Raw genomic sequence first — 72,089 nt, 5'->3', positions numbered from 1 at the left:
TGTTTATTTCATCATCAAATCGCAACACCAAGTTTCGATTTCTCCTCACTCGTCTATGATTGATCGAGTTTTTCTTTCTCGATTGATTTCATCACGATCTCATGGCTATTTTCTTTGAAAACAGTGCAATCAGAGTTGATGCAATTGTCAGAATCAGTGTTACTGCCGAAGTAAATATGAGTATCAGTGTTGATGTTAGTAGTCTTTTGTATCTACATCCGCCTAATAATCCTGGTTCTATGTAGTCTCCGTAAGCGAGATCCGCTATCGCTTTTGGAGGCCCAGTGTAATGCGGGGTTTATTTGTTAAAAATAAGTTAGGATTTATCAGTGGTAAATGCAAGCAACCAAATCCTCAATCACTTAAGTATCATTAGTGGGAAAGATATGATGATATGGTGACGTCTTGGGTATTAAATTTCCTCTTGAAGGACATTGTAGGTAGTGTGGAATATGCAAACAATGATGTGGAGTTGTGGAGAGAGTTGGAAGATCATTATGAGCAAACCAATAGTGCTAGATTGTATTAAATTCAGAAAAAATAAACAATTTAACTCAGGGAGCCTTTGATATCACAAATTATTGCACTAAAATAAAAGAAGCTTTAGGAAGAGCTAAATAATCTAAGCATGAAAACACATTGCAGTTGTCAATGCACTTACGATGCCAAGGAGTATATGTGCAAGGCCGAGGAAGACAAGAGGATGATTCAGTTCTTCCTGTGCCTTCATGAGATGTATACAGTGGTACAAGGGAGTATCCTCATGATGAACCCCCTTCTTTCGTTGGTACAATCCTTTTCTCTCCTGATTCGGGAATGAGAAGTAGAAGGAAATGACGCCTTCTAATAAATTTATTATTGAGTCAGTCTCTCTTTGTCAATGGACAAGGAAACACAAATGGATAAATTACTCTCCTAATAATAACTATTCCTATGTTAATCCTCATCCCTTCTATGACTACTGGAAGCGGTCTAGACATACGAAAGACAAATGTTACAAACTTCACAGTTATCCTTAAGGCCCCAATCCAAATCTAAGTTAGGATTTCAGATTCAACAGGGGCAAGAGAACTGTAGAAAATGCTCATGTTGCACCTGCTGAAGGAATGTATGGTCGAGGCAGTAACTTAGACCCTTGAGATTATCACGACCCAAAATTCACCTAGTCGTGATGATACCTAACCCGAGTGCTAGGTAAGCCAAACATAGAATAAAGTAACGCAAGTGAAATATTATTAATAAAAAGGAATAAAATGTCTGAATTCTATACAACATTCCAAGGACTAGTAGTACAAGTCACGAGCAACTAATAATAAGAGTACAACTCCAATTTGAGGAAAGATATATCATCTATTTGAAATTTACATAAATGGAAATATAAATTCAAAAACACCACGAACAAATGGTAGCTTATATCTAGAGTGTTGGTATGTCTTCAATGCTAAGCCCTCGAACTCCATAGCTGCTCATCGCCGAATATATATACGCAAGGTGCAGAAGTGTAGTATGAGTACAATCGACCCCATGTACTCAATAAGTATCTTAATTAACCTCGATGAAGTAGTGACGAGGTTTTTAAGTTAAACGATCTCACTAATATAACATGTGTAGTTAACTTTACAACAGAAACAACACTAGAAATAGCAAGGTAGATAACAAGAATAAATATGAGAAGTAGTAAATGATTAACTAGAGAAAATAACGATCAGGTTCCTCTATATCACAACTAACACTTTTGTAACAGTTCAAGTAATGAGGTTAAAGCAATAATCACTAAAATAACATAGTAAACCAACGAATATTAATAATAAGAGGAATATATTCAAGATATCAAATCAAATGGCATGGCAACACCCTTCATGCATTTACCTCATCCTCACCAAATATGTGCGTGTAAATCAAATCAAATGGCACAACAATACCCTTAGTGCATTTATCTCATCCTCACCAAGCATATGTATAGCAGTACCAACCAGGTGAAAGAAATGCCACTAACAATAACGATAAAGTGAGAGATACACATGTAGCAATAATGAACAACACAATGCATATGGGTAACATTAACAGACTAGGTAGGAGGTATAGAAGTAATGATAGCATTTAATGTAAAAGAACATAAATTTAACTAGCTAACATGGCAGAAGGCTTAGATATACTCACCAAGCATTTATACATCAACACATGCAAGGTAGGTGTCACGACTCAATCCCATTATAGATCATGATGGTGCCCAACATCGCTGTTAGGCAAGCCAACGGTGAACTATCAACTTAATTATTTATTTTATTACTTTTAAAATCATGGTTTAATGGAAAGTAATACAGAGAAAATTATAGAGATATAAAGCATTAATAAAACACAAAAATGAAATGGTGACAATATTAAGCAAAACCATAAACATCTACTAGAAATTTTCCTAAACCTTGTATCTCAAGTGTACGAGCAATCAAGTAGAATATATAAACCACTAACTACTGTCTGAAATGAAATAAACAAAAATAATAAATGCAACAAGAAGGAGACTCTGGGTGCTACAGATCGGAGCATGAGAAGCAGCTCACCACTAAGCCTCCGGATAGTGCGTATGTGCGCCCGAATGGCCACCAAATGTACATGCCTTAGTACTAGCACAATTAGTACAGAGGTATAACATGGGTACGTAAATCAATGCGTACCTAGTAAGTATCTAGTCTAAACTCGAAGAAGTAGTAACGAGGGGTCGACATGACACTTACTAGTGGTCAAATAAATAAAGTACATAAATTATAAATAAGCATGAGACACAATAGTAATAATGAAATAAGAAACAATAACTAACATGATCCTTCAACATAATGAAAATATGAAATTCTAATACATCATTTACTATCTCAAACAAATAGGGAACACCAAGTAAATATCAAGCCTCAAGCCAAGAAAAAGGAAATCTCATGTACATTCGGACTCTTATCGTTATTACGCATGAATTATGCTGAGGTCATATGACCCGATTCCTAATAATCGTGTACACTGCCAAGGGTCGATCAGCGCAAACCATAGATGCATCTTAAATATACTACCGTTCCGTGCGATCCATAATGCTATTTCATAGCATTGCCGAGGCATACGACCCAATCCATAAAAATAGAGGAAACTTTCCGAATTACGGTTACATATTTACAACATAAGGATAGGAACATAAAGTATGCATGATTTTCACCGACAATCAAGTGTTCTACCAAAAAATCAAGATAATTAAGCTTGGCCTAACATGACCCCTAATCAAGTTTCAATTATAAATTTAAGTAATTAAACTAACAAGTTGAGTTTAAGTAATAAAAATATTGCATGATAAGGTCCTAAGTCTACTCGAACATAAATATAATTTTTAGCTACGCACATACTCTCATCACCTCGTGCGTACTAGCACCCGCAACAAGTAGAAAAAAATAATTAAAGTACCTATGGGGATAATTTCCTCTTACAAAATTAGGCAAGAGACTTGCCTCACTTTCAAGTTCACTACTCGACTCTCCAACCTTACTAATTGCCTCAAATTGATGTCGAGCAATCCGAAACTAGCAAAAGGTCGTACAAACTAATCATCATATGCCCAAAAGTTCATAATTTAACTATTAACATTATTTTCCAACCCAATTTGAAAAGTTCATAAAAGACCCCCGGGCCCACGTGCCTGGATTACGTAAAATGTCATAGATAAATATTACCCATGACCTTACGAACTCAAATATATAATTTATACTCAATTCCATAATCAATTTTGTGGTCAAATCTCATTTTTATCAAACCCTAAGTTTTTCAACATCATGCCATAATTTTCACAATTGTATGTTACAATCTACCAATAAACTATTTATCAAAATCACACTAGGTACAAATCACTTACCTTCAAATGCTAGGTGAAAATACCTCTCCAAGAAGCTCCAATTTCGGCTAAGAAAAGTGAGAAATGAAGAAAAATAGCCTAAGTCCCGATTTTTAAAAAGGTTTCTGCCAGTGATCCTTCTTCATGATCGTGGAAAGCTCCTCGTGATGGCGAAGGCAAATCTTCCATCGCCCCCAGAAATCTACTTTGTGAATGCGTCCAGCTCCTCGCGATCGCGAAGGCTAGCATGGCCAAAACCTCGCGAACGCGAAAGGTAATGACCTGCTGACCCTCAAACCCAGCTCCTTCTACGGGAACGCGAAGGCCACTGGTCCCTAAGCCTTCGAGAATGCTACCCCTCAATCGCGAACGCAAAGCACAAAATGCCTCAGCCCCAAATTCTTCATTGCGAATGCGAGACTCCCTCCGCATTCGCGAAAAAGGAAACCAGCACCAAGAAAATCTACCATTTTGGACTTAACTCTGGGTGGTTCGAAACACACCCGAGCCACTCGGGACCCCGTCCAAATGAACCAACAAGTTCATAAATATAATATGGACCTGTTCAAAGTCTCGAAACACATAAAACAACATCGAAACCAAGAATCGTACCTCAAAACCAAATTAATCAACCTTTGAACTTCAAACTTCTTCAACTAGCTCCGAATGTGACAAAACATACTTAGACAACTCGGAATGACCCCAAATTTTATGCACAAGTTACAAATCACCATATAAACCTATTCCAAGGCTCGGAATCCCTAATGGATATCGATTACACTAAAGTCTACTTTAAACCAAACTTAAAAAACTCTAAAACATTCAAGACACCAACTTTCAATAATAAGCGCTGAAATGCTCCCGGATCACCAGAAACTCGATCAAAATATACTTCCAAGTCCAAAATTATCATACAAACTTATTGGAACCTTCAAATTTGGTTCCGAGGTCATTTACTTTAAGTGTTGACTCAAGTCAAATTTAGCCACCTTAGGCCACTATTATGGAACTAAGTGTTCTGAATTTAGCCTGAACCCTTCCAAAACCAAACCAATCATCTCCACAAGTCATAAAATAGTAAAAGCATGTATGGGAAGCTTAAAAAGGGGAATAGGAATCTAGAAAGCAAAACGACCGATTGGATCGTTATAGTAGGAATCATAGATAACACCAAGAAGAGTGATTAAGCATAATACACTATGTGAACGTTAATCATAGTTTTTTCACCAATAAATAAATCAATAAACTTCAAAGTACCCCATTGTTCAAGTATCTCAAACATGATCTTCAACATAAATAAGGAACCCAAGTATCTCAAGAAAAACGTGCATAAAGTTGTGTTTTTCATATAGGTATTGTTATGACCGAATTAGCACACCACAACATCACAAATAGTCCATCATATTTAATCAAGTTCTAATAAGCTAAAGCATGGTCTCTAGCATTGATATTTGTACACGTATTATGTCACGACCCCAATCTTCCTTCATAGAATGTCACAATGGCACCTAGTCTTTACGACTAGGTAAGCCTAACAGTTAATAATAACTTGAAGAAAATAATTAACAGAATACTAAAATAAGGCTGAATAACTGATATAAAATTCTAAAAACAGTATCAATAACAATACACTCCCTAAGACCGGTGGAATTGAGTCATAAACTCTACAGAGTAAAACTAGAGTAACTACTACATCACTGCCTGAAAGAAAATACAATAGTAAATAAGAATAAGGGAAGGTGACTGTAAGGCATGCGGACACCGAGCAGGCATACATTGAAGTCTTCGTAAAGCAGCTACAGATGATCTCTAATGACCGGCATGAGCAAACGTACCTGGATCTGCATAAAAATGTGCAGAAGCTTAGTATGAGTACACTACAATGGTACCCAATAAGTATCAAGCCTAATCTCAGTAGAGTAGTGACGAGTCTAGGTTAAGACACCTAGTAGGATATAAATAAACAGTATAAAAATGTTAATAAGGAATAATAATGGAAAGCGGAGAAATAACTGAAGCGAAACAGTTAACAACATGAACTAATACTGAGAGGTACCGCCTCGTATATATATATATATATATATATATATATATATATATATATATATATATATATGTCATGAATCACAACCGAGGTACCGCCTCATATTCACAATTCACAATCTCAATCACAATCTTTCCTTATACCGCCGTGTAACCCATACATTTTAAATAGGTTTTGAAAATAATTTTTTCGAAATAGCTACATGCACTTTAGCCCACCTTATGACGTCGCGTGGCTTCACGTAATTCCCATACAAGCAACATGCACATAAGTCCCACTTTATACCGCCGCATGCACATTAACCCAAAGCGTTATACCGCCGCATGCGCGTCAATATTACATCACAATGAAAACTCACACCACAAGTGCCTATATATCAAAACTTGCCAACAATAAAAAAATATCAATATTTCCACAGCAATAGCCTGCGACTCCACCACAACGGGCACAAGAATATCAACAACAACAATGAATGTAAAATGCTCAACAAGGAAGGTGTTTCAACAATAACAATTTCGCCTCAACGTGATAATGGCTTTCACAACTTCAACACCAATAACTCAACAGTGAGAGACAATGGATAACCACAATATGAAATAAGAATAACTTACAATGGAAGAGATAACGTATAACAATGGCTTCACATAACAGAAATCAACAAGGAAATGGATAACACGAACAATAACTTCAATTAATGATGATCAATAATAAAGGAGATAACACGAACAATAACTTCAAATAATGATAATTAATAATGAAGAGATAGCTTGTAACAATAAAAGAGGCAACAAGTTCAACTAAAGCATGAGAGTAATTTATCAAGTAGGATGTAGAATAAGTGTTAAATAAGTCAATTAAGGCATGTAAGGATAGACTAACACAATTAAGGATAGATTGACTATGAGAATTTAGAAATTGATATGGCATTTCAATTAAAGCATGGAAATAGTCTAAGTAGCCTAAACCGGTTAAATACCATGTACAACTAGTGTACCCACTCATCACTTTGCGTACACGGCTTTCATATAACACAAATGAATCAATCAATACCAATCCTAAGGGATAGTTCCCCACACAAAGTTAGGCAAGACACTTACCTCAACTAAGCCAACTCAACACTCAGAAATAGCTTTTCCTTAAAATTTGCCTCCACACGGATCAAATCTAACCAAAATCGACTTAATATCATCAAACAATGTTAGGAAAATAAATTACAATAGATAAAGCTAAGATCTTTATATTTTCCCAAAAAAGTCAATAAAAGTCAACCTGGGATCCACTCCGGTCAAAATCCGGGTCCAATGGTAGATTCCAACTATCCATGACCCCACAAGTTGATAAATGTTATTAGTTTCAAAATACGAGTCCAAATCGACTCTCAAAACTCAATTTCTTTTTTTTCAAAAACTTGATAAAGTTTCACTTTGATTCACATGATTTTGATGTTAAAATCTAAGATATGTTGGTGTAATATGATTAGAAATAGATTAGAATCACTTATCCAAGGTTTATAAGTGAAAATCCATTCTCCAAATCACCTTCTACCGAGTCTAGGGTTCAAAAATGTGAGAATGAGAGATTACATACCAACTTTCAGCCCTTATGTTCAGCTGTAGTTTTCGAAATTGTGATGTGGATTCGCAATTGCAAACCCTCGGAATTGCAAAAAATATCTCGCAATTGCGGCACTGACAAGCCTGGGAAGCTCTTCGCAAATGCAAAGGTGGGTTCATAATTGCGAACCCTGCTGCCCTCGCAAAAGCGACAAATTAGTCGCAAATGCGAACTACGTAAAATCCCAGACCACTTCGCAATTGTGAGCCTAGCATCGCAATTGCGATACCTGAAGACCCCCTACTAAGCTCTCAATTGCAAACTTGGTGTTCGCAAATGCGATACCCGAAGCATCAGCACACTAAATTCTGCAATTCCAGTCCAAACCACTCTGAAACATGTTCGAAACTCATCCGAGCCCTCGGGATTCCAAACCAAACCTCTACACAAGTCTAAAAATATTATACGAACTCACTCGTGCGATCAAAATACAAAAATAACATCTAAAACTACGAATCGAACACTAATTAAAGTTCAAGAATTTCTAAAATTACAAATAAACGTCTGAATCCTATCAAATCAACTCCAAACGACACCAAATTTTGCAGGCAAGTTCTAAATACCATAACAAACCTATTCCAAGTCCCAAAATTAAACTCCGAGATTGATAGCTAAAAGTCAACCTACAGTCAAACTTTCCAAATTCAAATTTTCAAATATCGATAAATCAACATAAGTCAATCTACGAACTTCCAAAATCAATTTCGGGCATACGCCTAAGTCCAAAATCGCAATACGAAGCTATCGGAGCCATCCAAACACAGTTCCAGGGTTGTTTTCACAAAAGTCAAAGTTTGGTTAACACTTTCTAATTTAAACTATCTAAGTCAAGAATCAAGGGTCCGAATCAACCCGAAATCTTTTCGGAACAAAACCAACCAACCCCGCAAGTCATAAAATAATAAACACATATGTTTGAAGCATCAAAAGGGGAAACAAGGCGCAATTACATAAAATGACCGATTGGGTCGTTACAGTCTCCCCCTCTTAAAACAAACTTTCATTCTCGAACGTGCATAAGGACATACCTGAAGTGGTGAATAGATGAGGATAACTACTCCGCATGTCATGCTCGATCTCCCAGGTCGCCTCCTCGATGGGATGACCCCTCCATTGAACCTTTACTGAAGCAATATGCTTTGATCTCAACTTCCAGACCTATCTGTCCAAGATAGCCACAAGCTCCTAAATATAAGTCAAATCCTCATCCAATTTGACTGTGCTGAAGTCTAGAACATGAGACGGATCGCCGTAATACTTCTGGAGCATAGAGACATGGAACACCGGATAAACCGCAGATAAACTAGGTGGCAATGCAAGCTTGTAGGCCACCTCACCAATCCTCTCAAGGATCTCAAAAGGTCCGATATATACCTAGGAATCAAATTGCCCTTCAACCCGAACATCATTAAACCCTTCATGGGTGAAACTCAAAGCAAGACTCGCTCTCCAACCATGAATGAAATATCACGAACCTTCCGATCTGCATAATTTTTCTGTCTAGATTGGGTTGTACGAATTTGATCCTGGATCATCTTGACTTTCTCCAAGGCATCTCAAACCAAATATGTGCCTAATAACTTAGCCTCTGCCGGCTCAAACCACCCAACTGGAGAACGACAATGTCTCCCATATTGGCCTCATAAGGAGCCATCTGAATACTTGATTGGTAGCTGTTGTTGTAGGCAAACTCCGCACGTGGCAAGAACTGATCCCACGAACCCCCGAAATCCATAATGCAGGCGCGAAGCATATCCTCCAATATCTGGATAGTGTGCTCGCACTGTCTGTTCGTATGAGGGTGAAATGATGTACTCATCTCAACCCGTGTGCCTAGCTCACACTGTACAACTCTCTAAAAACGCGATGTGAACTGTGTACCCCGGTCAGAGATGATGGATACAGGCTAGGGGTGGGCATAATAATGACCAAATCGAGAAAACTGTCCGAACCAAAAATTTTGGTTTATTCGGTCTCAGTTTTTTGATTTATTCAGTTGGTTTGCAGTTTATATATTTAAACAGTTCGGTGTTAGGTTCGGTTATCTATTTTAAGGGTTCGATTTTCGGTTAAACCGAAAAACCGAAGTTTACTGATAGTGAGTAACGTTTAGTGGTGTGCAGTCCAAGAATTTAGGCAAATTAGATAGTTTTAACTACCATAGGAAGTGTTGTCAGTTGCAACAATGCAAAAAAGGCAAGAGCTTCAGGAGTAATTTAACTAATAATCCATTTATGACAAAATCTCATCCAAGAGTATTACAATATTATATCAAAACTAAGCTTTAAAGGAGAGACACAACCTGTACAATCTGTGATACCAGAAGTATTACATATTAATGCAAATAATGCAATCCCTCACGGTGTATTGTCAATTAACCTATCATTGTTTGGTTACAATTTTTGCCATGGCTTGAAAACAAAAACCAAACCGATTAAAACCGAACCGAACATGAATAAATCGAATTGAACCGAAATTATTACGGTTCGATTTTGGTTATTAAAATCATAAACCGAATAAACCGAATCAAACTTCTGTAAAACTGAACCGAAATTACCGGCATGCCATGAAGTCGGACAATCTCGCGGATATAAACCTGAGCCAGCTGCTCTGAAGAATTGGTAGTCACTACCGGAATGAAATGAGCCGACTTGGTCAACCTGTCCACAATCACCCATACCGCATCAAATATCTTCTGAGTCTGTGGGAGACCAACAATGAAGTCCATGGTGACACGCTCCCATTTCTACTCGGGAATCTCAAGTCGCTGAAGCAAACCACCCGGCCGATGATGCTCATACTTCACCTGCTGACAATTTAGGCACCGAGCTACATACTCCACTATGTATTTCTTTATACTCCTCCACCAATATGCTGCCTCAAATCTTGATACATCTTAGCGGCATCCGGATGAATGGAGTACTGCGAACTGTGGGCCTTCTGAAGAATCAACTCATGCAACCCATCCACATTGGGCACAGATAACCGGCCCTGTATCCGCAATACACCGTCATCTCCAATAGTAACCTCCTTGGCATCACCGTGCTAAATCGTGTCCTTGGGGACAAGAAAATGGGGGCTGTCATACAAACGTCTCTTATACAATCATATAAAGAAGACCGAGAAACAACGCAAACAAGAACTCGACTAGGTTCCGAAACATCTAATCTAACAAGCTAGTTGGCTAAGGCCTGAACATCCAATGCTAATGGCCTCTCAACTGCCGGTAGATATGCTAAACTACCCAATCTCTCTGCCTTTCGACTCAAGGCATCCGCCACCACATTGGTCTTCCCGGTATGATATAGAATGGTGATATCATAGTATTTAAACAACTCTAACCACCTCTGCTGCAGCAAGTTAAGATCTTTCTATTTGAACAGATACTATAGACTCCGGTGGTCAGTAAATACCTCACAAAGGACATCATACAAATAATGCCGCCAGATCTTCAATACATGAACAATGGTTGCCAACTCCAAGTCGTGGACTGGATAATTCTTCTCATGGGTCTTCACCTAGGGGTGTCAATGGTTCGGTTCGGCCAGTTATTTTATAAAATTTGTATCATACCAATTTTTTGGTTATTCTATTATGTATAACCAAAATTAGACTTTTTCGAAATCGTCCCAATCATGTCGGTTTCTCTTCGGTATCGGTACGGTTCAGTTAATTTTTGGTATTTTTAAAATATCATGTAAAATTCACTATTAGAAGTAGTAACATACGTTCTTTTATAGGACTTAACAAAACTCTCTAGATATTTTTACTATTTAAAGGGTGATGAATTAAAAAAAATGAAAGATGGCTTGAGTATATATCCATAAACTATTCTACAATAATGTAAAAGAAACCAAGCAAAGGCAAAGAAAATATAAATCACACGAGTGGAAAGATATTAATCAAGTTGGGACTCAAGAATAAAGTCTATAGAAGATTAAATATTCAAAAAGATAAATCTAAATTATATGAAAGGAAACATATTCAATACATTGTAGTTTGCTATTTATTATCGCTAGAATACTTTGTGTCTTGCTAATAAAGACACTTGAAATAACTTAGTTTAAGTAGATGTAGCATAATAGGTTTTAGAAATTAGTATTTTGAGTTTAATTACTTGTTGGCTTGTAATAGTTTTCATAATTCCAAGGCCCAAAGAAAAATTTAATGCATTACTATTTTTAAACTTACTAGATAAATATATTTTTCACATGTAAAATTTATTCGGTACGGTTCGGTATTTTTTTGATTTATTTTTATAAAATAAAAAATCTACCCTAATTATCGGTGCGGTTATAGATTTACATAAAAACCTACGGTTTCTTAAAAAGAAACCTAAAAATCGATTTGGTATGGTACAGTTCGATCGGTTTAATCAGTTTTCGAATATCCATTAACACCCCTATCTTCAACTGCCGAGACACGTAAGCAATCACCCTACCGTCTTGCATCAACATCGTGCCAAGGCCAACATGTGACACATCACAATACACAGTATAAGACGCCGAGCCCGTAGGCAACACCAACACTAGTGTTGTAGTCAAAGTAGTTTTGAAAGCTTGCTTCACACTCCGTGGACCATCTGAAAGGAGCACCCTTCTGGGTCAATCTGGTCATAGGTTAAATAATAGATGAGAAACCTTCTACGAAATGATGAAAATACCCGGCCAAACCAAGGAAACTCCGAATCTCAGTTGCCGAAGATGGTCTGGGCAAATTCTGCACTACTTCAATCTTCTTCAGATCTACCTTGATCCCATCACTTGACACCACATGACTCAAAAACACCACCGAATCAAGCTCGAATTCACACTTTGAGAATTTTGCATATAACTTTTTTCTCTCTCAAGGTCTGGAGCACGATCCACAAGTGCTACTCATGATCTTCCCGACTGCGGGTTTACACTAAGATGTCATCAATAAACATAATGATGAATGAATAAAGATAAGGCTGGAATCCACTGTTCATCAGGTGTATAGATGTTGCTGGGGCGTTGGTCAGCTCAAATGACATCACAAGGAACTCATAGTGATCATACCAAGTCCTGAAGGCAGTCTTCAAAATATCTGGATCCCGAATCATCAGCTGATGATAACCTGACCACAAATCAATCTTTGAGAACACTCGGTCACCCTGTAGATGATCAAATAAGTCATCAATGCGTGGAAGTAGATACCTGTTCTTCAATGTAACCATGTTCAATTATCGATAATCGATACACATGTGCATAGAACTATCCTTCTTCTTCACAAACAAGACCGGAGCACCCCACAAAGATACACTAGGCCGAATGAAACCCTTATCAAGTAACTCTTGTAACTTCTCCTTTAAATCCTTCAGCTCCACCGAGGCCATACGATATGGTGGAATAGAAATGAGTTGAATGCCCGGCAACAAGTCAATACCAAAATTGATACCCCTATCAAGCGGCATGCCCGGAAAATCTGCTGGAAATATATCTGGAAAGTCTCTTACTACCGGAACTGACTCAATAGTAGGAGTATCAGCACTGACATCTCTCACAAAGGCTAGATAAGCATCACACCCCTTCTCAACTATCCGCTGAGCCTTTAGAAATGATACAAACCTGCTAGGAATATAATCTATTGCACTCTTCCACTCTAATCGTGGTCAACCAAGCATAGCCATTGTCATAGTCTTGGCGTGACAATCTAGAATAACATGATAGGGTAACAACCAGTCCATGCCCAAGATAACATCAAAGTCTACCATACTAAGTAATAATAGATCAACTCTGGTCTCAAAATCACCAATAACAACTAAACACGACCGATACACACGGTCCACAATAATAGAATCTCCCACAGGCATAGACACATAAACAGGAAAACTCAAAGAATCACGAGATATATCAAAATACGGAGCAAAGTAAGATGACATATATGAATATGTAGATCCCAGATCAAATAAGACTGATGCATCTCTATGGCAAACCAGAACCATACCTGTAATGATTGAGTCTGAAGCAACTGCCTCCGTCCTACCCGAAAAAGCATAGAATCTGGCCTGGCCTCCCCCTCTAGGGCAATCTCTACCCACCCGTCCCTTACCCCTAGCTGGATGTGCAAGTAGAGTGGCAACTAGGGTAGTAATCATGGCCAGAGAAGTCTGTGGATCTGACTGAATCTGTGGAGCCTGAGTAGCATGTGGAGGTGCACCCCTCTTGAGTATGGGTAGTCTCTAACCATGTGAAGGGTATCACCATACTCGAAGCAAGCTCTCAGTGGGCGTGACTGTTGGGACAGGATCAGGCTTGGTCGGCTGGACTGACCGTTGAAGGCACCCGATGTAGGATGTGGACTAGAAAGTGGCTGAGCAAAATATGCAACCTGAGACCTCGGAACAACCCGAGCACCACTAGAAGCTAGAAGTGGTGATTGAACTGGACAACTCACATAGCCCCTGCCATGAAGGGTTGTAGCTGCAGCGTGGCCACCACTAAATCCCCAGTACTTCGAGGCTTCTTGGCCTCCCTATCCTCTCTCTCACATCCCCGCATACCCTCCAACCTCTGTGCAATCTCTACCACCTGCTGATATGGGGTATCTGTCTCCAACTCTTGAGCCATGTTGAACCTAATACCATAGTTGAGACCCTCGATAAATTGACAGACTTGCTCTCTAACTGTAGAAACCAAGGCAGGTGCATGTCTGGACAAATCACTGAATCGGACAACATACTCTAACACGATCATTGTACCCTGGAGCTGCTACTCAAACTCCACGCGCCATGCATCCCTAAGGGTCTAGGGAACAAACGCTCTCAAGAATGACTCTGAAAACCGAGTCCATGTAAGTGAAGCTACATCGGCTGGTCTACCCTCCTCGTACACCCGCCACTACTGATATGCTGCTTCTAACAGCTGGAATATAGTAAAAGCAAACCCACTCATCTCCACAATACCCATGGTGCAGAGAATACGATGGCACTCCTCAAGAAAAACATGTGCATCCTCTAAAGCTATACCACTGGAAGTAGGAGGGTGATAATTCTTGAACCTCTCAAGTCTAAGCTACTCCTCATCAAATGTTGTTTCCCTAACCACGGGTTGAACCGGAGCAACAGGCTATACCAGTATAACCTTTGGGACCTGATAAAACCTAGACCCGCTGCTAGGGGTATGGGCCGCGGGAGTCTGAGCTACTCCCCCAGCCTGAGATATGGCTGCTAAGGTACCGAACATGCTCAGAACTGTACGAGGGTCTCCTGAAGTGTTAGGGTGGGAACAGGCGCCTCGGGTGCCTGGCCCTCATCTGGAACTACTGGTGGCTCCTTTGTTGCAGCTCGGGCAGGTGCTCTGGCTGCACCACATGCCCCTCCTCGGCCTTTGCCCCGGCCCCGGCCTGTCGCGACTCTAGCAAGGGCACAGGTGTCTGATCGTCAGATCCAGCAATGCATGTCCTCACCATCTGTGATAGAATAGAAAGTCAAAGATTTAACCAATTCGCACGATAAGGAATCAAAGAAGTGAAGTTTTCCTAACAATTCCGTAGCCTCTCGAAGATAAGTACAGACGTCTCCGTACCGATCCACAAGACTCTACTAAACCTACTTATGACTCATAATACCTATGAACCTAGTGCTCTGATACCAACTTGTCACGACCCCAATTTCCCTCCGTAGGATGTCGTGATGGCACCTAGTCTCTAAGACTAGGTAAGACTAACACTTAATAATAACTTGACGGAAATAATTAACAGATTACTAAAACAAGGCTGAATAACTGATATAAAATTCTGAAAATAATATCAAAAATAATACAATCCCCAAGACTGGTGGAACTGAGTCATAAGCTCTACAGAGTAAAACTAGAGTAACTACTACATCACTGTCTAAAAGAAAATACAATAGTAAATAAGAATTAGGGAAGGTGACTCCGAGGTCTGCGGGCGCGGAGCAGGCATACCTTGAAGTCTTCGTAAAGCAGCTACAGATGATCTATAACGACCGGCACGAGCAGACGTACCTAGATTTGTACAAAAATATACAGAAGCATAGTATGAGCACACCACAACGGTACCCAGTAAGTATCAAGCATAACCTCGGTAAAGTAGTGACGGGGCCAGGTCAAGACACCTACTAGGTATGAACAACTAATTTTTGACCACATCTGAATTCTATACTATTTTAGTGTAAATATTTTTTTAGGTCTAATCTTGATATTATAAACGTTTAGCTTATTTTTAATAGTCTTTGATTGATAAAATATTTATTTTTAAAAAAACCTATAAAAAATATTCACTCTTAGAATAAAAATTTTATTTCTAAAGCGAAAAAGAAAATTTTCAACAAAAATTTTCTTTCTTTTAATTAGAATTTTAATAAGTAAGCTATGGTATATTTGTAGTATTATTTGAATTATATGTAAGTATTTAGTTTTCTTATATTTTTCTTGGTGTAAAAATATTTGTTTTCTCTAGAAGTCTTTTCTTTCATAAATTCAAAATAAAAGTTCAAAATAAAAAAATATGTTCTTTATTCTTTAAAAGTCGTTCTTTCGAAAATTCTCAAAAAATAAAAAACAAAAAAAAATTCAAAATCCAAAATATATTTTCTTTCTTCTTTAAAAGTCTTTCTTTAGAAAATTCGCACAAAAAAAGAGCTAGTTTATTTACTTTATTCCTGATCTTCTTGAATTACGTAATGATCTGATTCATGCGACATCATGATACGTAGGCAATCCCCATCGGATGCGATCATAGCCATAAAAAAACAAAGTGAAAACCAAAAAAAAACAAGAAAAACAAAGAGTGACAAAAACAGAAAGCGACGAACCCAGAGTGTTAAAATAAAAAAAGAGCAGGAAATGAAAAAAATAAGGTATAGAGTGGAAAAGGGTAGTTAAAACCGGGATGAAACACACAACTATTCAAATACATGATAGAAACGTTTAACTGTTAGATGCATTGCATCCTAATGTGCGATTTTCTATCTGTTAAATGCTTTGAACTAACAAATTTGTTATGTCTGCCAAAAGCTTAGGTTCTATTTAAGGTGGTTGGTTTTGTTGGTACCATGATGATGCATATGTCGTGGCACCGCCATACTATGCGGTGATGAATGTGCAACCTTACACACGGTCATAACATTATACACAAAATCGAGCTCCAGCTCCCAGAAATGTTCGTCCCTACCAAGCTTCATATAATCCCCAGCAAAATATTTCCCAATACAATCCTCGTCCAAGAGAGCCTCCCAGAAGGAATCAGTTCACCCCTATTAGTGAATTATATTCAAGTTTGTTCCTAAAGCTAACCATGCTAGGTCTACTGCAAGTCTGCAGCCAATGGCCCTGAACCGGCCGAACCTCGAGTTTTTCTCGTACCGAGCTGATGCCTAATGTGAATACCACTCCGGAGCAGTGGGACAAGATAGTGAGGACTGTTGGACACTCAAAAGGGTGGTGGAGGACCTCATTGAGGTCAAGGAAATAGTTAGGAAAGAAGAGGCTCCCTAATTTGATAAAGAACCCTTAGATACTCACAACAATGTGCCAGTCATTGGAGTGATCAGTGATGATAGGGAATTTAATCTGGCTCTGAAAGCCATAGTAGCCATTGTCGCAACAGAAAAGAAACCTAAAAATGGGTGCCAAACCTGAAACGTTCCCTATCAGACGGGAGTCTCGGTAGCTGGTCATGCTATCTTTTTTACATTTCGGGTTATTTCAAGGTGTAATCCGAATGCTTTTACTTTACTGTCTTACTTTTTGATGTAAACCCTTCTATTTTTTAATATATAAAATTCAAATAAATGAAATCAATATTTCATCATCCATGAATGTCTCTTTTCTTAATCTTATCACCTTTCTTAGTCTCCTTTCAGTTCTGTTAATGCAAATTTTAATAACATGACATGCTTGCAAACTTTATGCCCAAATCCTAAAACGCTGTCAGACTTCGAAATAATGAATCAAAAAGCAGAATGTGTTGAAGATAAGTCTTGTAAGAAAATAAACAAAGAATTGGAATGAAGTTGAGATTCCCTCTCTTTGGATCATTGTTAAAGCCGAGATTGAGAACCTATTTGGAACAATTGACTATGATTGATGAAAAGTGACTGGATGCAGTTTGCCATGGGCAGTTGTACCAACAAAGACTGGCCCGTGCCAACAACAAGAAAGTGCGACCCATGAAGGTTGAAGTGGGGCAACTCGTTCTGAAACGCATCCTCCTGCATCATGAAGAAGATAAAGGAAAGTTTCCTCCAAATTGGAAAGGTCCGTGCAATGTAACTGGAGTTTTACCAAAGGTAGCGTTGTATTTGGGAGACATCGAAGGAAATGTCTCCGAGACAACTGTCAATGCAGATGTAGTCAAAAGGTACTATGTTTGGCCCTTATGCAGCATTAATATTCTCTGATTGGGATGACAAAGGATTTCATTCTCGCTACCCAAACACCATTAACATTTTTTGCCAAACCTTTGAGCATGTTACTTTTCTTTGATTACCCTCTTTAGAACTTGAATATATTATTGAAAAAGAAAGAGAGGAAAGAAAAAGAAAAAGGAAAAAAAGAGAAGAAGAAGAAGAAAAAGAGAAGACAAAAAAGAAAAAGGAAAAAAGAAGAAAAGAAGCAAAAGAAAAGAACTAATGAAGAAGCCTAGTAGTACCTGAAGCAGAGGTGCAAACCGCACACGAATTGTGTGGCCGCAGAACATGGTCCGTACTGACAAGAATTCAAAAAGTTCAGAAAGTGTGCAAATGAGCAAGACTGAAGCCCTACCTGAAGTGCAGACCGCACAAGAATTTTGCCACCGCAGAAGCTCAATTGCAGCCGCAGACCAAATTGTGCTGCTACAGAATCCAATTCCTTGCAGATTCAAGCAATGTGTGGACCGCATATAGAATTGTGCGGCCGCAGAACTTCCCGAGGAAAATTTTTGTCGGCGAATTTTGAGCCACTATAAATAGACGGGAATCACATTTTTAGGTTATGTTTTGAAGTTCTAGCAGCTGTAGCCGTTGTAGTTTTCCATTTTAGGAAATTTGTGATCATTTTGGGATTAAAACATCATAGTTTATCATTTTAATTTTATATTATGGGTTTTATTATTATTTCTTCTTTGCTTTCTTCATTTTCTACTATGAGTAGCTAGACATTTACTAGGGTTGTGACCCAACCCTAGTGTGTAAACCTTATGGATATTTAATATAATGCTTGTCCCTGATTGGGTGTTGATTATTTAGCCTTGTTTATGCTTTAATTTTAGAATTAATGGTTGCAAACATTGATTCATGCCTTTTCGACTTGGTCTTTACTTGAGAAAGAGAGACCTAGTCTAGAAAAACTTGGCTAACAAGAAATTGGGCTAATTGAGGATTTGACCAGCCTAATTGAAGGGTTTGATCTAGAGATAGGAAAAACCCGACTTGAGCTCATATCAACTATTTAGCATGATACCCATTTAGGCTTGAGAAAGCCAAATTGGGCAAAATCACTCTATGACCGAGAGGTATTAAGCGGGTAACTTAGAGTTGAGAGCTATAACACACCTCGATCAATAAAACAAGTGTTAACGTACTTAGCCCATTAGGCGAACACCTAGGTGAAGGTCACATCCCTAGTCCTTTGGTAAAAACAACAAAAACAATCACTCGTTTTCTAGTTTCTTCTCATTAGTTTATAATTGTTAGTGTTAATTTAGAAGTAAAAAACAAAACCCCTTGTTTGGAAGCGCAATTTAGTTATTGCATTTACTCTCATCAAGTGTACACCCTAACACCCATATTAAACTACCCTGTGGAAATTGACCCCGACTCTTGTTGGGTACTATTCTTCCAACGACCGTTTCCACTCACTATTGAGTGCGGATTGGACGTGGATCACTGCTCGTCTGCCTTCGGAGTATGAAGCAAAGATGGACTCGAAAGGTACCGTTTGAGTTCTTCCAAAGCTTGCTGGCAGTCCGAGGTCATTTATGGACACTTCCCAATATAGTTTAGAAAACTACACCTCAATATCAAATTCTCTATCTAGAGCTCATGGTTATAAAAGAAAAGCTTAATACCTGAATTGACGCATGTACCTATTTTGATTTTATAAAGCCTACCCTCCCACTCCCATTTTTCTTATTTAAGCATATCTTTATCTAACGATCCGACCGGTCATTTTGAGCAATTTGTACTTCGCTTGGCTATTTGAGGGCATGAATAGCTCCAAATGATGTATTATGACTTATGTGAACCGTCGGTTTTGGTTTTCAGGTTATTCGAAATTAATTTGGAAGAATGATTCTCAGCTAGAAGCTTTAAATTTGAAAGGTTTGACCAAGTTTGACTTGTTAGAATTTGATATTGGATTGGATTTCTGATGGTTTCGTTAGCTCCGTTGGGTGATTTTGGACTTAGGAGCATGTCCGGATTGTGTTTTGGAGGTCCGTGGTAGAATTTGACTTGAAATGGCGAAAGTTGAAATTTTTAGAAAAATTAACCGGGAGTGGACTTTTTGATATCGGGGTCGGATTCTGATTCCAGAAGTTGGAGCAGGTCCGTAATATCAAATGTGACTTGTGTGTAAAATTTGAGATCAATCGGACGTGATTTGATAGGTTTCGGCATCGGTTGTGGAAGTTTGAAGTTTCAAAGTTCTTAAAGTTCGATTGGGGGTGCAATTCTTCGTTTCGATGTTGTTATATGTGATTTGAGACCTCGAGTAGGTCCATGTTATGTTATAGGACTTGTTGGTATGTTTGGACATGGACTCGAGGGGCCCGGATGTGTTTCGGATTGATTTCGGGCTATTTTTCCTTCATATTGCATTGTTGTGTTGCTGGTTTTTTAGTGTTTCAGATGTGCTTCATGATCGCGGATGGAGCATGGCGTTCGAGAAGGGTAACTTGGCCAGTGCAGAGGTTTGTTCTTCATGTTCGCACTTTCTTGGTCGCGTTCGCGATGGGTTGATGTTGTCTTCTTCGCGTTCGCGTACGAGGGATCGCGTTCGCATAGGGTTGAGCTGGGAGTTGGAGCTGGAGGATCTTCTTCAATGATTTCGCGAGGCTCGTGCCGCGTTCGCATAGTTCTATCTTAGTGTGTATCGTATTTGCGAGGCTTGTGCCGCGAACGCGTAGAGCATTTTGGTGGTTGATATTTTTTGTTCATCGCGAACGCGATGGCTATCCTGCGTTCGTGAAAGAGGAAGCCTGGGCAGCTTTATAAAGTACTCTATTTCGAGGGTTTCGACTATTTTTGCCTTTTTGGAGCTATGGAGCTCTGATTAAGGCGATTCCTGAAGATATTTTCACCATATGAATTGGGGTAAGTGTTCTCTACTCGGTTTTGATTATATTTCGTGAATCTATCTTCGATTTTAGCTATTGGATTATGGATATAAAAGAGGAAAATTGGGGGGTTTTGGCCTAAAGTTTCATAATATAAATTTTTGAGTTTTGAACATCGATTTGGAGTCGGAATTGAGTGAAATTAGTATGGTTGGACTCGTGATTGAATGGGTTGTAGGATTTTGTGAGTTTTATCAGGTTCCGAGGTGCGCGCCCAGGATGGGCTTTTGACCGATTTCGGGTTTTTGACTAAAGATTGATCTTTTCTGATTGGGATTGGTTCCCTTAGCCTTGTTTGATGTATTTGAGTTATTTTTGTTTAGTTTCGAGCCGTTCGGAGGACGGAACGCATGTGATGGCATCTCTGGAGCATCGCTTGGCTTGCTCGGCATTGGTATTGGCTCGTTCGAGGTAAGTAACTTTTCTAAATTTAGTGCTGAGGGTATGAAACCCCGCAATACGTGTTATGTGATTGGTATTGAGGTGACACACATGCTAGGTGACGGACGTGTGGGCGTGCACCTTGTGAATTGGGACCTTGAGGTTCCCATGGCACTGTATAGTGGCCCAATCTTGTTGTTACCTGTGTCTCCACCATGTAATAAAGTAATTGAGCTGACAATCATGCTAGATATCATGCTTGGACTTATGTCGATACTGTTTGGACCCACTGAGATCATTTTTTCTATGGAGTTATATGCTTTCATTATTTTATATACTCAGTCATACGCACTCATATGCATATCATATTTCAGTCTCTGTTGTTATTCATTGATACATCACATCATCATTTTCGGGCTAGTTTCATGACATTGTGAGCCCGAGAGAGAGAGAGACTAGAGATTGATGACTGAGTGAGGCCGAGGGCCTGATTGTGAGGATATTTATGAGTGAGGCCGAGGGCCTGATTGTGAGGATATTTATGGGATCGAGCTGCATGCCGCAGCATGTTTATTTTTGGGAGTGGGCTGCACACCGCAACATGTTTGATATAGGACGAGGGCCTCATTGATTTATGCCATGATTGACTTGATATAATGCTTGGGCTGAAGGAGCCCCTCCGGAGTCTGTACACACCTCCAATGAGCGCATGTACCTACTGAGTGCGAGTGCCGAGTGTCGAGCGATTGGGAGGACTGAGTGATTGGGAGGACTGAGTGACTGTGACGACTGAGTGATTGGGAGGACTAAGTGAAATGATACTCTAAGAGTATACATATGATTTTATCACTGAGTTGCATCGCATTGACATGCACACATGACATACAGGCATAGAGATGTATTTTTCTCATACTGTACAGTATCACATCATTCATGATTTCTCTCATATATTGACAGATGGGCATAGTGGTGCATTTGTTTTTACACGGATTATCTGGAAAGAAAATGAAACATCTCATTTATTATTGAAAGGATTTTAAAAAAATTATTGTTTTCAACCTTATTCATATTTTTGGCAGTTTTGGTAAACGATTTGGGTTTTCGTTGATGTACTTGAAAGGAGGCATTATTTTTAGAAATCATGATTTCGCTGAGCATTTTATCTCTGAGTTACTTCTTGTATTATTTGCTTTACGTTGTTATGGACTGTTGTGGACTATTGGTTTTGGACCCGACCTTGGTAAAAGCCCGTCACTGCTTTCAACCTAAGGTTAGGTTTGTTACTTACTCAGTACATGGGGTCGGTTGTACTGATACTACACTTCTACACATTGCGTGCAGATGTTGGCAGCTGTTGTTGCTGTGCTCGATGGTTGCCGGATTTGAAGATGTACCTACGTTCTTATGGTAGCTGCCTCTTGTTCATGGTAGCCTTAGATTATGCAATCTCTGTTTATGTACTTTTCAAACAGAAGATGTATTTACTTCATATCAGCTTTGTAAATTCTATTCTTAGAAGCTCATGATTTGTACTACCAGTTCTTGGGGAATGTATAAGATTTAGTCATTTTCTTTTACTTAATTGTCTTGTTAAATTATATTGGAATTGGATAGTGAATAGTTGGCTTACCTAACGGGTTGGGTTAGGTGCCATCACGACTAGTTGGATTTTGGGTCGTGACACTTTACTTGATAGAATGACTATTAATAGGCTCATTTCATAGTGATCATGTTTATGTGCCTGCGACGTAATTGATGTAAACAAAGTGCATGCCGAATATACTAATAAGGTATGTGGATATGATGATTTTGATAAAAAATATTAAAATAAAAAAATATAAATAACAAGAAAAAAATAAAAGATAAAAAACAGTTAGAAGAAAAACATATAGTGCGACAGAAAATTTTGAACGCGTTTAAAGTTAAGTCGTGCTTAAATCGCATGTTAAGTGAACTGTTCAAAGTAGTGAAATGATAGAAATATGGTTGGTAGAATATTGGCATAAAATGAAAGTGATTTAGAGTTTAACGGGAGCATAAAGAAAAGTGAGAAATTATGCACGGGGCAAAAGATTCAATCAAAGGCTCATAAGGCCTAACTTCCAAGGAGTACCACTCAAAATATATAATGTGTTTAGCTACTGCTAATATTAAAAATTGTAGTACTTGAAGTCTAGTTTTCAAATCATTTGGATATTGGAAAATTTGCTGACAGAACTTTTCATGTGTGTGTTCAGAGCAAAGCATGAGATCCATTAATACTTTGTCATCTCTCAGGCTTAAGTGGGAGTCTAAATAAGATAAAAAAATGGACTCAGCTGCAATCACACAGAAACAATTCAGTCAGCAGTTCTCTGTCTTAACGTTCGGTCATTTTTTGTTCTCTTACAGTTGTTTATTTCTTAGATATATTTCTTAGATATAGAATTAAATCACTATGTATATAAGTAAATCATCATTGAGCCCTGCTATAACAAATTCTGATGATGTCACTTATTTATGTAGAATGGATGAGGGTAGAAAATAGTGGACAAGCAAGAGAAATTAAGGCATCCAAGTTGTAACAGACTTTTTCCATTCTGCGTACGTTTGTTTTCTTTTGATTACTAAAACAAGGCTGTATTTTGACTTATCATTTTGAGAGTTGGTATATTTGGGCTACAGTATATGTTTTTTATTTTATTTTATTCCTTATAAATATTTTTAAAAAAAAAGCATATGTTAGTATCTAATATAAGTGTGTCTAATGTCCATGAATGCAATAAGGTTTTTGAATTCTTTTCCTTTCAAAAATTTTGACGTTTTGATTATTTTAAACTAGGGAATTTCCGTTATGAAAAAATACTATTAAATTTAGAAATGATCTTTTTATAAATTTACTTTAGAAGTGATAATTTATTTCATGTATATAGATACGAAAAAAAGAATGATTCATATCACCAACTCCAACTTTGTTTGGAACTGACGTATAGTTATTGTTGTTGTTGTTGTTATTGTTATATATACGAATAATAAATTTAATTATATATATCAATAAGATCACAATATAAATGTTTTTAGTTGAATTAGAGTCCAATGAACTATATTTTTTAATATCAAATATTCCTTAAAAATGAAAAAGGGATTTTAAGAAATTTGTTCATATATTCTGTGTTTGGAGAGCTTAACCACGACCCTCTTAGTCTAATTTCAATAACATGTACCTAAGAACTTATTTTTCTTTAATTATATAACAAAACTTTTACTTGATAAACTTTTCTTCTATTCAAGTAAAAGAAAATGAAAAATGAAACAAAAAACAGGGGAAAAAAAAAGAAAATTATTTTTGTATTCCTTTCCTTTTTAATTTTTTGCCTTTCATTGTTCTTCTTTTTCTTTCTATGATCATATTACTTGATATTCCTCTTAGTTTTCATCATCTAAATGAACTTTTATTATCGACTTTCCTCTTTATTATATTGTTATTGACTCCTATATTATGACTCTATATTATCCTCATCTACAATACATTTATTGTGCTCACAAGTTTACGTTGCCTTCTCTATTACAATTGCAACAATATACAATAATACAATATTGAGACAAAAGAGAACCAAATAATGAGAAAAAAAGAAAAGGATTAACTATTTGGTCTTAGAGAAGTGTCAAAGTTATGATTTGACATACAATGTTTTAGGATTTGGCTCTTCTGAAGAGAGGTATGTAAGACCCTGTAGTCATTCATTCTCTGCTTGACATAATAATTGGCTGTATGTAGCACATTCCTTCACCATCTTATAGAATAAGCTAATCAACAACAACAATAACAATAACTGACCTAGTATAATCCTACAAGCGGGTTCTAGGAGGGTAGTATGTACGCAGACTTTACTCCTACCTACAAGAAGACAGAGAGGCTATAAAAGAAATTAACCAATGATCAAAAATATCTGCTCCTAATGCGTAAAATTAAATTCTAATTTCACGCTATTTTTTCCCTTTCTTTTACCTTTTTCTGTTTTTTTTTTTCGTCTTCTTTCTTTTCTTATATCTATCTATCCATTTATCTTTTCAAAAAGAATGTCTACTTATGTTTTCTTTCTTCTCTAACTTTTCATAACCAACAACTCCTTCACTCTAAAATACTCCTTTCATCTTCAGTATCACCCGAAGTACACTAAGATTTTCTTTAATCTCAAAAAATCTGTTTATTTATTTTGGAAGCTAAATTTTTCCTATCAATTCAATACACACAACATCTTCAAAAAGTGGAGAGAATCAACAATATTAACAAAAATTTCAAGTTTTGGTCTCATTGACAATTGGACAATCCGAGTAATTTATTATTTGGGTCATTTTCATTGAAGATATATAAATTATCTGGTAACGAATAACGCCTATCTCAAAATAGCATCAACACTTATTATTATTGATATAGTTTTTTATCTTAGGAATTAACAAATAAATATGCTTACAGTCTTTCAGTAAAATACATGAAAGACATCAAAGTATCTAGGCCATTTACATGAAATCGAGAAATTGAGAAGTATAAACTGTTTTTTTAAATATAAAAGATAATTGACATAAAAACTATATGAAATAATACCTTTAGAAATTTACTTTCAGTTTAATAAAATCGATACTTATTAGATATCAAAATAGGAAGTAGGTCCCAAAACAGAATTTAAAAAAGAAGAAGAAAGAAATAGAACAACATGAATTGAAAATCATAATTATCTCCCAAAAACAACACATTATTGAATCACCAAAAAATAAATAGCATTTCAAAACAATTATTACAAGAAAAAATAAAATACCAGTGAATTACCCGAAAAAGATATTAGGGTAAACAAAATTACATACATAGTAACAATATTCTTAGGTGAAAAATTTACTAACAATAAAACAGGAAAAAGATTTCAAAGGAACTAACCTGGCTTAAAAATACATTACATTAGTCTCTCTGAGCAACTTATCACCTTTCTATCAGATTACTGTAAATAGATAATGAGAAAACAACACCAAGATTTCTACTAATAATAAAAAAAAAAAGAAAAGAAACATGGAGATCTCTAAAGTTTTGCATGATATAAGTCGTTCATTTGAGTATTCTTACAGTTTTTGCTCATTACTGCTTGCAATTAATCTCAATCATCTTTCTGTTCAATCACCACATATTGGACCTCTGCATTATTTGACAAATATGTTGTCTTTCAAGTGATTGAATCTTATTAAATACAACAATCCCACCGCCGTACTCTTCTCCATTTTCTTGTTGCTGGCATTGAAGTAGCTTTTCAAACTTCATTAGAAGTAAAACGGAAAAAAACTTCTTCATGAAAAATAATAAAAAAGGATAGAATATATAGATTTTGTCATAGAAGAAATAATTAAAAAGTAGAGCAGATGATTGAAAAGGAGCTTGGGAAAGAGAATGTAAAGTAGAAGAATGAAGAATTGTTTTGTTTCAGTAAAAACGGACCGAAAATGATCAAAAGTGAGGGAAAAGAAGTATAAATGGCGGCCAATTAAGAGACGTGACTAATGAGTTTTTTTATTTATTTAGGGCACATTACATAAATAGGGGAATTAGCCAAAAGATAGATAAATACAAACCCTAAACTGTAAAAGGTGCCATGTAGATATACAGATTATTAAGGGATTCGCTTCAATTAAACTGTCCATATCGAGATTGTGTCTGTTATCACTTCATGGTTTCAAACATTCAATTTTGGACTTTCAGTGACATTTCAAAACAAAACCATAATGATGCATGAACCATTTTCATTTTATACAAGTATTCAAACATTTTGGGGGTAGAAGAAAAAGAAAACTTATGCAGCATTAGTAGATGTACAAATCACGCGTGTGAGGCCAAAAGCTCACCATGTTTCAATGTTGATCCTTCAGTATTCCTACAAAATAATAACAATAAAATTTCTCAAAGAATACCGAAACGAAATGAAAAAAGGGATACACTATGCGCACACTACCATCAACAAAAACAAAGCACAACACTTCTACCAAATGTTTTATACATAGATAAAGAATATGTTTCCGATGTGAATACATCCTGAATTAACAGAGATTACTCCAGGTAAAGAAAAATACGAAAAAAAGGAAATCATAGAAGGTAAGAGTGTTCCCCTATGAACCTTGAAAGTAACATTTTTTTTTCCGAGAACTATATCACCAACATAGCAAATTTCACATGTCTCGCATTTCTTCACATGATGCAGACCCACTATTAATAGACCGAAATCTGAGATATACCTCATTGAAGCAAACAACTAAAAGTTTATTCCCAAAATTCAAAACCTTCACATTCCATCAAATGCACGCTAAAAAGGAAAAAAGAGAAAACAAAAAAGAAAGTAGGATGGGTATGCAGGAAAGTAGCTGTTGGCATTATTATATTAATTAAAGTTACCATAAAAAAAGGAAACTAATCTATAGAAACGGAAGAAACGCGTCTATTAATTTAAAGATTTGGAAGTTACTAACTGTATGCGAACGCCGTTAAATAGGGGTAGTGAAAAATAAAATGAACTAAAGGAGAAAATGGCAAAAAAATGAGGAAACAGATAGATGCAAATCCTGGTCAATAAGCCTTACCACGTCACAGGGCATTGCCCCTCAATTATATAGATATATAGATTTTTGAACAAAGATAGTAGTCATTGCAGGAAAATAAAGAAGAAGGCACTTAGCGCGTGCTAAAACTCTTTTAGATTTGCTTTGATTGTCCATTATCATATTTAAGTGAAAAATAATTTTAAGTTGACTACTATAGTTTTGTTTTTGTTTGTTAAAAATGAAGTTCCGTTTATGATTGATGCTTGCAAGATGAAATATCTTTAAAGACCGCGCCAAACGTAGATCAGAAAGATGTTGAGAGATCGTACAATTTGACGGAACATCTAAAGTACTAAGATCTGTGTTACCCTATATTTAATTTATCAATGTGTGTTTATCATGATATGATATTGATTTAGTTAATTATCAAAGTTAAAACTTCAATTGAAGTTTCAAACTAAGTTGATGTTTCTGTTTCAAGTGAATGTTTACTTGGTTCAACAATAGATATTTTTTACCAAGTCTATAAGACAGAAGATGATAGAGGGCTATTTTTTTTAATCATTCTATTGAAATTTTATGCTTTATTAACAAAATAATCTATTTCATAAATTTAAAATATCTTTTACGATCGCAACTAAACTAGTTATTTATAATTAGTGAAGTTACTTTCTAAAAGAAGACAAATAATCTTCTAGCAGCAATAGCATAGTGTCATATCAAATTTTATCAATATCACCATCAATTACAATCAGTTAGAGCAGAGAGCAGACACATTATCTGAGACATCAAACACATGAAATCTCTTAGAATAATGGACAAGAGATATCTATCCCTCACCCAATATGAATCTATTCCCATTTCTTATGTTCACGAGTCCATTATCAATTTTACCGATTTAAATCATGTATGTTGAACTATACAAGAACTTGTTATTTTTTTTTCTTTTCTTATGACACATTAAAAGCGTTATTAAGTGAACATTGTTTTTGGAGTCCAATGAAAACGAAAAATGATATACTAAATCTGTAAGAGAAGTAGAATCTCGTTGCTACAGATTGAAATATCTCCAAAATAGGAAAAGGTAAAAAACAAAGGAAAGAGAAAATCAACCATCCGCATGATCGGATTAGTCGAGGGACCCGATGAATTAACCCAATAATCACGATTGCTGCATTATTTCTGTTAAATTTTTATGTGGCGCCCAGTTTTGCGCCTCCCATTGAATTTCTATCCATTTTTTTAAAAAAAAAAATTTAACTAATATCTAATTTTTGGATAACTTCAGATACATATATTTTTCTCTTCTTCTTTATTGCTGTTTTCTTCTTCGTTGTACTTAGAGTTTCTTTTTCTTTTTCTTAGTTGCAAATGAGTTTGTTAAATTTATTGTTGTTTTGACAATTTGATGATTGAGATTTGTTTTTTATGAGATTTGAAAGTTTGATTTCAAATTTGAACTCATTTGGAGTAGATTTGTGTCACGACCCCAAACTCCCTTCGAATGATGTCATGATGGCACTTAATCTCTAAGACTAGGCAAACCGATTACTATAACGATTAAGCCAGTTTTTGCAATGATAATTTGAACCAATGTTTAATATAAATACTGAAACAAGAGTGAAATGAGCCTACAGGGCAATAATCATAACAACCTTCCAAGACTAGTAATACAGAATCACGAACTCTAGTTAAGTACATGGAAAGATCTCAAAGATCGAAATATAATACTGTTCAAATGACAAGATGACAGTACAATTTAAGGAAAGGAATTCAAGGGACTGCGACGACCAAGCAGCTCTACCCGAGTCTGATATCTCCAATACCCAGCTCTGCACAAAAATGTGCAGAAGTATAGTATGAATATACCATGATCGGTACCCAGTAAGTATTAAGACTAACCTCGGTAGAGTAGTGATGAGGTATAAGTCAAGACACTCACTAGACATAATAACCTGTGCAGTATAGAAATATAAAGCTAATAATGGAAAGTTGGAATGAGTAAATGGCAACAAGAATCAACGTGTGATATAAGCAGTAAGGCAATAGGAACACCATAAAAGTACCGTTGAAACTATGAGTATTTAACGGGCGGGCTGGGGCGGGCTGGACAAAAAAAAATCAGTCTGTCCGTTTAACGTTGCAGGATGTACTTTTTTGAGTTTTTTTTATTCGTCCGGGTTTGGGCTTAGCGAGCTAGACCGGGTTGTGCATTTTTTTAAAGTAAATTTTGTTTTTTTTATTCAATGTTATTGATACTTAAGTGTTTGCAAACTTTTAAGGCTTAGAATTAAACTTTGAAGTTAAAAGTTTTAAATTTAAAATTTGAATTTTACAATTTTAAAATTGAAATTTGAAAGTAAGTGGCTACAAAAAAATATTTAATAAGACCAATAGGCAATATGTAAGGATTAAGCTCCGAAAACTTTCATTTGATATTTTTATTGAATAATATATAATACTTCAAATTAAGTTGCAAGTTCTTTTTTAATTTTATTATTTTTGAACTTGCAAATTAAAAATTTATAACAATTATTAACAAAAAAAAATAGTACATCACATGCTTTGCATCATTTTTGTAAGTTCATCCATGTCAACATGAGGTTCTTGATTTCCGGCATTGGTTGAATCAGAATCATAAACCATTATATCTCCAATTTCTTGGTCCTCCGCTTCATCTACCTTGCCACGCCCTTGATTTTGCCGTTTTGATCTTATCCACTCTGAAGCACACTGAAATTTCCAAAGCGTTGCTGCCCAATGAATGCCGGGTATCTCCTAGTTGCTGCCATGCTTGGCTAAATGCGCTCTCTGATGCGACTATTGAAATCGGCACATTTAGCGCGTTTCGAGCCATGGCCAAAAGAACAGGAAATTGATATAAGTTGCTCTTCCACCAACCCAGTGGTAGAAATTTCCTTTGTGCGGGGCTCTACTGACTTTTGCAAGTAGAATTAAAGTTCATCAATATTTCTGCTACTGGTTTGTTGATGCTCCCCTAGTGTAGACCAAATCAAATAATCTTCAACATCATCATTATCATCCAAAGCACTGGTCCAAGATGTTGAAACTGAATTTGAAGGAATATATGCATCTACAGCAGAAGAAGAATCAACAATGTTAGCATAATAATTATATAATATTTCTAAATATTTGTGTAGATCAGAAATACAGGTGTCAATATCAGGAGTTTCAGTTGGTCCAATATCCATATAAGAATATAAAGCAGTGATTAATTAGTGACAAGTGGCCATTTTGATAGAAGGGTTTAAAATAACACCAATTAGGTAAATAGGGGGAATTGGGTAGAAATATTTTTTAAACTTATCTAGCATAGATTCAACAACAGAAGTATATCCTTCTTTCTTCTTCAAATTATGTAGTAAAAGAGAAATTTCAGCAATATGAACTAAACCATTTGCAATAGTAGGATAATAAGCTCCAGAAAACTCAAGTGTAGCCACATAAAAGTTTTGTAAAAACTTTACAACATCTTCAATGACATCCCAAGTTCTAGATATTAACAAACGGTTAGGATCGGTACAATGAGAATTAGCAACTTCAGTTATAGACATTCTATATTTATAACAACATTTTAAGAATAAATAAGTATAATTTTACCTAGTAACTATTTCTTCAGGCATGAGTCTTGGTTTTAGTCCATAGTGTACACATTTTTCTTTAAATGCATTTAATCTAGCACTTCTATTATTTCCTTGAATTACACTAACAACTCTTCTAACTAAAGTGATATCATCTCTAAATAATTCAAGGCCACCCTTCACAATCAAATTATAAATATGACATGCATATCTAACATGAAATATTTCAGGAAGTGGTGGGTGTAGATGTAATTTTAATATTGTAATAGCAACATTGTTGTTAGAAGCATTATCAAATGACACACACAAAACTTTTTCTGCAAGATTATAAAATATAGCAACTTCATGGATAGTATTACTTATAAATGCACCAGTATGACTTTGATCTTCATCATATTTAAAAGCAATAATACGTTTTTTCATACAAAAATTATCATCTATCCAATGGCATGTAACAGTCAAATAATTAATACCATTTACAGCACGACCAATATCAGAAGTAAGAGAAATTCTACAAGAAAGACTGACGAACAAATAACGTATATATGTCTGATACTGTCCAAAAAGCCTAAAGATATCAGCTCTACAAGTACTTCTAGGAATACCTTTAAACAAAGGGTTTTAAATTATTTGAATATAAGTAACAAAATATGGTGAAGTAGCAAAACTAAAAGGTAAACAACCTAAAACAATCATTTTAGCTAATTCTTCCCGATCTTTCTTAATATCGTATTTACCCATTAACCCTCTAGTACCCGGGTTAAGTTTTTTTTTGCCCATCTTCCTCATCTACTCCCCAATCAAGAGGGGGATTTTCTACCATGTGCCTACGAAGTTGACCCATTCCCCCTCCCTTACCGGTCTCATGTTTATAAATATCCTTACAAATTCTATATCTTACATAATTTTTATCATTCTTTTAGTTTGTCAAAAAAATTCCAACACTTACTTCTTAATCTTCGATTCTTCTTAATAGGGAGGGGAGGCATACTTGTATTACCACGACTTCCACCCCTATTATTTTGAGTTTGACTAGCATTATCAGGTGTAGCTGGTGGTATTTCAAGATTATCAGGTGATGGAATATCATCTAAATTATCATCTAAATCATCATCTATACCATAATTTTCTTGAAGTCACTCATAATCTACATTTAAATTTTCACGTGAACTTTCAGAAATATGTGTAAAGTTACTAGAAGAACAAGCACCACCTCTTGATCTTTTGGAAGTTTTCTTACTACCACCTCTACTAGTGCACGCTTTTTTGGCTGCTCTAAATATATCCATTATGTAAATTAAATTAATAATTGTAAATAATAAAATAAATGTACACCAAAGAAGAGAAAGATATAGAACGAGTGTACCGGGATTCCGGATGCCGCACTAAATTTGATATCAAAAATCAAACTTCAATTGATAGATCGATACTTGATAGTTGATACCACACTTCACTTGAATACTTGATATTTGATAATAATAATTTTGTAATGGCTAAACTAAATATTTGATGAAACTTGAAATAATAAGTAATTGAAAATTTAAGAACAATAATCAATAATATCAAGAGAGAATTGAGAGAGAATTAGAGTAGTAAGAGAGTGAATTGTGAGGGAAAATGAAGAAAGAAGGGGGGATCTTTATAGTTTTTAAAAGGTTAAAATTATAATTTATCAAATACTAGGGGTGTGGAGGCTATTTTCTTAAATGGGTAGGCCGAAATGGCCATTTCTGCAAAAAAAGGATCGTTGACCAACAGTCATATTTGAATTTGACCGTTGGCAACTGTAAAAACAAAACCGTTAAAAACCGAGCTGAACCGGGCTGTAGCCCGTTAAAAACCCGTTAACGGGCTTAGCGGGTTCCGGTGCACCGGTATAAAAAAACTATTCGTTTGAAATTTGCTCCCCGCCCAACCCGTCCCAGCCCGCCCCAACGCTACAGTACCGGGCTGACTCGGGCTGAACTGGGTTGTAAACGGGTCGGCCTGGCCCGATTAACATGTATAGTTGAAACAAAATAAGGAACATAATGACAACTAATAAATCAAGCCGTTCTAACATAAGTTTCACAACGAAATCACTTTGTGATACTTCATCTCATAGTCAGAAGTCACGGGTCTCAACCCACTATCATATACTCACGGAACCTCGTGCTCACATCTCAAAACACAACCGCACAGACAACTCACGTGCCAATATCTCGATCAGCCCGGCATGATCACAGACTCACAATCATAATTCGTCCAGCATGGTCACATGCTCAATATCACAATCCGCCCGACATGATCACAGCCTCACAATCCGCCCGGCATGATCACAGGCTCACAATCACAATCCGCCCTGCATGATCACAGGTTCATAATCGCAATATGAAAACAAATAATACAAGAACATATGTGCATGATTAATAAATGTCAAGTTCCATACTCCTGAGCTAGTATAAGTGGCATGCTACGGTATATGCTTGTGCGAGTGTACTACTGCAGTCCAAGTCAACAAGTAATATCAAAGACATCGAGTAGCTCATCGAAGCAACAAAACAAGTCACGTAAGGTGTATGAAATACATAAGGAAAAGCACACCATCACATGAAATTCACCAACACAATGTTCCTAAGCCATCACACGTCTTCCCTGACATTTGCCACCCTTATCTCTCCGATATCCACCCGTATCATTCCCCCCGGACAATATCTTTAGCCACACTCTTATCTCTAAGATAGCCACCCGTATCACTCTGCATAATAGCCACCCTTATCGCTCTGTGTAATAGCCACACATATCACTCCATCTGGACAATGACACAATAGTCACCCTTAACACTCCGCCTGGACAATGACACAATAGTCAACTTATGACTCCGTACATTCAACAACAGTGAGATTCCACCCTTATGTCCCGCATAATAATAACGGTGAAATGCCACCCTTATACTCCGCATAGCAACAACCTAACCACACAACAATTCACAAATGCTAACATCACAGTACACGACGTATCAACTCATAACATAAGTGCCCATAGGCCACAACCTTTCTAAAGATCCAACAATATCAATATTTTCACAACAAATAGCCCACGGCTCAATACAATGTATATAAAATCTCAATAACAGCAAAATAAACGGGAAAGTAACTCACAAGGAACAGCACCCCACTTTAAACACTACTTCAATATAAAATAGATTAATGACTTCTAATAACCTCAATTCCAATTAATTGTTTAAAGATAATCTCGACATTGAAAGTATTTCCATGAAATGACACACTTCGGATTCTAGTGTATGAGTTAGGCTAACAATGAAGGAAATGGCACGAACTAGCAACTATGTCAAAATGCATGAGAATAGCCCGACAACAAATGGATATAAGATACAGTAATTTCAACTGAGAATAACTCAATAATAAAAGAAATCACATAATTGTAAAAGTGGTAACAACTACAAATAAGGCATACAAGAGCAAACAATTCTAAATAAGTACTTGAAAGAAGCATAGGAGTCTAAATCGGTCAATATTTCACATATAAGCCCAAGTACGTACTCGTCACCTCGCGTACACGGCTTTCACAAGACACAAATAGCATAAATAACTCAAATCCTAAGGGGTAGTTTTACCACACAAAGTTAGGCAAGATACTTACCTCAAGAAAGCTAAGTTGATACTCTAAAATGACTTCTCATGTGAAACAACCTCCGAGCGGTTCAAATCTAGCCAAAATAACTTCATATCATAAATAAAAACTATAGGAAACAATTCCTGATAATAAAGCTTCGATTTTAAAAAAAATCAACTAAAAAGTCAACCTAAAAAGCCAATACCGGGCCCACATTTCAGAATTCAATAAAATTAACAAAATTCGAATACCCATTCAACAACGAGTCCAACCATATCAAAATTATTCAATTTAGATCTCAACTCGACCCTCAAATTCTCAAATTATAGTTTATGAAGTTTCTACAATTTTTCCAATTTTTCCAACCCAAAACACTAATTATGGTAAAAACAATTATAGATTCATGTACAACAACTAAATCCGAGTTAGAATCACTTATCCCAATCAATGCCTTTAAAATCCCTTCAAGAATCGCCTCAATCTGAGCTCCCAAAGTTTAAATGTGAAATAATACTCTAAAAATGCTTTTTTGTGTGGTCCGCAATTCCAAGTTCTGCGGCCGCGAAGCCAAATTATGCGGCCTCACTTCAGCAGCAACTGTACTACCAGTCTTCAGTAAATTAACATAACTTTTTGTAAAAATGTCCAAATGATGAACAGTTTAATTTTCTGAATATAAGACTCAATGGGCTACAACTTTTATTTTTGTATCATCTCCAAATTACTTATAGATTAAAAGATATAAGCTTCCGAAATTAGACCAATAAACCTGTCGATTTACATGTTGGGGCCCTCAGTGCGGTCCGCACTTTGGCCAATGCCTCCACAAAAGTTTATTTGCGGTCGCACATGAGCTTTGCCTCAGCACTCCAAAAATGTTCCCTCCGCACTTCAACTGATCCAAAACATCATCAAAGTGCTAAAATGCCCAATCTTGCTCAAAACTCACCCAAAACTCACCCGAGGTCCACGGGACCCCATCCAAACATACCAACAAGTCCTAAATCACAATACAAACTTACTCGAAGTCCCAAATCACATCGAACAACATCGAAATCACGAATCACATCCTATTTCAAACCTAATGAATTATTGAACTTCCAACTTCTAAAACTAATGCCAAAACATACCAAATCAACTTTGTATGACGTAGTGACGACACCTAGTCTCTACGACAAGGTAAGCCTAACATTTGCGAAATAATAAAATGAAAACATAATTTTAACAACTAATTGTTCAAAAATATACAGCAATCTCAAAATTCGGAACATCGTGAATCACAAACTACAGAAGGAAAATCTAGTATCTATATACATCAGAATCTAACAAAAGAAAAAATACAGAAGATAATGGACATGAGAAAGACTATAAGGGGACTCCGAGGTCTGTGGACGTGACAAATAGACCTTGAAGTCTCCAAAACTGTCCCGGCTCACTGATAGTGCGGTTGATAAGGAGCACCTGGATCTGCACACGAAAAACATGTACAGAAGAGTAGCATGAGTACATCACAATCTGTACCCAGTAAGTGCCAAGCCTAACCTCGGTAGAGTAGTGACGAGGTCAGATCCGGGCCCTACTGGAATATGATAATAAAGCAAGGCAAAAATGAAATATCGCAGTAAAATAAAGACTGAAATTTAACAAGAAAGAATTTATAGAAGGTAACATCTCAATACATAGAGATAACAACAGGGGATCTCCCGAGATACCTTCTCATAGTCCTAAACATAAATGTACAGGGGGGATCTCCCGGAATACCATTTTATAGTCCCAAAGTAAATATGCAAGACAGAGGGATCTCCCGGAATACCGTTCCGTAGTCCCAAAGTAAATATGCAGTACATGAGGATCTCCCGAAATACCATTCCGTAGTCCCAAAGTAAATATGCAGTACAGAGGGATCTCCCGGAATACCGTTCCGTAGTCTCAAAGTAAATATGCAGTACAGGGGATCTCACGGAATACCGTTCCGTAGTCCCAAAGTAAATATGCAGCGCGAATGATAGAAATACAACTACATCACGAAATTCTTACAGTTTAGACTAAGTACCAGTCAGGGAAGAAGTAAGAAATTCACAAAGCATGTTGCACAGAATTCACATAAACAATTAAGACACGTAGACATGTTGTATTAGACTAAACATGATAGCTACACATATTGGAATAACTCAATTAAGAATAAAAATAGATTAATACTCATTAAAATGGTATAACTCAAATAAAAGGAAAACAGGTTGCTGCTCAGTAAGAAAATCAGGTTTTTTCCACAACTAGCCTGTGTACGTACTCGTCACCTCACGTACACGGCGCTCACATATCACAATAGTTCCAAATCTTAAGGGGATTTCTCCCGCACAAAGTTAGGCAAGCCACTTATCTCGAACCAAGCCCAATCAATCTGTCACAATGCATTTCCCACAAATATCCGGCTCTGAATGGCCCAAATCTAGCCAAAAGCAATTACATATCATAAATACAACCATAATAGACTCATCTAATTAATGAAATCAACATTTAAACAAAAATTTTGAAATTAATTCAAAATTCGCTTGTGGGGCACACGTCTCGGAATCGGGTAAAAGTCACAAAATACGAATACACATTCACTCACGAGTCTAACCATATATAAATTACTCAAATCCGACCACAAATCCCCTTTCAAAATTTAAAATCTTTGTTGAAGAAGTTCTTCAAAAAAATTCCAAATTTCAACCCCAAAATCCGAAATTAAATGATGAAATCAACCATAGATTAGTGGAATATAACCATAAAGGAGTTAGGAATCATTACCCAAAAACTTCCTCCGAAAATCTCTCCAAATTTCGATTTCTACCGAGCTCTCAATCAAATTTTGAGTTATGAACCAAAAACCCTCGATTTTGAACTATTATTCTGCCCGAGATATTTTTCCTTAATCATGATCGCAGAAACACCCTCGCGATCGCGAAGAACAACTTCGTTGCCCCATTATTTTACTCTACGGGAACGCGTAACTCTTCATGTGAACGCGATGAAATAGCTCCTCAGACTTACGCGATCGCGAAGAACAACCCCAAATTTCATTGCTGCCTTATTTCTTCTTCGCGAACGCGGCCTAATCCACGCGTACCATTCTTGGCCAACGCGAAGAGATAACCCAGCTGGTCTCCCAATTACTCTACGCGATCGCGAGCCTTCTCACGCGATCGCGATGAAGGAAACCAGCTGCAGAACACCAACAAACACTGCCAACTCCTTAAGTCTAAAAATGACCCGTTGAGCATCCGAAACACGCCCGAGGCCCCCGGGACCCCAACCTAACACACCGACCAATCCTAAAACACGATACGAACTTAGTCGAGCCCTCAATCACATCAAACAAAACTAAAAATCGCGAATCACCCTCCAATTCAAATCTTAAGAACTTGAAACTTTAACATTCTATAACCGATGCCGAAACCAACCAAACCACGTCTGATTGACCCCAAATTTTGCACATAAGTCATATTCAATACTACGGACCTACTCCAACTTTCGAAATCGGTTTTCAACCCCGATATCAAAATTTCCACTACTGGTCCAAAACTCCAAAATTTCAACTTTCGCCATTTCAAGCCTAAATGAGCTACGGGCCCCCAAAACACATTCCGGGCACGCCCCTAAGCCCAAAATCACCCAACGGAGCTAACAAAATCGACAAAAATTCCATTCCGGAACCGTCTTCACACAGTTGTGACTACGGTCAAAATTCTAAGATTTAAGCTCTCATTTAGGGATTAAGTGTCCCAAAATACTCTGAAACTCAAAACCAATCATGCCGACAAGTCACAATAGCAGAAATAGATATGGGAAAAGTAATTAATAGGGGTTCGGGGCTCTAACTCTCTAAAACGACCGGTCGGGTCGTTACAAGTCATAAATGACACAACAGACCTATTTCAAGTTCCGGAATTGGAATCCAACCCCGATATCAATAAAGTTAACTCCCGGTTAAACTTCTCAACCTTTCAAACCTTCAACTTTCTAACTTTCGCCAAAATACATCAAATCAACCTACAGACCTCCAAATCCCAATCCAGACACACGCCTAAGTCCAAAATCACCATACGAAACTATTGGAATCATTAAAACACCATTCCGACATTGTCTACACAAAAGTCAAACTCCGGTCAACTATTTTCACTTAAGCTTCTAAAACTAAAATTGTCTTTCCAAATAAATTCTGAATCATCTGAAAACCGAGCTCAGCCGCACCCGCAAGTCATACATAATACGAAGCTGCTCGAGACCTTAAGCCACTGAACGAGACGCTAATTCTCAAAACGACTGATCGATCGTTACAATTTTGGGTATTAAATCGTGTATTGGATTATTAAAATTCAAAGAACAAATTTATATTTTAGAACTTAAGATTTGAAATCTGAAGTTGCATTCAATAGATTGAACTACCTAAGATTCGAATTTTTTAAGTTGCATTTGAAAGATGGAAGAACTTCAAATTTGATTTGTGAAGTTGTGTTGAAGAGATTGAACTATTTCAGATTCTAATTTCTGAAGTTGCATTTGAAAAATAGAAGAATTTCATATTTAATTTCTGAATCTGCATTGAAGAGATTGAACTACTTGAGATCCGAACGAATATACTTTATAAAATTTTGTGCAATACGGATATAACTTCAATCGTGGCACCAAAAGTAAATATATATGAAAATGCTCCGTCATTTCTCTTAAGTTCGCTACATATGGATTTCTCACGACAAAACTGTGTCATAATCACACGACAAGAATTAGGAAGAAAGTGCGGCCATTTTGCTTGGACTAATGGACGGCCTAAATTAGTCTTTTTTTGACGTTTTCTTTAATTTGCCGGATTTTTATCTAAGAATCACTAATCTAGACCCAGTCCAAGCAATAATCAGCCATTCCTTAATTCATTAAATTTTTAAGATTTAAGTTGTAAGCTTTTTAAGATTTAAGGTGTAAGCTTTGTATTCTAACCAAGTTATTGCTAATCTAATGGATTTAATCAGGAAAGTAAAACTTAAAATGGAAGTTAACTCTCTAACTGAAAAGGATATAATTTTCTAATAATAAATCACAAATTCCATTTATTTCTTCCGTCCGTGGCTGGCCTATCCTATTAGTTCCTTGGGAACTTGAACTTTATATTATTGAGGTCACAAGTGCTGTGGTTTGTAGTAATACCCGAAGGTTGACTCATTTTCATTGGTATTCTTGTCTTAACTAAAATGAAACTGAGCTGTCTCAAATAAGTGATTTTAAATGTCTAAAACTAATTTTTTTTTTAAATTAAAAAAAAATATAGTGACATGAAGTCACGAACGAGCCAAGTCAAATGCTCACATTATGTATATGATAATGTCACGCATTACGCAACCAACTTAAGATGATATGATTATCCTAGATTAAAATAACTAGTACCCTTATAACATACCTAGCCAGACCAAGTAAAAATAAAAATAATTAAAAAGAAAACTTCAATGTTTTAGTGTTAAAAGCAAAAGAATTCTATTGCAATGAGCATGGTCAAATACTTTGAACGTCTACGTGATGTATGTTGAAAAAATAAATGTGACTGATTCCTTTAGACTTACTGATATAGTTAACAAAGATGTAGACCTAATCTAAATAACAGTAATCGTGATGTTATCAAAATTGAACCGGTGACATTGCGCTTCCAATTGCGATTCCTTCAAAACAAAATGAGACTGATTCATTGCAACCCTTTTTTATTATTTCAGCTCTACGCTATTGTTCTTGCTTTTTTTACACACTAGTTTCAGCATACGTGATTGCACATGTGTATTGTATGGGGTAAAATTGGTTGATGATAGCCGGACAAATGATGAAGTGACACGTGACACTAAAGACAGGTGAGATGTGAGTCAGCGAACAGCTGGCACCGGATGCAAGCGAGCAATCAGTGCTGAACAAGTCTCGAAGACAGAGCAGCCGGTAACAAAGATTTGCAACCTTGTCATCAGGTAACATTCATTGGACAGCCATTACAGAGAATATCTGCATTTAAAGCCAACCGTTATGCACCCATCAATAACGATTTTATTCTCATTCAATAGGATCTTGATTTGAGGATCTTGTTTCTTTGAATCGGGCTATAAATAGAAGGGTTAACAGCCATTGTAGACACAAGAAACTCTATACACAAAAAGCTATAAACTATTGTCTTATTAAGCTCAGTTTAAACACTTGAACATTGCATTCATTCTTGTCATCGAAAAGACTAAGTTCTTAGTTAGGATTGTTATCTCTTCTAATTGCATTTGATAATCTTATCCTTGTTCTCATTTACTTATCATTTTTGGGTCAGATCGATTCGCTTGTCTATAAATCACGCTATAAATTCAACTGTACCATTTTATGGTAAACAGTTTGGCGTCGACCGTGAGGCATAGACAGCCGCGTAATTGCTTTGATCCATTCATTTGTTACTAATAAGTTTTGACCCTTTCCTTAGTGAAAATCAAATATGGAAGCTAATGATGTCAACAACGCTTACAATGTTGGAGCACACGATGAACGGGAAGATGTGTTCCAGCATCATGATTCAACCAGCGAAACCCATAATGAAGAGGATGAAGCGACCCCGGTTTGCGAAGGACAATATCCTCGGCATGTGCGTGGCTAGACTCCTGATGACACAGAGGACGAGCATGTTGTCGAAACGGTCAAGATCTTGAGATAATAACAAAAGGCGATTATGGATCACCTTTCAAGGCAATATCGTGTGATGACGGAATTGAAGCAAGCGTTATCGAGTGCTTCCAATAATGCCAATGGAAGGGCACTGGTTCCTCCCAGTGTTCCCACAAATCAGTTGGCTCAAAGAACCGATAACAACACTCCAAGGAATGAAGTCATTTTCGACGAAGCTGGAGGGACCGGAAGCAGATCTGCGAATAACAACTTGGATAACCCTTTCAAATCCGTGCTCGTGAGATTCATGAGAGAACTGAATGAATGAATGGACCAGAACGCGAAGGAGTTCGTGCTCGGATGGATCAGATCCAGGCGTGTCGCCGGTGTTAAAAAGACCAGATTCGAGGAAGTACATGTAGTTGTCGTTTAAACCAAGCGCGACACTGGAGCAGATCCTAAAGAGGTATAAGATGTCGGGTATCCCAAAGTATAATGGGACATCTGACCCACAAGAGCACATCACGACCTACACTACGACGGTAAAAGGAAACGACCTGGCTGAGCACGAGATCAAGCCGGTTTTGTTGAAAATGTTTGGCGAAACCCTCACGAAGGGTGCCCTGACATGGTATTCTCTCTTGCCAGAACATTTAATCGATTCTTTCAAAACGCTTGCAGATTCGTTCATCAAAGCGCATGTAGAGCAATAAAGGTCCAGGCCAAAAATGTGGAAATATTCAGAATTTCGCAAGGAGAATCCGAGCTGCTGCGGAATTTGTGATCTTGTTCCAGTAAAAATGAAGGTTTTACCAGTAGTTCCGGACGAAAGGGCAACAGAGGCATTTACAAAGGGCCTCAATTCGTTGAATTCCAATGCCTCCCAAAAATTGAAGGGGAGCTTGCTCGAGTTTTAGGCAACCACATGGGCAGATGTTCACAATCGCTACGAGTCGAAGATAAGGATAGAAGATGATCAACTTGGCTCTTCGGCATCCTCCAAGTGACGGAGTTGCGATAGGAATCAGGATAAGTTTAAAACTGACTTTGATACAAATCGGATGTCCTCTAAGGTTCGTTTTCTACCTTACGAGAGGACCGATGGGTGTAGCAGTAAAGGATTCCAGTCATCGGATAGGTTTAATTCCGATAGAAGGATGGATTATGGCCGGAATAACATATCGTTGCAAGAGAAAGAGGTGTCGGGGTACCGAGATCTTGTATATCCTAGGTTATCAGATTACAATTTTAATATCAGCCTAGTAGAGTTGGTGTCGGCAATGAGAAATATTAAAGATGTTAGGTTCCTAAAACTGATTCGGTCGGATCCTAGCCAAAGGGATCCCGATCTATGGTGTGAATTCCATGGGAATCACGGCCATAGGACTGGGGACTGACGACATCTTCATGAATATGTGGCAACGCTATTAAAGAATGCACACCTTAGAGAATTTCTAAGCGATCGCGCCAAGAACAACAATGGTAGAAACCAGGATAATGCGGAGCCATCGAAGCCGGCAACAGGGTCACGTCGAATGATAATCAATATGATCTTCGGAGGGGACGAAGTCAATGCGGTGACATTTTCCACAGCAAAGAAAATGATGATATTAGTGACTCATGGCAAGAGGATCCGGGAGGTCTCGAAAGATGACATCACCTTCATAAAAGGAGATGTTGATGGACTTCTTTTGCCGCACAATGACGCGCTTGTAATTTCACTTAATGTTTTAGATTTCAAAATTAAGCGTGTTTTGGTTGATCTAGGAAGTTTGGCCAATATCATACAATGAAGAGTTTTGGAACAAGCGAAATTAACCGAGAACATCATTCCGACGACGAAACTTCTAGCCAGCTTCAACCTTACTAGGGTCAAAACTCGAGGAGAAATCTTGCTGCCCACGCACACCGAAGGGGTAACGAAAACCACTTTGTTCGAGGTGGTATATGGCGACATGGGCTATAATGTGATCCTCGGAAGGCCGTGGATACACGAGATGAAGGTTGTGCCCTCGACCTATCATCAATTGTTAAAATTTCCGGCACCGGAAGGGATCAAGCAGATAAGAGAAGACCAACTGACGATAAAGGAAATGAACGTTGTAACTATTTCCAACAGCAAGTACATAGAAACCAGCAAATAGCAGTTACAGGAACCGGTGCCTTCTCCCATCTCAATCGAAGATGATAAAAATGAGGAGTCATACGAATTATATCAGGTACCGAGATCTTTTCAAGTACCAGAGGATACGGATGCGACCAAATCAACCGCAGAAGAACTCGAACAAGTGGCTTTGCTCGAGAAATATTTGCAAAGGAAATTCCATTTAGGAACAGGGTTGAGTCCCGAACTCAGATTAAAACTTATAGATTTTCTTAAAGCTAACATTGACTGCTTTGCGTGTCGCATTCAGATATGCCAGGTATTCCATCGGAGGTAGTGGTTCACAAACTGAGCCTGAATCCAAACTTCCCACCGGGGAGACAAAAGAACCGATAGCAGAGGTTAGAAACAGGTTTGTTAAGGAAGAGGTAACCCTATTACTTAACATCAGTTCGATTTGAGAGATAAAGTACCTGGAGTGGCTAGCTAATGTAGTAGTAGTAGTAGTGCCTAAAAAGAATAACAAATTTAGGATGTGTGTAGACTACAGGGATTTAAATAAGGTGTGCCCCAAAGACTCTTTCTCATTGCCAAACATTGATCAAATGAATGATGCTACGTTCGGGAACGAGTTAATGTATTTTATTGATACTTATTCCGAGTATAATCAAGTTAGGATGAACCCATAAGATCAGGATAAGACTTCTTTCATCACAAACTTTGGCGTATATTGCTATAATGTGATGCCTTTTGGGCTTAAAAATGTTGGAGCCACTTATCAGAGGCTCGTTAATAAGATATTCGAAAAACAGATAGGTAAGATGATAGAAGTCTATATTGACGACATGTCAGTTAAGTCTCTTAATGCAGGTGATCATCTGGAACATCTCCAAGAGACATTTGACATTCTGAGAAAGTACAACATGAAGCTTAACCCGGAGAAGTGTGCCTTCGGAGTTGGCCCGGTAAATTCTTAGGATTTTTGGTCTCACAAAGAGGTATCGAAGTGAAACCTGACAAAATCAAAGCTATTGAGGATATGTCGGACCAGCTAACAAGTGTTAGAGAAGTACAGAGGTTGACCGGTAGTTGGCGACTCTAAGCGAGTACATCTCAAGATTTTCTGAGAAGTGCCACCACTTCTTTTATTTTTGAAAAAGAAGAACGGATTTGTGTGGACTCCGGAATACCAACAGGCACTAAAGGACCTAAAAAGGTACCTATTAATCCCTCCGTTATTGTCGAAACTGGGGGAAGGTGAGCAACTGCTAATTTACTTAGCAATCTCAGAACTAGCAGTAAGCGTTATCTTGATTTGGAAGAAGAAGGTATGCAATTTCATGTTTATTACATTAGTAAAATATTATCAGGAGCGGAGACACGATATCCGCACCTTGAAAAACTGACCTTAGCTCTTGTAGTTGCCTCTCGAAAGTTTAGACCTTATTTTCAATGTCATCCAATAGCCATTGTGACAATCTCTCCCTTAATGAATGTCCTTTCCAAGCCTGAGTTTTCAGGTCGATTGGCTAAATGGGCAGTCGAAGTTAGTGAATTCGACATAGAATACAAGCCCAGTACTGCAATGAAGTCATAAGTTTTGGCCGATTTCAGTCAGGGATTAATGCCTTTGGCTACGAAAGAGGCAGTTCTAGTATCAGGAACGATATCGAGAATTTGGACCTTAGTTACGAATGAGGCCTCCAACGTAAAAGGGTCCTCTAATCACTCCCTTGGGGGAACCCTAAGATAGGGCATTAGAACTTTACCGTTAACTATTAATGAAGCCACGTACGAGGCTTTGGTTGCAGGACTTAAATTAGCTCGGGGTATGGGTTCTGAGGTCATCGAGATAAAGTGATACACCTAGTTGGTGGTAAACCAAGTTTATGGAATTTTCGACACAAAGGAGGAGTGCATGCAACAGTACCTGAACAAGGTTCAATCATTACTTACACAATTCCGAGAGTGGTCAATCATCCACATTCCGAGGGAGGAAAATATGGAGGCAGATGCATTGGCTAATTTGGATTCGTCCACATCGATGAAAGGATATGGTTTTGGTACGATCGTCCAGTTGTTGCATTTGGTGTTGGATGTGGATAGCTACTGTAAAGTTAATTCAACCAACTTAATTTGGGATTGCAGGAACGATTAATTGAATATCTCATACATAGTAAATTACCCGAGGACCCAAAAGCATCTCGGGCACTACGGACCAAAGCAGCTCGTTACTGTCTTGTTAATGGACAGTTATACATAAGGTCATTCCAAGGACCATTGGCTTGATGTATAGGGGCCTCATAGGCTGACTACATAATGAGGGAGGTCCATGAAGAGGTCTACAAAAACTATTCCGGTGCAGACTCGTTGTTTCTTAAGTTAGTCAGGATCGGCTACTACTGGCCCTGGATGGAACAGGATGCAAAGCCATTCGTACAAAAATCTGACAAGTGTCAATTCCATGCACAATTAGTACACCAACCAACGGAACTTTTGTATTCGGTAGTGTCACCGTGGTCGTTCATAAAATGGGGGATGGACATAGTCAGTCCCTTACCACAAGGGCCGGGGATGGTAAGATTTCTTTTGGTTTTAACTGATTATTTTACTAAAAGGGTTGAAGCAGGTCCTTACTAAAGATTGGAGAACGTGAAGTAGTTGATTTCATATGGGACCACATAATCTACCAATTTGGAATACCGAAGGAGATTGCTTGTGGAAACGGGCCAAGTTCGTACGTTCTAAAGTCATAAAGTTTTTAGAAGGATTAAAGATCAAATGAATTACGTCTTCTCCATACCACCCGAGTGCTAATGGACAGGTAGAGTCAACTAAGAAGGTAATTATCCAAAACCTTAAAAATAAGTTAGAATATGCTAAGGGCAAGTGGCCAGATGAGCTACCGGGTGTTTTATGGGTTTATCGAACCACAACAAAGTCAATCACGGGGGAAACACTCTTTTCGCTCGTGGGCGGTTTAGAAGCTTTGATACTAGTAGAATTAGGGGAACCAACCCTGATATTTTCCCGAGCAAACGAAGAAGCAAACAATGAAGCGTTGCTAGTCAAGCTAGATTTACTTGAAGAGCTCCGGAATCTGACATATGTGAGGATGGTGGCACAAAAGCAAAGAATAGAAAGGTATTACAATCGCAGGGCAAATCTCCGATATTTCAAAGTAGGGGACTTGGTTCTAATGAAAGTCACTCAAAGCACCCGAGAAGTCAACGCCGGGAAGCTAGGATCGAGATGTGAAAGACCTTACTGAGGTTCAACTATAACTGGTAAAGGCTCATACTAATTGGAAAATTAAGATAATGTTAAATTACAAAGCAAGTTGAACGTCACTCACCTCAAAAGGTATTATTGTTGAAGATCCTTGCCAGTACTGAAAGTATATGCTGTACTCTTTTTACTTCGACCAGTTTTTGTCCCAATTGGGTTTTTCTAGCAAGGTTTTTAATGAGGAATTGATGTAAAGCATACTATGAAGGAAGGATCATCGGTAATCTGGTGAATCAACAACCAAAAGTTCTGTGTGGATCAACTCATATGGAAATCAATATGTGGATGGTTAAATAATCTTTGGCTCAATAACATAACTCGTCTCCCAAGACTCTCATCAGCCTCCGATAACAGAATGTTTATCCATCCACAAGTTGTTTCCATCATTGAGGAAACAACACAAGAGCTTGCTATGAAAGTAATGTCATCGGCGGATGCAAGACCTCCAGTATTCAGATTCTCATGCTTAGCATCCGAACACTAGGGGGAATGATACATGACAAGACACTAAAAGTGTTACGAGAACTGAAGACTATTAGAACCGGGGTCGATGCCTTATCAGGACTAGGGACTGCATAATCAGTCCCGTAGAAATAAGTTATACAAGTTAGCCACATGTATTGGCAACTTTATTTTCTTAAAAAAATAAATATTTATGTAAATGTACTTTTAAATATAGAAGAAATAAATCAAAGTCATTTTGTTTTAATTTTATTTTTTGTTCGAATGATAAGTTAATTTATTTTATCATTTGAGAGTTAACAAAAACTTCAAATGCTTGTGTCGGAATGAATAAGAGATGTCCTTTTCAAAAGTAGCATAAACATAAGAGCCCTCTCTTATGAAACCTTCATAGTAAATGGTAGATTCCGGAAGTGTTTATGCCCGAAACCAAAATCTATCAGATGCAGTAATATTCCCGAGGCTTTGTCAATTAAATGAAAGAGAATACGTTTTGCACAACACTTAAGCAAAAAGTTTCTTTTATTAATTAAAGCGCCAAACTTAGTAAAAGGTTTTGGCGTAGTTACAAAAGGTAAAAGAAAAACTTTATACATCATTCCTTGCTGCCAGTACCCGAAGGGAGAGAAGGGTCTTCATTTTCCCTGGTGGAAGAAGGTTGTCCCGCTGCCGGTTCGGGGCTTTCACCTTCTTTGGTTTCCCCTTCGATTCTCGAGTACTCAGAATTAGTATTAGAAGAATCGGATGCAATAGACCGAGTAGGAAGGTTCTCGCGAGCGGTCATCTCCAGTTCCCAGACCTTAGTAATGCAATCATCGATGTCGGCAATGCCTTCTTTGGCCTCATCCAAAGTCTTCATCTTCATATGATATATGGCATATGTGTTTTCGAAGACAAGGGAATCTTCTTGGTCCTGTAGTTTTGCCCGGAGCCTATCAATCTTAGATTGGAGATCTTCGTTCATAGCCCTCATTGTGCTGATTTTGGAATCGAGCTCAACGTTGGTGGACGAGTGAAGTCAATTTTTCTCCATGACTCTTTTGAGTCTCTCTTTCATTTTTGCCCCCTATCCTCGGCAGCATTGGCTTCCTCGATTTTGGCACTTAAGCCAGCCTCCAAGTTATTAACTTGTTCCATGAAAGCAGCCTCACACTCGGCAGCAGTAGTCACAGTATCATGAAGCTCAACCTACTTAGCCTTTGCTTCCTTAAGTTTTTCATGTAGCTGGGTGGCTTCTTGGATATGAGCCATCCTATCTTGTTCAGGCCTCAAGCTCATCCATTTGAGCGATTTTGGCCTCCAGTACCGAGAGGCGCTTGGCGAGCTCATTTATTTCAACAAAAAGTTGATCTCAATCTGAAGCAAGCTCTTGCTTGTCTAGGATCAACCTTTGCATGCCCTCGAAGGCAAGAAGGTTGGTCTGAAAAAGGGATAGAACCAAAGTTATTACTTTGAAATATGAATCGAAAGAAGATAGAAGGAAGTGAGGTTGCTACATGCGCCGAACAATGCATGCAGTTATTTATTAGGCACTCCCCAGAAAGGGAGTCCATCTTTTTCTAATACTTCACTGAGGCCAGCGGCTTTAGTTAGTTGGCAAGCTCCACTGTCTTGGAAAGCAGATGACACCCACTAGAAACCGAGATAACAATAATTATTCTTCCGTGAGGGTCTTGAGTGGGTGCCGAATAAGTACTTACTAGATTCCCGTTATCTGGAGACCTCGGGGAAGAAGGGCTCTCTATTTATTTGGCATGGGCCAGTGGAGAAAAAGACGCTGGTGCCAGTGGATAAGGAGTTGTTGGCGTAGATGGAGAAAAAAAATAACTGGTGTAGAAGAAGTCGCAGTTGTTTCTGACTCAGAAGGTGGTGACAGAGGAAGATCAGGGGCCGAGCTCATCTGACCGGAGATGTCGACAGGGATCAGAAAGCAGGAATCGACATTTTCAAAGAAACCAATTTTCTCCCAAAGCGCCTGAACTTCTTCTACTAGTGGATCTTGGAGCCCCCCGGTGGAACGTCCGGTTGAGCTGATGAAGACCTTTTTCTTCTTTGAAGAGAGACATCTTCATCATTAGACCCTTCTTCATCATCAATGGACATTGTGACCGATCCAGTTGATGATGTTCTCACTCTCTTCTCCTAAGTCCCAGTCGAGGAGGTACACTTCCTTTTTGGTTTCTTATTTTAGATTGGGGACTCTGAGAGGAGGCACCCTCACCAGAGGCACGAGCAGATCCACGAGCCCTGCTCCAATTAAGGGCATTTTGCAATACCCGTTTGGCTTCCGTGGGGTCATCGAGATCCTCGACATCGGGGCACACGACAGAAACCTTTGGAAGTCCTGTGTGGAACAATAGGACAATTAACATATGTCTCCAAGGTTGTTAAGATTGAAAGAAAGAATATTTTTTTGCTTACCGTGGTACTTAGATCTCTACCCGTATTTGGGAGCCACCTCTTTTCACCGTCGAGATTCTGGCGTAGTGATATCAGAATTTTCTGTACTCATTGGTCCAGGCCTTGAACCCATGGTGGTTCCAAGTGAATAGCTGGAATGAAAGAAATAAAATATCAGTTAAGAAGAAAGTTTTTTCACGAAGAAAAGAAACAAATACACGAAGATTTACGGAAAAGGTTCCATGATTCGGGAAAAACTAGTGATGTGGCCGGGATGATGTCTCTGTAGCAATGACAATAAATCATTCCATCCATCCACGGTCATTGTCGTCATCAATGCTGGTAAAGAGGGCGTGATTACCACGCTTGCTGAGGTTTAACACACTCCCACGAAAGATCTTTGGGGAGTAAAGATTCATCATATGCGCAAGAGTTAAAGTTTTTCCAATTTCAGCCCATAATTGGCGGATGCAGGACACCGTACGCCATATGGATGGGCCTACCTGTACCAAGCAAACTTGGTACCGGAGGCAAAACTATAAAATTATTGGGTAAATTCCTTCACCCGCTCCCAAGGTGAAAGGACCCAAAATGAAGGGATACGTGTACACATATATGAACCCTGACTTCGAGTAGGTAACTCATTCTACCGCATTAGGGGTAAGAATTTTGATGTTACCATATTTTCATTCCTCCTTCACAACAGAGATGCTAGGAGGGCGAAGGGAAGAAGGGTATTTGCAGACAGTCCATAACCTGTCACTTTTATAGTTAGGAGGTAGTTTGTGTTCTTGAAGATTAGATACAGTGCTAAGGTAGTTTGGACCGCCACCGAAGAGAAGGCCATCGGTTCCGTAGATAGCAGTATAAGAAGACATGGTAGTAAGATATCTGTGAAGAAGTTTTTACTAAGAAAGTTGAGTGTTGCAGAAAAGTTCTAAGGAGATTCAGAGAAGAAGAAGGAGTTGTGAAAGTAGTAAAAGTAAAGAATAAAAATGATGAGTAGTGGAGAAGTTATAGACGACAAAAATTATAGTCATGATTACCTCGAAAAACGGTAAAAATACTTGTTGAATCATAAAACAACACGTGTTCGGGTTATTAAATGCGAGAAGACGTGTGTCCTTTTAAATGTCAGCTATTGTTCAGGAGCTTTTCCGCCAAGAAAAGAACTTTTATCTACTTCCCAATAATACTGAGTTGCATCACCGAAAAGTAGGGGGACTATCTGTATGGGGTAAAATTGGTTGATGACAACTGGGCGAATAATAGAGTGACATGTGGCACCAAAGACAGGTGAGATATGAGTCAGCGAACATCTGGCACTGGATGCAAGTGAGCAATCAGTTCCGAAGACAAAGCAGCCGGTAATAAAGACTCGCAGCCTTGTCATCGGGTAACATTCATTGGATAGCCGTTACAGAGAATATTTGCATTTAAACCCAACCGTTATGCACCCATCAATGACGATTTTATTCTTATTCAACATGAGCTTGATTTGAGGATCTTGTCTCCTTGAATCGGGCTATATATAGAAGAGTTAACAACCATTGTAGACATAAGAAACTCTGTATACAAAAAGCTATAATCTATTTTCTTATTGCGTTCAATTTGAACACTTGAACATTGCATTCATTCTTGTCTTCGGAAAGACTAAGTTCTTAGTCAGACTTGTTATCTCTTCTAATTTCATTTGATAATCTTATCTTTGTTCTCGTTTACTTATTATTTTTGGGTCAAATCAATTCGTTTGTCTATAAACTATACTATAAATTCAATTGTACTATTTTACGGGTAAACATGCACTATATCAATCAATAAAAATTATGTAAAAAAAAAGTTTTGGTAAATAACAGTGGACGTTAAAAATAAATGCAAAATTTTATTTTATTGATGAAATTGTTTATTCATTTTAAGAGGACCAAATTTATATATAGTATTGTTAAAATTAACTTTATATATATATATATATATATATATATATATATATATATATATATATATATATATATATATATATATATATATATTCTTTCTAATTATCCATTTAGAAATCAATAGATAACTTTACGCTTAATTCTAATTTATGAAGAAATGATGTTCATTCTCTTGGAGAATAAAAAATACAATCAGATCTTAATTTATCAAGATTCTAAAATAAATGTTTTCTGTAGAACCAACATAATATCAACAATCAAGTCTTGTAATTGTGTAAAACGAAGTACCTTAAAATTGTCAAAAAACCATATGAATGAATAGATAAATAAATATTCATATGTCATTATTATTACTTTGATGGTTTCCAATAAAAATCAAATTTTAAATATTTTAACATCACAAGTTTCTTTAATAAGAGTTCAATCAACTAAGTGTTAATTTCGAATTAGTTTATATAAATCTTGGTTATGGCAATATTCTATTATGACTATTTTCTTATAGACAGAGTTTTCAAGCCATAAATATTTTTGAAACGAATATTAGATCATATTAATTTTTGCATCTGTTATTGAACTTAGATGAGGAGAAGCCATTCCATAAAACTAAATGTATGATTTTGTGTAGCAGAAGCAGAAGCAGAAATCTTGCCTAATTAGTTACTTGGCATAAATTATTCAAACAAAAAAGAATAAAATTCCTAAATATTAGGAGTTCTTACATAATTCAAATAAGAAAAAAGTTTGATAGTTAAAATTTAAGTCAATTAAGGAAATAATTAAATAATTATTTTATTCAATATAAATTTTATTTTAAAAGAATAAAAAAACGAATAATATTCTGTTAAGAGTCTTCGTATTTTTAATATAAAATAATTAAAATATTTGTCAAGAGACCTCCTTTGCATGCCCTTTCCTTTTTTAAAAAACAAATTGTACCTGAGACTATTTTCTCGTTTCTCCTTTGTTATGTTAGTAGCATGTGGGACACAATTTATCTTGTTAAATGATCTCGAGCAATCATCACATTTTGAGATAATCTTCTATTTTATGTAACACTACTTATTTTATTCTTTTTTTTATCGGATATTCCCTAAAGGACATTTCATTTCAATACTAGTAATAGCCATATGAATGTATGAAACATTTATAACCATAAGTTCTAAAATATTTTTTAAAATTTCTTGTCCAACCGCTAACATAATATAACGTGGAGGGAGTATTCTTCTTTTTTGGTTTACCCTTTTGGTATATGAAAATCATGGCTCGACTATTTCAAATTTAATTTACGTCAGTATAACCACCCCCCCCCCCCCCCACACACCCCAAAATGGTAATTAATCTTATTTGACTTCTTCCGAGTAAACCACCCTATTTAGTCTAAAATTGTCCATTTCTTTTAGTGGCATAGTAAACTTCACTTGTCTATAGATAGTATTCCCTCCTTGGCTCCTCTCAACTTAACTGCCCCAGCTATCTCCGCTCTCTCCACCTCTTCACGTTTTCATTGCCATATCAAAACCTCTTAATTCCCTCTCTTTTATCACTTTCTAAAACTTTCCATTAACTCATGCCTTTAATGGAGAAAATGGATATGAATCTATCCAAAATAGAGGACGCTAACCAGCATATCAAAAACGTTGATCCTACCCCAACACAAAACGTCGTCGCTACCCCGGGGGATGAGTATTACTTACCAGCAGAAGAAGATATTATTTCCAACGAAAATGGAAAGTACAATGATTCTGTTTCAAAAGGTCACGTGACAACGATTTCAAATCCCGTTAATACTCTAACAGAAAATATTTTGAATTCCGTTAATCACGGAGGACCGCAAGATATAAATTCAGCTGTCTCTTACAACGAAAACGATTCAGTTAAAGAAAACGGCAACGTATTAGGGGTAATCCAGCCACATAACTTGCTCCCGCAGCCGGAGGCACCACCGGGAATAGCGGTTATCGTCTCTCCACGTGACCTGAATCGTTCTAAGTCCATGCCGGAGAACTTCGACATGCCGGCGATCGGCAAATTCTTCCGCGAGAAGAGCAACAGCTTATCGTCGGCCATCACGAAGCGGTTGTCGTCGATGAGGGAATCCCTCGACGACGAGAAAGTACCGAAATCGGAATCGCACGTGACGGAGTTCAATCTCTCCGGACTAAAAGTGATCGTGAACTTAAAACCTCCGGCGGACCAGCAACAACAACAACAACAGGGGAAGACGAAGCTGTTAGGAAGAGTGAGTTTCTTCTCGAGATCCAATTGCAGGGACTGCACCGCCGTGAGGTCGTTTCTGCGCAAGGAAAATCTCAACTACGTGGAAATTAACGTCGACGTGTATCGTGAGAGAGAACAGGAATTAATCGAAAGGATCGGAAGTGCAACGGTGCCGCAAATATTTCTGAATGAGAAGTTGTTAGGTGGATTGGTGGCGTTGAACTCGCTACGCAATAGCGGAATGTTGGAGAAGAAATTGGAGGAAACGTTGTCCGGAAAATGCCCGGAGGATGCACCGGCGCCACCGGTTTACGGGTTTGACGATCATGAGGAAGAGGAGCGGAATGACGAGATGATAGAGATAGTGAGAGTATTGAGGCAAAGGCTTCCAATACAGGACAGAATCATGAGGTTGAAAATAGTAAAGAACTGCTTCTCCGGTGCTGAGCTTGTGGAGGTTCTGATTCACCACTTGGACTGCGGCAGAAAGAAGGTACGCTCCTTTCAAACCATTTTCATTTTCTATTTTACTTTTACTTTTGAAATTGTCTTAATTTTCTAATATTCCATAACCTGTGGTATATTTTGTTTCTAGATTTGATTAAACTTTGAATACTGTTTCAAATATTACTCTTTCACCATTTTATATGAAGAAAATTAACTGGTAATGTTTGAATGTTTAGATTTTATTTTGAAAAGGAATTAACTAAATCAAATTCTATTTAACATTAAAATGTGATAATTCCATTTCTACTTTGCCCATGACATGTAGAGTAAGAATTTTACATACACGATAAATGTTTTGCTCCATTTACGATTTAAGCTTGGGGGCAACTTAAATAATAACGACAGTAGCAGCTGAATGACGGTTGCACTTCAATTTTCTTTTTCTTTTTTTTTTATTTGGGGGGGGTGGTTTGGGGGGGGGGGGGGGGTTTGTAAATTGTTTGGTGCTACTAGGGGTAATGATTGCAGGTTTGTGCTTACAATGCATTTACCGGATTTAGGACTGGAATATAAGAACAGCCTCAGGCTTAATATTGTATGTGCTATATTAACATTAATTCTACATAATGTGCAACTAATTCGTTTGATCTTATTTAATTTATGCATACTTTTGAAATGTAGACTTTTTAATTGATTAGATTTATTCCAAAGAAAAGGATTGCGGAACTAATTTAGCATAAAGTATAAATTGGATGAATTACAAAATAACGAAAAGGAACAAGAAAACGTTCATGGAATTAGGATTGAAGAAATGGAAAAAAAAAACTGCAAGGGGGATAATTGTTTAGATTAGCTTGATCTTTGAATTACTGAAAACGTAAATGGCGTGAATGGAGTAGGTTAAAGTAAATTTAGAGGCTAAAATTTAGAAAAAAGTGGGTACGATAATTTAGGATTAAGGGTGTAAAAAGCTTTTGAAAGGGAAAATAACGAAATTGATCTTACTGGGACTTTTTATTCGGAAACAAAAATATTTCGCACTTTTGGGGATCAAGAAAGGAGTTTGACCTTATTATCTTTTGCTAATTTAAATTAGTCAGCTGAAATCACAACTAATATTCTTTTACTAATCTCAGCCAGAAACCCAAGCATGATATTAATGTTTTAGGATTTTGAGTATATTGGGAATCTATCCTGTGCAGATATTAATGTAAACTTATATCCACCTTAAAAGTACTGTTTCTCAAAAAGAATAACATGATTCGGGATACAAAAGTCAACTCATCTAATTTCTATGTAGATTGGGACTTTAATTTCTTACTTTTTAGAATAATTTAAATATTTGGTAACTATATAAAGAGTAGTACAAATCACAATTTTTATAATTGGAAATAATAAAGAGATTGTTTAGATAAATTATAGGCATAGACAAATAGTTTGCCTCCTCTGAATTGTTGTACTGCAGTAGCGCGAAACAATTTGACTCAAAGAATAATTAATACAACAAAGTATCAATCTATTCGAGACAGATGAGTAATTTATTAAATAAATTAAATGTAAACGTGAATTTGATTTTTAAAATTTTCCTTATTTTCTCTTAACAATCTCTTTCTTCTTTCAAAAAGTTTTATACTACAATTCATATAACACCCCGTTTTAAAAATAATTTGAATACGATATATGTGTTTGAAGTGATTCCCTTGCACTAATTTTATAAATTTTTCTTTATGAAATAAATTAGTCTTTATTTAAACTAAGACCATGTTAATGTAATACTTATATTTTAAACCAAGTTTTTTTTTTTAATCAAGTCATAACAAGGAGTAGAATGAAATGAGTTAAAAAAAAAAATGCAATGAGTTTAAAGCAGATAGGTCATAGTGATTTAACTCCTGAAGTTAAAGTAGTCTTTGCCGATACCGCTTTGGTCACAGTCAAAATAATAAAAGTCAGGCGCAGTTTCTGCCGAAACACACGTCTACCTTGGGCTCACGTAGGACTTGAAAAAGGGTCCGTTATTCCGTGGTCCCGTCGTTGTCGTGCTGGTAATGAATATACCCACACGCTTTTGAAATCAGTGCAATCAATTGACTTGGAAATTATGGTATACAATCAATTGATGAAGTCATTAGCATGTTTCTCGGGTTAATTTGACAAGTTATTTGGAAAGTGGACACCTTAAGCGTTGCCATTTATTTGCCTCGTCATAATACTAGACGCGTGAATTGGTCTTTTCTGCCACGCGCTGAAAGTTTTTTGCTGTTTGAAAAATAAAAAAACCCCTAATTCAAGAAGTTTTGCTTTTAGTATTATTTGATCTTTTGATAGGAATATTGGATGTAGTATTCTATTTTATGCTATATTTGGAAAGGAGATGAAAGGATAGGGATGCTGTAAGAAAATCAACGTGAAACCAATGGAAAAGTTCTTTTTCTTACTAGCTCCGTTCCATTTTATATGAATTTATTTTTTTTTTGATCAGTTTTAAAAAGAATGATCCCTTTCTAAATTTGGAAACAATTTAGATTAAACTTTCAATTCTATCCTTAATGAGAAACTTTTATAACAAAATACTATGGACCCATTTTTGACTTGTTTCACAAATTCCAAAAGTGTTTATTTTTTTGTTAAACTCTGTACTCAGTCAAACAGATTCACATAAATTGAAACGGAAGGAGTAATAGACTTTCTTTTCTTAGGTATAAAAGCAACGTGAGGACGACGTAAATAATAATTTAGTAAAACATGTACTCTTATTCACTTTCAATCTATTCCCTTTCAATAATTTTGTACTATCTTGGCACTTGACTTAATCTTATGAATAACATTTGTTTGGTCGTAAAATTGCTAAGTGACTTTTTATTATGATGTCACTCGGCTTAATATGATGTCCTTATTTTTTCTTATATATATATATATATATATATAAAGATAATATAATATATAATATATAGATACATCATTTAATATAACATAGATTTCTTACTTCGTCCAAAATATATGAATTTTATTATTTTGTAAAAAATGTATCAATATTTTGATTATTTATTTTCTACATTATATGGAATAGACTTTTCTTCTATTTTGTATTCAAAATAAAGTTTTGATATTTACATATTTTACATCGTTCAAAATATATGTTCTTTTATTATTTGTGTAAATGTATTAATATTTTTAGAATATATTTTCTTCATTATATGAAATAAGCAATTAGACTTTTCTTCTATCTTATTTTCAACATTTTTATATTTTTATATTTTTAACTATGTTGCTTGTAATTATTTCAAATTCAAATTAAACTTTTCTTCTATATTTAAATTATTAAAAAAGAGTAACTAATTATTAATAATAAATAATGTATAATGTAATTTTATTAAAATTTAAATTCAAAAAGAAACTGATTATTACCTAATCCAATTAATTTTGTCCTAAAATTGCCAAGTGGACTCTTATTATGTTGTCACTTGGCTTAATATGGTATCTTTGCCTCTCCTATTATATATAAATTTAAATTAAAATTAAAAAAGAGTACCTAGTTATTAATAATAAATAAATATAATGTAATTTTATTAAAATTTAAATTCAAAAAGAAACTGATTATTACCTAATCCAATTAATTTTGTCCTAAAATTGCCAAGTGGACTCTTATTATGTTGTCACTTGGCTTAATATGGTGTCTTTACCTCTCCTATTATATATAACTAGTTTTTTATTATATTATATTATATATATATATATATATATATATATATATATATATATATATATATATATATATATATATATATATATATATGAATTGGTATTTTTTTATTTTTCGTTTTTATAGGTAATTATAAGATATTTATATTTATTAATTCAAGTAGTGTAACCAATTAAGTCAAAATTTAAAATTCAAAAAAAAAAATTAGTTAGAAAGATAGTTTATTTTGTTTTAACATTGCCACTTGGTTTTTTGTGATTATGCCACTTGTCTTAATATAATGCTTTTGCTTCTACTATTCTATATAGAATATAGATAGATTAGAGGTATAAAGAAAATTTTAGGTTGTGTGTCTGTCCTCTAACCGAATTAGCGCATCTTCCTTTCTCTTTGTTGAATAGTGGAGCACCCCTCCAGTGAAGCAAGACTGAATCTAGAGAGTTTGATCCATGTACTCTGTTCTTTGTACACTTTTATTCCCATTTAACTATACCTAGAGGTAGTGTGGTGGTATAGTTGATGTGTGCAAGATGGTCCATAATACTTGTATGACTCAAAATTTAGATCTAGGTTTATACAATTAGATTTATAGTTAAAAAGGGTTAATCTTAGTCAATATTAATATCCAAACGATGAACCGAATGTATTTAAGGAAGGTGTCTCTCGTGTGTTGTTGGATAGCAATAAATAATGACAATAATGATGTAATGAATGACTCAAAAATATGAAAGAGAGCAATAAATAACAATAAATGACATTCAAGTAAATAAGTGGATAGAGGTCACCCGACGAAGGTGAGATTCCCCAATAATTCCTCTGACAATGATAGAGAATGATAAACCTTTGAATATTCCGATCCTTCTTGGATCGGGGAAGGAAAGATAGATAAAGATCTAAAAAGGTGAACTTCGTATGTATGTGATAAAGAGAGAATCTTTAGATAATGTCAATATGTTGTTCTTTACAATGAATGTCCAATTCCCCCTATAACTACTTCCTACCATTGTGTGAGGTTGAGTTTGTTGCGACCATAGTACAACTGGGAAGAAAATTCATTGAAATATTCTCTAGGGAATAGTGATCCTAGAATTAGTCGTTACTATTTTTTGAAAAGGAGTGCTCGTCTTCATCCTCGTCTTCAATCTTGACCTCACCGACGACGCATTGTCTTATCGTGACGTCGACCCTTTGAGGTCAGGTTATTGTATCCTTTCGACGACACGTGGCAGTTCCGGAAGGCTCCCTTTATATTGTCTTGGTCAACGTATGACGTGATATTCTTCGCCCATACAATACTGTCATTATTAAAATATTCAATGGACATTTTTCTTTTGACATTTCTTTGTACTCACTTGTTTTCTGCTTCAAGTTCAATCATCTCTCCACGATCTTTAGTAAAGTAACTTTCGGTTAGCTCGGTAGTTTAATCGAGGTGTGCGCAAGTTAGTTTGAGTACTATCAATATTTTAAAAAAATGAATGGACATTTTTGACATTTCTTTGTGCTCACTTATTTTCTGCTTCAAGTTCAATCGTCCCTCCATGATCTTCAGTAGATTAACTTTCTGGTGGACAATTGGATTAGTCTGGATTTCTGATTGTTAGCGGAACTGATTCTGGAGTTTTAGCATCTTTGTGTGCACAACACTAATCCAGCCAGCATGAGTTAAAAAAAAAGGGTGGCACAATCATTTTGTGGTTCAAATTTAATTTTTTTAAACATAAAAGTTACTTTAGGTTCATTGATAGCATAGTGCTTAAGTATAGCAATGTGTAGACTAGGAAGCATAATGCCAAATGAAATCTAAAATCTTATAACGTGAGTGATGGAGAAGTGTGCATGCAACACTACCAGTGCCTTACAATACTTTATCAACTAACAGAAAGCCATTGATTTTCTGCATGAGCCTATATTTTGGAGTAATAACTATTTGATCTCTAACGTAGGCTGTGGAAATTGGGAAGAAATTGTCGAGAAGGCATTTTATTCACCACGTCTTCGGGTAAGAACTTTACAAGGACTTTAGGACTGGTGTCCATCAGTGTAGATTTGATTCTATTGGCAACACTTTTTTCACTACTGTTTAATTATTCGCAGAGAAAATGAATTTGAAGATGGAAACCACTTCTATAGATTCCTTGAACATGAGCCTTTCATTCCCAAAAGCTATAATTTTCGAGGATCCACAAATGACAATGAACCCAAGGATGCTGCTGTGCTAGGCCAAAGGCTTGGCAAAATAATGTCTGCCTTACTTGAGTCTTACGCCTCTGATGATCGGCATCATCTTGATTATGTAGGCATCAGCAACAGCGAAGAATTTCGGAGGTAACTGCTTTTTTATTGGTTTTTTGGACACTGTTAAGTGACTTGTGTTAATTGACTTGTGGGTTCAGTTTGATAATCTCCATCTTAGATTTCCTTGATAAGAGTTACCCTAGCAACTTCAGCCTGCAGCTCATTTTGCCATTTTGATTTTACTCTTTTCTATCTGCAAACATGTAGCAGATCAGATGATGCATATTTGTTTGTTGTTCTTTTCTTTCCTTCTTCATAATCATAGAAAAAGTTTCAGCTAGGTTGCCAAATAATGCTTTTTCTCTTCATATAATTCTTTAGTTGAATATATAGGACATCTTTTACTCTTGTTGTCCACTATTTTGACTAAAGGACTTTTGACCTTCCCATTGAATTTCTCCAATGCCCGTCTCCTTTAAGTCCTTTGCTTCGCTTCTCTATATAGTACTCTGTTAAGCAGTCCCTAAAGAAAGATTTTCGAATTTTAAAGGAGGAAGTGGTTTTTGTGATAAATAAACGGTACTTCGACCAAGAGCTGAATTGTTTGTAACCTCATTCCCTATAGGAAATCAAAGTGCTTCGTTAGAAGTGCATATTTCTAATCAATATTTTCGAAGGGAGCAAAGTTCCCTTTTGATGTTCATTTCTTAAGATTGAGGCTTTCAGAAGAAGCACCAAAAGCAGTCTTCCCTATTTCCTACTCAAGATTGCGAATCTCCACAATGAATCTCTTAAGTTCTGTGCCAAGCACGCTATAATGCGTATAAATGCTTTTAGATGAATCAATGATTATAAATAAATATACAGTAGGAGCTGAAGCTCTTCTATGTCGTAGTCCAAAATGTTTAGCCTCAAAAATATTCACAGAAGAAGTTTGGGTTGTAAGACATGATCAGAAAGGGTTCTGGTCACTTCAGTAATGAAGGATATGGGGTTTTCGCGACTAAACAACGTTTAGAAGAGTGGAAGATCACTCTAAGCCTTCGTATATGTGGAAAGTGATTTGCTTTATTTCATTGAGATATAGATGACTTATTAATGAAGAACGGACACTACATACTACTATCCACTATTACACTACAGGATAATGTGCCTAAAATAACAGCTTAGAAGCATCTCCACTTGATCTTGCCATTTGTTTCCAGTTAGGGGCCATATTTATGACACTTGTAATATGCCTAGGTGGAGATGACCTTCTAGTCGTTCTTCTGAAAATTTCTCATATTAATTAACTAACCAAATTTAGTAGAATATCAGAGAAAAGCTGATCCCGGCAGCCATATTTCAATTTGCAACTTTAGCGCATTCTGGAAACAGGTTAACTTCAATGCTCCATATGAATATCTTTATACAAAAAATGGAATTGCAGAACGTTTTGCTCACCTGGCTTGAGAAAGAGCAGACAGAAACCCTGCAGTTTCTGCGATTAGCCAGGCTCTTATAGGGAATATCTTACTGCCAAGTATAGTATAACTGACATTAGCTGCAGCAGATAGCTAAAGAGATCTGAGTACAGTATCAGTAAAACTCAAGCAAACAGGTCGCAATGGATGCGAAAGGGGTTCATTCCAGAAAGAGGCAGAAGAACAATTTCTAGTCGCACCCATTCTACCAGAGATACACCTATGTGCCTTAGCTTCAAATTGTTTCCTCCCACACCATGGGCAATCAGATGGAACTTCGGCCTCCCAGAAATCTTTTGTCCTAGTAGTATAGTGCAGATTCATTTCATCTACAGTATGTCTATCTTGCTATAATTGGCTGAAAGATGTCTCAAAATGGATTGCAGCATTCCATATCTTGAAAATTATCGTGCCCAAGCCTTCCATCCACTAATAGATTCCCATTAAACCTTGGATTTGTTCTGCTTCATGTCTAGTCCAGACACAAAAAACATATAAAAATTCTCTCAAGCTAGTGCACCACCCTCTTTAAGAGGACTGAAAGCTTGCCCTAGGAGTTTGTATGGTATGTAATGGTAGCTGTTGATTGCACCTGCCAGCATAAGTAAGCTACATATTTTCCCACCTTGCTTCTACTAAAAAAGCATCCTGCTAAAGGACCAGTACACCTATTTGAGAATTTGGCAGTCACTAAAGATGCTTAAATTCCGTGACAAATAAAATCGAAATCCAAAATCAGCCTATGGCTCTATCTGCAAATGGGAAATTTGAACTCATAATATATAACACCCTTCTTGATACTTTACTTAATTAGTGCACATCGACAACTCCTCCATCCCTAAGATGATTCCTTAATGACTCTTGTATTAGAAGAATGTTATCAGCAGACCCCTATTCTTTAAAAAAACATACTGGTTCAAAGTCAGAAGATATGAACCATCTGCTAGAATATCTTAGTCATTACTTCAGGAACGTTGTCATAAGTGAGTTTTTACCTTCGAGATAACCTTGTTAGTCAAGCTTGCATCATGCTGAAAATCAACTCTTTATGTGATTCATAGTCAACTTCCTATGGATAATAGTCTGCAGACTATCTTTTGAGAACTCATCCCTTGAGTGTCAGAAAGCTAGTCCGTCTCTATATATCCACCAAAAAGAAAATCCATCTATTTTCTTTAGTAAGTTTCAAAGTCCAATTTCTTGTTTGTTAACAACAAACCAAGACCTTAATATAAGATAGTGGGGTTTTTATGATATCTAATCTTTCTGTTGCCTTATAAATGCAGATATATAAATTTGGCTCAGGATCTCCACAGGGTGAACATCCTAACGCTTACAGCAGATGAGAAGCTAGCCTTCTTTCTGAACTTGCATAATGCTATGGCCATTCATGCCGTGATCAGGGTTGGTCATCCTGGGGGGATGATTGATAGGAGAGCGTTTTTCTCTGAGTTCCAGTACATAGTGGGTGGTTATTCCTATTCCCTATCAGGGCTAAAAGATGGCATACTTAGAAGCAACCGAAGAGCTCCTTTTTCGCTGATGAGACCCTTCCCTAGCAGAGACGAGCGTCTGGAGGTAACCCCTGTTTCTTAGTTTTCTGTAAGAACTGTTGCAACTTTTTAATACTTTTTATATTTAAAATGTATGCTGCTTCAGTCACATGATGTTGTGATAGACAGCATGGAGCCAATTTCAGGATTTTGCTCAATACTATATGTTCTGTTCTTTCTTTTTCTGAAAGTAAGAAACTAAGAATGGAACTCACACCTATTATATTATATGAAGGACTTCCACCTATACCTTGAATTCAGCATTAACTTTCTTGTTTTGTATTAATATATATTCCTTTTGCAGATGGCTTTTTCGAAAGTTAATCCATTAATCCATTTTGGACTATGCAATGCAACAAGATCAAGTCCAGCAGTAAAATTCTTCGCACCTCAAAGCGTGGAGTCTGAACTAAGATATGCTGCAAGAGATTATTTCCAGAGGGATGATGGAATGCAAGTGGATTTGGCGAAGAGAACTGTCTACCTTAACCGAATGATCAAGTGGTAAAGTTCTTAACTGCAGAATCCTGTAGATAAAAATGGGGGGAGGGTGTGTGTAGATCAAGTGGTTATCTGATTTTGATGGCCATGATTCCACTTTACATTTGATAATTTTCTTTTCAGCCCTAAGATTTAAGGAAAAATACATGACCTTTTAAATTTTGGTATTTTGACTTTCCAATATACATATCTTTTCTTTTGGACATGCTACATGTTAGTCTTGCATCTGTTACCTTTGTAACTTGATATTATGCTTGGCAAACTAGTTCAAAAGTCTTATGTACCACATATTCCTTTTGCAGGTACAGTGCTGATTTTGGACAGGAAAAGGACATTCTAAAGTGGATTACAGGTTATCTAGATGCAACTAAAGCAGGTCTTTTGACACATCTTATGGGTGATGGTGGCCCTGTTAATGTTGTTTATCAGAGTTATGATTGGTCTTTAAATGCTTGACCAAACTGTTTTCTGCTATAGGGAAATTCTATGGAACACTTTATTTCTTCTTTTTCTTATCAACCCCGCTTCTTAATTTGTTTTAGTGTTCATCTCTCAATTTCTCACAAAGTGGGGCATTGTTGATTGTCCTCTTCGTAGCATAGTTGAAAATTTGTGTATAGAAGAAACTTGTTATGGACATGTTGTAATCACTTCATACAGTCCTCAAAGGAAAAAAAAAACGAAAACGGAAGGCTGGAGTCCCAACTCAACTCCGACTAGTTAGGCAAATGAGTTTGAATAAAAGAGGACTGTAAATGAAACTAGGCTAATATCACAACTAAAGGTTTCTTGAAATGTCAGGTATAAGGGCAATGGTGACATGTCAAGAGCAAGGGGTTTTGATCTCGAGGGCAAAATGGATAATCAATCTAACTGGATAATGGAAATGTCAAGGGGTTTTGATCTCGAGGGCCCTAAAGTTTCAATTTTGTAGTACAATACTCTTATAAGTTTTTCACGCTTGGCGTAATACTTAACTGAACCTGTTTGGTTGGGCACGAAATGTAAGAAAAAATAAAGACTTTTTAAATTTGTGATTCTAAACAAGTCAAAAAAAGTTCAGAATATTTATGTGGTTATAAAAGCTTCTCATTAAGGGTAGAATTGAAAGTTTAAGCTAAATTGATTCTAAATTTAGAAAGAAGTTATTCTTTTTGGAACGAATCGGGAGTAGATTCACATAATCTAGAACGGTGGGAGTACTCGTTACGATTTAAGAGACCAAAAGTCAACATTTAAGCGACAAAACTGCCTTATGACTTCAACCCGATAAATATGACTTTAGTATGAGAATATTAGTATAACCCAAATAATCATGGGTTTAGTCAGATGCCTGTTTAATTAGCAGGTTATGACTAATGAATCAATTAGTTGAAGTATGTAGATGGCTTCTCTTTTGTTCCACACTTGTCGGAGCTGTCTTAGTCATTACTCCACCTCATGCAATACAATTACACGATATATATTTCCATTTTAGGTTATTACACTTTTTCCTTATTAATTTGTTAACTAATAAAAGGTGATATTGTTTTTGTTTCAACATTCTTTTCTTATTAATTTCATCCCAAATAAGTTACATTTTTTATTTGAAAAATAATTTGACCTTAAATTTTCCCGTATATTATTAGATACACGTTTTTATAGCAATAAAATTGTTAAAATATCATGACATGTTTAAAATTATAATTTTTTTTTGTTAAATTTCATATGTAGTCAAACACCACAATATATAAAATAAAATAAAAAGAGACAGAGGAAGTAATTTTCTTCAACACGCTTTTACTTGGAAATTTCAACATGCATATTTTAGGACGTTTGAATGGAATAATAAGCCATACTACCAGATTAATTCTCCTTCTCAAATCTAAGACTAGAAATTGTACTGTTAAATCAGTCGTTTCTCTAATACGCCATATATTTAAGGGCAGATAAACCGTCGTCTACCAAATGACACTACCTACTTCTACCAGGTTCAGTTGACTTTTGGTATATATATATATATATATATATATATATATATATATATAATCTTCAATAAAATAAACAAAGTCGATAGTTTCTTCCATAATTCATTAGAAAAAGATCATTTCTTAGTTGTATGGGCCAAAATCTGCCCCAAAGGTATTTGGTCTAATATGACATTAAGGAAAGAGTCGATCGAGGTCGACCAAAAGGCAGTAAAATTCATGGCGGAGGTGCCAAAATTGGTCGAGGTCGAGCACTGCGCAAAGGACAATAACGGCTAGTTCTCAGGATAAGACATTAGAGAGAATATTCTATTCCCTACATTTGTACTATTCGGGTTTACTAGGGATATGTGTTGGATATATAAGGGAAAAGAAAAAGGGAAGAAAGGCATGTAATATTCATTTTGATAAGAAGACTTTTGAGAAGAAGATTCTCTCTCTTGCAAGAATATAAAGACTACCTTTTGGTAAAGATTCTTGTTCAAATTATTCCTCACCTTTTTACCAGATCCGATGATTGTTCATACAAATCTTAGACATATCGGTCACTCATTATTGTCAGGAGAAACATTCATTCAACCCATCCATTATTGGGTGAATCATTCTCCTTATTTACTTAAATGCGTTTATTACCATTTATTGTTAGCTATATCTCCATCAGTGTTCATGCTTTAAGAATATTCTGCACTTGTTGTCATCACCTATTTACGGGATCTGTCCCCATCTACTGCATATTTTAGAGATTAGTATAAAGACTAGATTTAACCCCTTATTATATAAATTAAATAGTTTAACCGAAAATTATACTTTTTGGTCAAACAATTTGGCACCGTCTGTGAGGACCTTCTAGTTAAGTCTTTTAGTTTCTTCTAGATCTACAACCGATACTGGTTACTGACGCAAAGAAAAAAAGAACCTTCTTCTCTGCATGCATAGATCTAACGTGGCAGGTAACAGAGAAGAAAGAACGAGAATAATGAGTGACCTCCCAACCAACCTCATGGACATCATAGACCAAAGCTCTGAAGTAGTGGATGAGGACACAACGCCCAATACCTCTCCTAGGCGAGGTGGATCACCCCCTCCCCACTGCAGCATCACAAAATCCCTTGGCAAGACAGCCTCCACGTCTGTAGGATAGAAGATACCACCAAAGATAAAGAAGCTCCTTGAGGCTTGGCTAATTGATACACTGACCAGCGTCCTCCATAAGCCCGTTCAGGATGCGGTCGCAGCAAAGACGAGAACTTGTGCTGCATCACCAGTGGATGAGCAACATGATCAACCTCCTCCACCCACGACGACATGTATTACTCACAATGTTGTTAACAATGCACGCGACGACACTCTCACAGCCATTCTAAAAAGGATTGAGGAAATGGAAAACGAGAACAAGATACTTCAGGATCAAATGAGAGAGCACCAAGAAAGGGTCGATAAAATACCGGGCGCTTCTAAGTTATTGCCGAAGAGAGATGCCGGCTGGTTCATCGAGCAGTCGTATAGTGATAGCGTTGTCCCACATTCCATACCAAAGACCTTTAAAAATGCCACCTTATCTGAAAATATACGATGGCACGACCGACCCCAAGGATCATGTGACCCATTATGTCACCGCCGTGAAAGGCAATGACCTCGCTAAAGAATAAGTATCCTCCATTCTACTAAAGAAGTTCGGCGAAACCCTCATGGGAGGTGCATTAACCTAGTACTCGCTACTGCCAGCACGTTCCATCAAAACCTTTGAGTAAATGGCCGATAAGTTCGTGACGCCCCATGCTAGGGCCAAGAGTGAATGACATCTTTTCTATCAAACAGTCCACGGGAGAAAGACCGAGGGACTTCCTCGCCCGTTTTAACCGGGTAAGAATGACTTTGCCCAATGTATCAGAAGGAACGGCGGTAGCTGCTTTTCAACACGGGCTAAACAGAAATGGTTCAAGGGCGATAAGAAAATTATTAAGCCGGCTTATGAAATATCCCCAACGACTTGGGATGAAATACATAATGTGTATTGTGCCAAAGTACGAGCAGACGAAGACGATCTCAATGGGCCGACTCATCGACTGGCCTCAGTACAAGCGGAATTCAGAAAAGATCGGAGGATTGATATTAGAAGAGATCCAGCGGCCTCACTGCCAAATCGGGAACGACATCTCCCATATGTCAGAACTACCGATGTATCCTCTCTCGCCATGAAGAAGGCCCACCCCGATCAAGAACAGGGACTCACCAGAATGAGAGAGGTATGCCCCATTTACTATCCGCTCACAATTTTTACGTGTCACCTACAGAGATCGTCTACGCCTTGGAGAAGCTCGGATCAAAGGTAAAGTGGCCACAAAAGATGAGGTCGGACCCGAATACCAGAAAATCAGATGCCCTCTGCAAGTTTCACCAAGAGCGAGGACACAAAATTGAAGATTGCATCGCCCTAAGACAGGAGGTCTTAAACATGCTGCGATAGGGACACCTCAAAGAATTGCTGAGCGATCGGGGAAGGACCAACTTCGCCATTGGACGCGAACAACATCAAGGGCCGCCGAAGCCAGCTCGCACCATCCACATGATCATCGGTGATGGGGACAACGTTTCCATCAACAACGTGAAGTTCATCACAACCCACAAGCTCAAACGGTCGATCACCCACGAACGGTATGATAAACTCGAAGAAAGTATCACCTTCGATAAGCCAGATACCAACAGTTTGGCATTCCCTCACTATGATGCTCTCGTTATTACTTTACGAATTTTAGATACCGACGTGAGACGAATTATGGTAGATTATGGGAGAGGCGCGTGTATTATCCATCCTCGAGTGCTCACCCAAACGAAACTCGAGGACAAGATAGTACCGCGCTGCATCACACTAACAGGCTTTAACAATGTAGTTGAACGAACATCCGGCGAGATCACACTCCCCGTCCTGGCAGGTGGCGTCACTTTGGAGACCACATTCCACATCATGGACCAGGACACGACATACAACGCCATAATAGGGAAACCATGGATACACACCATGAGAGCTATACCCTCCAGCATGTACCAAATTATCAAATTTCCAACTCCATGGGGCATATTCAGTGTACGCGGGGAGGAACGCACATCCCAAGAGTGCTACCGCATCGCCCTAGACTGCACAACCACCTAACAAATGAGAGATAAAGAGAAAGAGGCATAGAAATCAACAAGGTCGAGGTCGGTGAGTGATGACAGCGAAGATGTCATCAAAGACCCCGACTCGGTCGAGGCCACAGGATCGACCGTAGAGTACCTCGACCCCATCCAATTAGACGACAACGACCACAGCAAGACAGCTTACATCAGCTGCAAACTTCAAGAACCGGGTAAGTTTCGTGAATTTTTAATTGCTAACGTAGACTTGTTTGCTTTTAGACATGCATATATGCCAGGTATCCCAAAGAAGATCGCCACACACAAATTAAACATCGATCCACTGTACCCCCGGTGAGGCAGGTTCGACGAATGTTCAACTCCGCAATCAATGATGCAGTGCGCGAAGAAGTGGAAATATTATTGGAAAATGGTTCCGTTAGGGAGTCGAAGTACCCCCAATGGGTCACCAACGTGGTCATGGTGAAAAAGAAGAATGGCAAGTGGCGGATATGTGTAGATTTCATCGACCTGAATAAAGCTTGCCCCAAGGATTCGTTCCCATTACCTCATATCGACCAGCTCATTGACGCGACAGTCGGGCATGAGTTGCTAAGTTTCTTGGATGCCTACTCGGGGATACAACCAGATCCTTATGGAGGAAGAAGACTAGGAAAATACCACCTTTATCACCCACCAGGGGACGCACTGCTACAAGGTCATGCCTTTCAAATTGAAAAATGCGAGGGCAACTTACCAAAGGCTGGTGACGAAAATGCTTAAAGAATAACTCGGAAAAATGATGGAGGTATAAATCGATGACATGCTGGTCAAATCCAAAAGGAAAGAAGATCACATCGACCACTTAAGAGAAGCCTTCGGCATACTCAGGCAATACGGCATGAAACTGAACCCCGAAAAATGTGCATTCGGCGTGGCCTCGGGGAAATTCTTGGGTTTCCTAGTGTCGCAGCGGGGTATCGAGGCCAATCCTGACCAAATCAAGGCTATCGACGATATACTAGAGAACTTGACCACCAAAAAGCAGGTCTAGAAGCTGACTGGCCATATCGCCGCCCTTTCGAGGTTCATCTCACGAACCTCCAACAAGTTCCACAAGTTCTTCGGCGTACTCAAAAAGGAGAACGGCCTCCAGTGGACCCCTTAGTGCATCCAAGCCCTGAAGGAGTTAAAAGTGTACTCGTCATCACCACCGTTGCTCTCAAAATTGGAACCAAGACATTCTCTCCTCGACTACCTTGCCGTGTCCGGAGTAGCTGTGAGCGTGGTCTTAGTCCAAGAAGATAAAGGTACGTAATCTTCCATCTATTACATAAGCAAGACACTAGTTGACGCCGAGATCAGGTACCCCCATCTTGAAAATCTGGCTCTGGCCTTAGTCGTAGCTTCATGAAAGCTTAGACCATATTTCCAATGCCATCCCATCTCGGTCGTCGCGACTTTCCCCTTAAGAAGCATTTTACACAAACTCGAACCATCGGGCAGATTGGCCAAATGGGCCATTGAACTAAGCGAGCACGATATTAACTATCGACCGCGAACGGCGATAAAGTCACAAGTCCTTGCCAACTTCAGTGGTGAAACAATACCCGAAGTTGAAAGGGAAGCCGTCCACACTTCTTCCCAAACACAAGACCTCTGAGTCCTGTACAATGACGCGCATCTTACGCGTCGGGGTCCGGGCTAGGACTCGTTCTCAAAGTTCCAACCAGCGAAGTGATTCACCCGTCCATAAGTTGCCCGAACATGACTAACAACGAGGTCGAGTATGAGGCAATAATTGCAGGATTAAGACTAGCACTCAAATACGAGGCGAAGCGGCTGAGGTTAAGCTGCGATTCTCAGCTCGTGGTCAACCAAGTCACAGGTACTTTCAAAATCATGGAGCAGAGGTTACAAAAATACCAGACCAAAATCTACAAACTACTACCCGAGTTCGATAAATATCAGCTCGACCAGATTCCCTGAGCACAAAATATCGAGGCGGACGGCCTCGCCAAATTAGCAGCAGTCACCAAAAACATTACAACCGGAGACCAAAATATGGTCCACCTCCTCAACTCCTCGATAGACCAAATCAAGGTAAGAACCATAAACCTGACTTGGTACTGGCGCAACCGTAGTATTATATATTTGCAGGACGACGTACTCCCCAACGATAAAAAAGAGGCCAAAAAGCTGCGAATTCAAGCGGCGAGATACAATATCATTCACAACGACCTGTACAAAAAGATATATGGAGGCCCTCTGGAGAAATGCATAGGCCCAAATCAGACGCGGCGCATCATTGAAGAAGTACACGAAAGCCACTGTGGAGCTCACTCCGGCAATTGAGCTTTGGTCAGGTTCCTCATACGAGCGGGGTATTATTGGCCCACCATGAAAAAGGAGGCCGCAAATTTCGTGAAAAAATGTGAGCAATGCTAGAAGTACGCCACAATGATCCACCAAGCAGGCGAACACCTACACTCAGTAATTTTTCCTTGGCCGTTCATCAAATGGGGAATGTACATTGTGGCCCCCCTACTCGGTAGGACGAGCTAACATATGATTTCTCTTAGTTTTAACTAACTACTTCTCTAAATGGGTGGAAGTAGGAGCATTCGCCTAAATACGCGAACAGGAAGTGATCGCCTTCATTTGAAAAAATATCATATGTTGTTTCGGTCTCCCCAAAGAAATCAGCTGCGACAACGGACCTCAATTTGTAAGAAAGAAGGTCGCTAACTTTTTTGAAAAATGGCACATCAAAAGAATACTGCCAACTCCTTACCACCCCATGGGCAACTGGCAAAAAGAGTCCTCCAACAAGTCAATACTGAACATCATGAAGAAGAAGCTTGAATAAGCCAAGGGACTGTGGCCGGAAATATTACCAGAAGTACTTTAGAAACAATGGAAGGAAAGCAACTACTAAACAAATGAAACATTACACACCTCAAGTACTTCAACTTTTAAAGGACGAGGTCCCCAAAGTCGCACTCTTTTTCCCTCACTCGAGTTTTGCCCCAATTGGGTTTTCTCGAGGAGGATTTTAAC

At 37.3% G+C, this 72,089-nt stretch overlaps 1 protein-coding gene across 1 annotated transcript; it reads left to right on the top strand.

The window, feature by feature from the left end:
• The first annotated feature begins 53,246 nt into the window (after positions 1–53,246).
• Positions 53,247–64,565, top strand: LOC107813271 (uncharacterized). Its single transcript, XM_016638518.2, has 6 exons — positions 53,247–54,536; positions 60,140–60,195; positions 60,291–60,521; positions 63,181–63,472; positions 63,752–63,951; positions 64,251–64,565. The coding sequence occupies exons 1-6, from the start codon at positions 53,394–53,396 to the stop codon at positions 64,402–64,404; spliced, it is 2,076 nt and encodes a 691-aa protein (XP_016494004.1). The 5' UTR covers positions 53,247–53,393; the 3' UTR covers positions 64,405–64,565.
• Positions 64,566–72,089: the final 7,524 nt, after the last annotated feature.

This window comes from Nicotiana tabacum, chromosome 9 (genome assembly GCF_000715075.1).
Source record: "Nicotiana tabacum cultivar K326 chromosome 9, ASM71507v2, whole genome shotgun sequence".
NCBI classification, from domain to species: domain Eukaryota; kingdom Viridiplantae; phylum Streptophyta; class Magnoliopsida; order Solanales; family Solanaceae; genus Nicotiana; species Nicotiana tabacum.
The sequence above is the reverse complement of the archived record's forward strand: the minus strand, read 5'-3'. Positions and strand labels throughout refer to the sequence as shown.

Coding starts and splice junctions, on each gene's coding strand:
- LOC107813271 (XM_016638518.2), top strand. CDS start 53,394: ATGCCTTTAATGGAGAAAATGGATATGAATCTATCCAAAATAGAGGAC. Junction 54,537..60,139: donor TGGACTGCGGCAGAAAGAAG/GTACGCTCCTTT, acceptor TCTCTAACGTAG/GCTGTGGAAATTGGGAAGAA. Junction 60,196..60,290: donor TTTATTCACCACGTCTTCGG/GTAAGAACTTTA, acceptor AATTATTCGCAG/AGAAAATGAATTTGAAGATG.